We start from the raw sequence: 72,089 nt of genomic DNA on the forward strand, positions 1-72,089 counted from the left end.
TGGACACATCCGTTATTTCTTTTTTTAATAGATTGGATAACGATCCAATATTTCTATTGCCGGACACGTTCACCAAATGTGGACCATATCGCTTCTCTGCCCACAACCCCTCCAGCACAGATCAGACACCACAGGGTAGATTTGCTTCAGCCGCCATGGCGTGAGGTACCAATGAATAAAATTTTATATATATTTTCTTTAGTTGCTGTGCATATGGAAGTTTTTGCAGCAAACTCCCATATATCCTCCCAATCATCCCTTTCAATTTCTATTTTCAAATCCGCTGCCCATTTGAGCATGCAGTCATGATCATGTGAATTGACCAAGGCCTCCAAACTGGCTTTTATTCTAGTTATCAAACCTTTTTGATAACTACCTCTCCTACATAGGCAGCAGAGATGTAGAGGAGCACAGCAGCGTTTCTTGGCAGCATACCAGCTAGTGGATCGCCAAAATGAGGGTAACTCCAAGCAGGGATGAGTATTAAAAGAGTACTTTAATGGTCAGTGCAAAACAGAACAATGGTAAGAGCGCACCTACGCGTTTCGTCCGTAAAGGACTTTCTCAAGGTGGATTATACTCTATGTCCCTGAACCTGGATCCATTATGGTATATGGAATTATCAGTATACTAATGAGCCATCTATGGTGATGCACCATAAACACAACTTACCTCTCCTACATAGTGCTTCAAAACTTGTGAAGGGAGTAAAATCTAATTTTGGGGACATTTTTGGAAAAAAATTCTGATCTGTAGATATTTAAACATACTAAGGTCTGGTGCCTCATACCTAGTTAGGAACTCTTGGAAACTAGAAAGTTTTCCTTTATGCACTAGGTCGGCAACTACTCTAATATGTTTAGCTTTAATTTGGTCGAATTGTTTATAATCACAGCCTGGGGGGAAATTGGGATTGTTAAAAAGCGGAGTGAGTTGCGAAACGGGAGACACAAGATTTAATTTGCCCTTAGACTTGCTCCAACTCTCCCAGGTAAATCTCGTCAGATCTAGCTCAAACATTTTGGCGTACACCTCCTTAGCCAGTGCCCATAGGGACACTGGCAGAGAAGACGTTCTAGCATATTGGGATTCTATAGCTAACCAACAATATTGTGTTGGATCAGCGTTCCACATCACCACCTGCCTTAGTTGGGCAGCTTGGTAGTATTTCGAGATATCTGGGACACCCAAACCTCCTCTTGTCTTTAAAGCCATCATCACCGATCTAGCTGTTCTAGGCCTTTTACCTTGCCAAATAAAATAAAATATTCTATTTGGGAAATTTTTCAGTTCGGATCCCGGTATCCGGACTGGGAGAGTCTGGAAATGATATAATAACCTAGGGAGTATATTCATCTTGACTGATACTATTCTCCCAATCCATGACACCTGATATCCTTCCCACTTTGCCAGATCCCTTTTAATCTTATCAAACAATGGTGGATAGTTGCCTTGATATAGGGAGTGGTAGTTCCTAGACACATTTACTCCCAGATATTTAATATGTGAGGAACTCCATCTGTAGCTGAAATTCAGTTTTGGTAATTTTATCTCTGGATCCGAAAGATTCAGATTAAAAGACTGTGACTTGTCGCTGTTCATTTTATATCCAGAGATTTTTCCAAAGTCTGATAGCGCCTTTTGGAGGTTGGGTAAAGAAGTCTGAGGGCTTGCTAAAGTCAGAATAATATCGTCTGCGAATAATGAGATTTTATCATTTGTTTTCCCAATCACTATATGCAATGTATATTACTATTTGCTCTTATTTTAGCAGCCAATGGCTCAATCGTTAGAGCGAAGAGAGGAGGAGATAATGGGTACCCTTGTCTCGTACCATTTAAAAAAAAAAATTTCCCCAAACATTTTTATTAGGCATAATCATCTTTACAGACATTGGTTTTACATTATCAGTGTTGGCCTAATACAGTTGTATTTTCCTTGTTCATGTGGGGGGAGAGAGAAAGAAAGGAAAGATCCCCTAAGGCCACGTCATGGTCTCTGGGGTGTGGAAAAAGAAAGAGAGGAAGGGGGGGGGGGAGAGAGGGAGTCATTCCACCCTCGTCCGGCCGGGTCCCGGCATCCATCCTTCACGGCTCTACTGTGGTTCAGATCCGTCTGGGGTTGTATCCTGATTTGGTTCGGATTAATGGGTTAACCAGGGTTCCCAGATTTTATAGAAACCTTCAGTTGAGCAGTTCAAGAAGGCCGTGAGTTTTTCCAAACTCATAACATCGTTAACTCTTTTTTTCACTAGCTGTTTGGTGGGGGGCGCTATCTTCTTCCAAGAGTATGCGACTGAACACCTTGCTGCTGTTAGAATAAAGGAGATTAATTTCCATACTGGGCGATCGATGTCCTCTATCGGCCTGCCCAGTAGGAAGGTCAGTGGATCTATAGGAATTGTGAGGCCTGTGACCTCTTTTATCAAATCTTGTACCGTAAGCCAGTATTTCTGAATTTCTGGACATGACCACCAGATATGGGCCATGTCCCCTCTATGTCCACAGCCTCTCCAGCATAGATCTGAGGCCAGAGGGTAGATTTGTTTTAACCTCACTGGGGTAAGATACCAATGATACATTATTTTATAGATGTTTTCCTTCACTGTGGTACAGATGGAAGTTCCTGAGGCTGCATCTCATATTTCCTCCCAGTCCTCTCTGTCAATAACTATGTCCAATTCCGCTTCCCATTTAAGCATATAGTCGTGAGCGGTAGAGTTCACCGGATTCTCCATGCCGGCATATATTTGTGTTATTAGACCTTTTTGATGTACTCCTTCGCGACAGAGTTTCTCAAATTTTGTGAGAGGGGGGAATTTCAATGATGGGGACATTTTTTGTAGAAAGTGTCGAATTTGGAGAAACTTAAATGTATCCAGGTGGGGTAATTTTAATTTGGTTCGCAATTCTTGGAGACTCAGGAACTGTCCATCGCTCAGCAGGTCCGCGATCGCTCTGATCCCCATTGTTTTAAATAGGTCGAATTGTCGGGTTTCACACCCTGGTGGGAATTTAGGGTTGTCAAATATTGGAATGAGCTGAGAGCAAGGGGACGAGAGTAAGAATTTAGTTTTAGTTTTTGCCCATATGTCCCAAGTATGTTTTATTGCCCCCAGCCCGAATTTGGGCGCCATGTCATTTCCCCTGTCACCGCTCCAGAGAAAAGCTGGTAGAGAAGGCGTTCTGGAGTAATGAGATTCAATTGCTAGCCAACATAGCTTGTCTGGGTCCGAGTTCCACATTACCGCCTGTTTTAATTGGGCAGCTTGGTAATATCTATTAATGTCTGGGACCCCCAGTCCTCTTTTTGTCCTAGACGCCATAAGAACCGACCTAGCTACCCGGGGTCTCCTTCCGTTCCAAATAAATTGGAGGATTTTATTTTGGATAGTTTTTAATTCAGAACCAGGGACATGGATCGGGAGCGTCTGGAAATAATATAATAATCGGGGGAGTATATTCATTTTAACTGAGATCATTCTCCCGATCCATGAGATCTGGTATTTTTCCCATTTATCCAGATCTTTTTTAATTTTCCTAAATAGGTTGGGATAATTATTTTGGTATAGGGAGCAATAGGGCCTCGATACATGTACTCCCAGGTATTTGATGTATATAGGGCTCCACTTATAATTAAAGTTTGATTTCAATGTCCGCATCTCTGGTTCTGATAGATTTAAGTTGAGGGCTTCTGACTTATCACTGTTAATTTTGTATCCTGATATTTTGCCAAATTCCTTTAATTCTTTGTGTAAGTTGGGAAGGGAGATCTGGGGCTGCGTTAATGTTAATATGATATCGTCTGCGAACAATGAGACTTTATAGTTTATTCCGCCAATTGGTACCCCCTGTATATTTATATTGTCTCGTATTTTAGACGCTAGTGGTTCGATTGTTAGGGCGAAGAGGAGAGGGGACAAAAGGCATCCCTGTCTCGTTCCATTTTTCATTTCAAATTTTTTTGCTGTACCCCCCGGGAGTTTCACCACTGCAGACGGGCAGCAGTACAGCGCTCGGACTCCCGCTAGATACGCATCTTTTAAGCCGAATTTCTGCATTGTTTTGTCAAGAAATAGCCAATCAATTCTATCGAACGTCTTCTCTGCGTCCAGGCTTAACAGAAGCGCTTTGGTAGCTGTGAGGTGGGCATGATCAACTATATTTATAATTTTGCGGGTGTTGTCTGAGGCTTGTCTGCCAGATACAAACCCCACCTGGTCGTTGTGAATTAATCTCGGTAGGATGGGATTCAGTCTATTTGCCAGGATTTTGCTGTATAGCTTAAGATCGTTATTTAGTAGGGAGATTAGTCGGTAGCTCCCACATAGCAGTGGGTCCCTACGCTCTTTGTGGATGATGGCGAGATTGGCCTGGGTCATTGATGGGGGGATTGGGCTGCCCTCCATGAATGAATTGAATAAGCTGAGTAGGTGTTTAGTTAGGATCGGGGAGAATCTTTTGTAATAAACATTGGAGAAGCCGTCGGGGCCAGGGGCTTTTGAGATATTTTTTTTTGTTTCAATTTTTTTATTGTTTTATCAGGGTACACAACAGATAGTAAACTTTGTTGTACATAGATTGGATAAACATTGATATTTGCATATATTAATCAAAACATCCGTATTCCGTTTTCTTTATTCAGATAGGTGTTTATCTAAATGTTTGTATGTCTGAATGCTCGTACGTTTCTGCTGTTATGGTTCAAACTAGGAAGCTGCCGCTTCCGTGTGTCCTATTTTTAGTAGTATAGTAGAGAAAAGAAAAGGTGGAGAGCAGAGAAAGAGAGAGGAGGGAAAAAAGAAGGGAGATAAGGGGGGGGGGAGAGGTGCTGCGGGATGGCGTCCAGTTTTGTATATATCCTGCCTTTTCCTTTAGGAATTTATTATGTACCTGACCAAATTTCCCATGCCTTATGGAACTTATCCATCTTTTGGGTCAGTATTGCCGTAAGAAGTTCCATTGTCTTTATTTCTCGCATTCTGCGGAGTACGGTCGGTTTAGCAGGGGCATTCACCTTCTTCCACGCTGCAGCAACGGAACAACGTGCCGCCGTGAGCACATGGCTCACCATCTTACTCTCTGCTGGGTCTAATTCGTCAATTGGCTTGGCCAGCACCATGGTCAGCGGGTCCACCTCAATCTCTACCCCCAGGTACTCTCGGATTAGTGTTTGAATCATGACCCAGAACACCTGAGTCTTGGGGCAGTTCCACCAGATATGAGCCATGTCTCCTCTTTGCCCGCAACCCCTCCAACACAAATCTGGGGTCCCGGGGAAGATCTGGCTCAACCTATTCGGGGTTAGGTACCAGTAAAATATAATTTTATAGATGTTCTCTTTAATGGTAGTACAAATCGATGTTTTGGATGCTGCCTCCCAGATATCCTCCCAGTCTTCTCTATCAATCTCTATATTTAAATCCTCCACCCATTTGGACATATACCTGTGTTGGGAACAGCCTGTTGATCGCGCCAGGCCCAGATATATTTCCCAGATCAATCCTTTAGCATAGTACCCTTTCCTGCACAGTCGTTCAAAATTTGTTAGCTGCTGGAAAGCCTTATCTTTGGATACTGTTTGCAGGTAGTGCCTGATTTGTAAAAAGCCAAATATTGGGAGGTTTGTCGTTTGATATTTTTTTTCCAGTTCTTGGGTCAGCAAGAGCCTACCTTGCCCAGAGAAATCCTCTGCTATCATCATCTTCAGCTGTTTAAATTTACTGAGTCTCTGTGGGAACCCGCCGGGGGGAAATTCTGGGTTATCGAATATGGGTGTTAATAGGGAGGGGTGAGCCGTCAAGCCATATTTGTCTTTATTTTTGGTCCATACTCTCCATGTACATTTCATTGCTCCCAGTTTTAATGTTTCCGAGAGGATCTCTCTACCCCGCACAGTCCACAGGGTGGCCGGGAGTGAGAGGGGTCTCGCGTAGGAAAACTCTATCCCTGTCCAACAGCTTGTAGTTGGGTCATTGTTCCACATTATCACTTGTTTCAGTTGGGCCGCCAAATAATATTTAATGATATCTGGGACTGCCAAGCCTCCACATTCTTTTGGTGCTAACATTATGGTTCTAGCTACTCTTGGTCTTTTGTTTTGCCAAATGAATTGAAAAATTCTGTTTTGTATATTCTTTAATTCCGACATTGGGATATCAATTGGGAGAGTCTGGAAGTAATACAGAAGTCTTGGCAGGATATTCATTTTGACCGTAGCTATTCTGCCTAACCAAGATATCTGGTATTCATTCCAGCTCTGTACTGTAAGTCTTTTTTTAGCCTCTCAAATAGGGGCGGATAGTTATATTGATATAGTGATTTGTACTCCCGTGTTATTTGGATTCCCAAGTATTTGATTTTCGTGGAACTCCACTTATAATTAAAATTTAATTGTAGCAGTTTGGCCTCGGGATTAGGTAGAGATACATTTAATGCTTCCGACTTATCCATATTGATTTTATACCCCGAGATTTTGCTAAATGTATCTAATTGTGAATGTAAATTCGGGAGTGAAGTCAAGGGGTTGGCTAGAGTTAGGATAATGTCGTCAGCAAAAAGGGATATCTTGTAATCCGTATCTCCAATTGTAATGCTACTTATATTGTTGTCCTCTCTGATTGTTGTTGCCAAGGGTTCTATAGAGAGGGCAAACAGAAGTGGAGACAAGGGACATCCCTGTCTAGTACCATTCCTAATGTTTATAGGATTCGAGTTTCCTCCTGGGAGTTTCACTACAGCCGTGGGAGTTTTATAGAGGGCTCTAACCCCCTCAAGATATGGGCCCTTAAATCCGAATTTAATTAATGTTTGGTCTAAAAATTCCCATCTGATCCTGTCAAACGCCTTTTCCGCGTCTAAACGTAACAGGATGGCTTTCGTGGATGAGAGATGTACATGGTCGATTAGGTTTATAATTTTTCTCGTATTATCTGAGGCTTGTCTGCCTGAAATAAATACGACTTGGTCCTTGTGGATCAGGCCTGGGAGAATGGGAGTTAGTCTGTTAGCTAGGATTTTGCTATAAAGTTTTAGGTCCGAATTAAGGAGGGCTATGGGGCGATAATTACCACACTGTAGTGGGTCTCTCCCTTCCTTTGGTATGAGTGCCAAATTCGCTCTAGACATAGAAGCGGGGATAGCCGTTCCCTCCAGAAACTCATTAAACATATCCAGGAGATGTGGTGCCAAGATCAATTTAAATTTTTTATAGTATTGATTGGAAAACCCATCCGGGCCTGGCGTTTTACTAGGTTTTAGTTGTGAGATGGCTTCTAGTAAATCATCCTGCGCGATTTCTTTATTTAGCTCTAGTAAGTCAGCTTCTGAAAGGCTTGGAAGGTTACATGACGCTAGGTACTTAGTAATAGCTTCTGCATTTGAGGAGCTGTTTTGGGGGAAGTTCAAATTATATAGTTTGGAGTAGAAGTCTGAGAATGAGGCCGCTATCTGTTTTTCGCAATATGTTTTGATGCCCGTCTTTGTTTGTATGACGGATATTTGGGATTTGGTTCTCAGACCTCTTAATTTAGATGCTAATAACCGGTCGGCCTTATTTCCTTTGTCATAATATTTCTGCTTCGTCCACCTCAGCGCCCTCTCCACTTCATCTATTTGTATCTGCCTGAAATCAGATCTAGCCTTGTCCAGTACTTTGCGTAGTTGTTTTGAGGGATTAGCTTTATGTTTATGTTCTAGGAGTTTAACTTTCTCCGCTAATTCGTCGTACAATTTCTGTTTTTGCTTTTTCTTATATGATGCTATGGAAATTATATTCCCTCGAATCGTGGCCGTATGGGCCTCCCATAGCATCGCTGATGACTTTACAGAGCCCTTGTTCAGCGCAAAATATTCTCTGAGCTTTTGCTTAATCTCTATCTCTACATCTATTTGGTTTAACAGAATCGTTTAGTTTCCAATTATATTGATTATATTTATAGAAGGGGAGGGAGAGCGTCAGCGAGACCGGAGCGTGGTCCGACCATGTTATAGAACCTATGTCCGACTGGGAGGTTGCCTGAAAGATATCTTTAGTACCCAGAAAATAATCAATCCTTGAATAGGTCTGGTGCGGGGGAGAAAAATACGAATAGTCCCTCTGGCCCTGATGCTGCACCCGCCAAATATCTATCAGCGAAAACTCTTTCAGTATGTTCTGAAACCTTTTGGCATTTGTGGTCGTAATGCGTGGGTGGGGAGTACCCAGTGGGCTTGTCCTATCTTGATCAGGTGCTACAACCATATTAAAATCTCCTGCTATCAATAGCGTAGTTCTAGGTTGGGGGGCTAGCTTGTCACATAGATCTCTCAAAAAGTCAGCTTGACCCTCATTTGGGGCGTATATATTAACAAGGGTAATCTCCACATCTGATAGTGTGCCTTGCAGAATGAGGAATCTACCTTCTGGGTCTACGGTCTGTTTTTGAAGTGTGAATTTGACATTTTGTCTAAATAAGATGGCTACCCCTTTTTTTTTAGTGGAGCAGGATGCATAATATGCCTGGGGGTAGTATCTCTGAAAGGTGTTAGGGGGCGATATCGTATTAAAGTGCGTTTCTTGTAAGAATAGCACATCTCCTTTTGTTTTTTTTAATTCTTGTAAGGCGAGCTTTCTTTTGATTGCTGAGTTAAGTCCCCTAACATTTAGGGACACTAGTTTAAGTGTTGTATTTGGAGCCATTTTCGGAGCCATCCAGCAAACAGCTCCAGGGCTTTCCGGATACAGTCGGGTCCCCTCTTTCCCATAAGCTTTAGGCTCTGCGTTCAAATCCTTTCACCAGGTCAAAGGGGTCTCCACTTCTTTGCTGCACTGGGATGTGTAGATCCTTGTAGCTCCAGGGGCATGCGCCCTCTTTGTGGACAGGTAGGTATGTGTTCCCCGCCGGGGGCAGACAAGCGTTCCTCATCTCGTATGTGTCTCAGAAGCTCGTAAGGGGGGGGGGGGGGGGGGGCAATAGGTCGTCCAAACATATAAATTTTGCCGGGAGTAGTCTTTTCCTCTCCAGGTGACATTTCTCAGTCCTCACCTGCCTGGTTACGTTGGGTGGCTATTCTCTGAGAGGAGCGTGGTCCCCTCTCTGTTGGCCTGTGATCTGTGTCTCTGTCCGTATCTTCAGGGGCAATTCCACCTCCATTCTTGTGGGGGACACCGAGCCCCTTTAGGAATCTTGGTATCTCTTCCGGGTAGGAAAGGGTGTGGAATTTGCCTCCAGCCTGGGCCACAATTTTAAAAGGGAATCCCCAGCGATATTTAATCTTGTTGTCCCTTAATTTTAGTGTGAGGGGTCTGAGCTCTCTCCTGCGGTCTACTGTACGTTTTGAGAGATCACTGTATATCTCAATATGTACATTCCGGAACTGGATGTGTCCTTTCTCCCTGCTCGCCGTCAGTATTTTCTCCTTTGTGGAGTAATAATGGAACCTGACCAGTATATCTCTGGTCCTCTTGGGGTCCGTGGACCTAGGTCCGAGGGCCCTATGGGCTCTGTCCATCTCTAGCTTTTAAGGAGTTAGGTCAGGTACCAGATGAATAAAGAGGTCTGATAGGTATGTGTGCAGCTGTTCAGTCTCCACTGTTTCTGGGACCAATTTCTGCCGCCGATCGTGGTTTTCCTGGTCCTCGGCACTTTCCTTGAGCCCTCTGATCTCCCAGTGCAGGCGGTTGATCTCGTCCTCCGCGGAGGACTGAGCCTGCTCCAGTGTTTCCACTGTGTTTGCCAGCCCATCTGTTTTGGCCGTTAGGAGAATCTAGTCCGCCCTTAGGATGTTAATGGCTTTACCCAAATCATCCCGAAACTCCTTCCTCATTCTGGAGATTCAAGTCCGCCCTTAGGGTGTTAATGGCTTTACCCAAATCATCCCGAAACTCCTTCCTCATTCTGGTGAAGAGGTTTTCTAAATATGTTTTGTTCACATCTATGTTTTCAATTTCCTGCTCGTGCGCCCCGCTCGGGCCCTCCCGCGTGTCGGCTGAGCCGCCATCTTGGGAGGTCTCGCAACTCCCCGCGGTCCGCTGGCTTTGTGGGAAGTAGCTCGTCACTGACTGCTGAGCTGCCTTCTTATTTTTGCCGCTCATGCTGGCTACCTTCCCCTCCGCTTGTATGTATTTATTGGGGGGGTTTAGATGTAGAGATGCCGCAGGAACTGTGGGGTCTTTTTAGTGCAGTAGGATAGGATTGTTTGTTTAGTCTAGTACAGCTTATCTGGGTAGATATGGGGTTATTGGACCCAGGGGTTCTGGCCTTAGGGCTGTGTTTCTGACCTGCAGGTCGTTCTCTCTGAGGCACCTTTGTGTGGTGGTGGTGCTTCCACGTGGTGGTGCTCCCCCAAGATGGCCGCCTCCTCCCTCACCACGCTACTGAGGCCTATGGCTCCCTTCACTAGTGGGTCCCCTCCCGGTGTTCTTCACTCCCAGCAGGGCCCTAGGTCAGGTTTGTACCTTTTATTTACGTGTGCCGTCCTGGGGGGGGGAGCTGGACCCGTAACGGGGGGTCTCCGCTCGCGCCTTTCCTCACGGCCTCAGGCGGCCACAGCGGGCGCTTCTCTTACCCCACAGGGGGTCGGGGGTTCCGTCCCCGATCACCGCTGATTCCCCTCTATTCTTGGCTTTCACGGGGCGCGCGGAGTCCCGTCGCCTCTCGTCTCCGGAGTCTCTCCGTCAGATTTGAATTTTGCGGGCTGCAGAGGGGAAAGTCCCGCACCGGGGGCAGGGGGTCTCTGACACAGCTCTCCGGGACGCCGGAGCCAGCCACTTCGGAGCCCAGCTAGTCACCGGAGCAAAGTCTTTGGGGGTTCACTTAGGGATTCCTCCGCTTCTCCTGATTATTTTATTATTTAATATGCTTCGTTAGTGCTATTCATTCAGACCGGGTCGGGAGCGTCTCTTTCAAGCTGCCATTCCCCTTGACGTCACCGGAAGTCTCCGGCTTTTGAGATTTTTTTTTTTTTTTCAACTTTGTTTTTATTGGTTTTTAGTGCATACAACCATTTGGTTACATTACGTTGATAATTATTCCATGTATACACTTAACTTGCAAGGACAAACTTCAAATGACGGACGCACTTTGGGGAGACCCACAGGACAAGACATTGACAGACATACAACATCTACGGAGAGATAGGGGGAGGAAGGAGGGGGGGGGTAGGGAGGGAGAGGCGTAGCCGAGACTCACACCACCTGATGATCCGATGACCTGAGCCGCCACTGCTATCACCCTGCTTTTGACCACCTCGCAGAGAGCCCTGAGCCAACTCCGCATCCGCTTTTCGACTTCGTTCCCGTTGGGATAATACTACAACCCTGGGGGATCCCTGCCGTCCGAACGTCCCGTGCAACTCCCCGCCCAGCATCCAAGGAGAACCCACTTCCATCTATCAAAGCCATATTGTGGCCTCATTCATCCCCTGTATGTCGGTCTGGGCCAACCACAGTGACCAGACTTTTTCGAATTTATCGGCCGAATCGTTGACTAAACTCGTCAACTTCTCCATTCGGCAAATGAACCAAATTCTGTTCCTGATTTTGTCTATAGAAGGAATCGCATTCTGATTCCACAATGCTGCGGTCTCACACCTCATAGCGGTAGCAAAGTGTGCTATCAGCTTGTTACCCGACCGCGATACCTCATTCGTAGGTTTACCTAATAAAAATAGCCACGGGTCCAGCTGAATTTGGAGCCCTAAGAAGATCCTCTGCAGCCAATCTCGGATCTGGGTCCAGATCGGCACTATTTTCGGGCAAGACCACAGCATGTGAACCAGATCCCCTTGTTCCCCGCACTGCCTGGGGCAGAGCGGGGAAGATCCCCGATTGAATTTAGCTAATCTAACTGGGGTGAGATACCAACGTAGTAATACTTTATACGAGTTCTCCTTCAATGTTGTGCAGATGGAGCTAGTGGCCGCGGCCTTAAATACCGCGGCCCAGTCCTCGTCCTCTAGTTGGCCCTGGAGATCCTCTTCCCATTGAACCATAAAACGGGGTTTGACTGTCCTGTCTGTGTCAGTATTGACCACCTCTCTGTACAAGGCAGAGATCAGTCCCCTTGTGCCTGTCCCGCGCACACAGAGCTTCTCAAAATTCGTCAGCGGTGGTCTCACCGGGTGTGCTTTATAATATGCCCTGACCTGGAGGTATTTCATAAAATCCGTGTTAGGAATGCCTGTTTCCGACTGTAATGATTCGAAGGATTTGATCTTTCCTTTAACCTCCAGGTCCTTCAACCGTCTAACCCCCGATTTACGCCAGAGCGGGAAGCTCTTATCTGTCAGGCCAGGAGCAAAGTCCGGGTTGCCATATAAAGGTGCCATCAGAGTATGTTTGGAGGTTAATGAGCTGTTATCTTTGGAAGCCTCCCAGACCGAGAGTGAGTTGAGTACAGAGGTCAGTGGAATGAGAATATCCCTCACCCGTTTCCTCGGGTACCAGATCAGGTCCATGAGCTCCAGCGGGGCGCACACCTCCCTCTCCAGCGCCACCCACCGTCTCAGCCCAGGATCTCCGTGCCACTGCGTAATTTGGCACAATTGTGCCGCTTTGTAGTAGGAAATAACACTCGGAACCGCTAGGCCACCAGCTTCCTTAGCTTTCTGCATTGTTTTTACTTTAATACGTGGTTTTCTACCATTCCAAATAAATTGAGATATTGATTTTTGAAGCCCTGTAATGTCTGCCCTTACCACGGGAATCGGGAGAGTTTGAAACAGATATAGAATCCGGGGAAGGACGTTCATCTTGACGCTATAGATCCTCCCTAACCAGGAAATACCATATGCCTTCCAGTCCTGCAGCTCTTTTTTTAGAGTCCTCAGCAGTTTGGGATAGTTAGCCGAATATAAGGAGCTTATCCGTTTTGTAATCTGCACTCCTAGGTACTTCATGGAGGAAGGACGCCATCTAAACCCGAAATTGAGTTCTATCAGCTTCTCCATCTCTCTTGGCATGTTGAGGCTTAAGGCCTCTGATTTGGATTGATTTATTTTAAAGCCTGAGATCTGGGCAAACCGCTCTAGAAGCTCGAACAGATTGGGTAGCGAGACGAGCGGCTTAGTAAGGGTTAGAATGATGTCATCTGCGTACAAAGCCACTTTGTGCTCCTGTGAGTGGATTTGCACCCCAGAGATATCAGCGTTGTTCCGAATTTGTGCTGCAAGTGGCTCGATGCATAGGGCGAAGAGCAGGGGCGAATGCGGACACCCCTGTCTCGTGCCGCTTTTAATTGGAAAAGGATCTGATGGGTATCCTTGGTGGACCACCCTAGCTGTTGGTGCCGTGTACAAAGCCTTGACTGCCTGTTGGAATATACCCCCAAACCCAAATGCTCCAAGCGCGGACTCCAGGTATGGCCAATCAATCCTGTCAAAGGCCTTTTCCGCATCTAGGCTTAGGGCCACACTTCGGATCTCCTTGGCTTCTATAAAGTCTATGATATCAACAATCCTTCTAGTGTTGTCGGCCGCTTGTCTATTTCTTATAAAGCCAACTTGATCCGGGTGGATAAGCCTCGGCAGGATTATATTTAATCTATTGGCCAGTAATTTAGAATAGATTTTAACATCTGTATTTATTAATGATATTGGCCTGTAACTCTGGCAGCTAGTGGGATCTTTGTCCTCTTTATGAATTACTGAAATTGACGCCTGGAGCATCTGTCCCGGAAAGGGCTCTCCTGCTAGCACTCCATTGAATAACTGGAGCATGTGAGGAGCCAGAACTCCAATAAATTTTTTATAGTACAGATTGGAGAACCCATCCGGGCCCGGGGCTTTTGACGCTTTTAGGTTTTTTACTACCGCCTCCAATTCCTCCCTCGTAAAGTCGCTCTGTAGTGCCTCTCGCTCCAATCTGGTCAATTGTGGCAAAGCCGCGTCTGCCAGGAATTTCCGTAGCTTACTACTTGTCCTTGCATTGTGGACCACCTTCTCCCCATTGTATAGCTGTGCGTAAAATTTCGCAAACTCCCCCACTATGACTTTAGGGTTTGAGGAACACTGGCCCCCACTTGTTTTGATAGACTGAATATTAAAATTTGGTTTCCGGTTTCGGAGTCTGGTAGCCAGCATAGTGTCCGGTTTGTTAGCTTTCTCATAAAACTTCCTCTGAGTCCAACTCATGTCTTTCTCAGCCCTGGAGGTAAGGAGGAGGTTCAGTTCAATCCTAACATCCTTCAACTCCTTCAGGGTATCCTCTCTACCTGTCCGGTTATGTAGTGTAGAGAGCTCATGTAACCTTTTATAGAGCTGCGTTAATTTGGCTTCCTTTTTCTTTTTTCTACTTGCAGCTATGCTGATTAAGACCCCACGGATCGTGGCTTTATGAGCCTCCCATAACAGAGAATGGGAATCCACACTGCCACTATTTATCCTGAAGTAGGCTGATATCTCGGTTTTGACTTTTTTTTGTATTTCCGGGATTTTAATTATTGATTCGTTTAGCTTCCAATTTGCTCCCGGCCTGACAAATCCAATTTGAGTGCATCTAAGCTCAATCGATGCATGGTCCGACCATGTAATATCGTGTATGTTTGTGTCGGAGATTTGTGGGACCATTCTGCCCGATACAAAGAAGTGGTCAATCCTACTGTAACTGTCATGGGGATGGGAATAAAAGGAGTAGCTGCGTTCACCCTGGTGCTGCTCTCTCCAAATATCTACTAGGCCAGTTTGTCTTAGTCCCCTCAGAAGTGCAGTGTTACCTACTTGCCTTCTAGACTGTTGGGGTGTCGTGCGATCGACCTTAGGGTTGAGTACGGTGTTAAAGTCCCCTCCCAAAACAATATGACCCTCGGCCCACTGTTGCAGCTTTTGAAAGAAAGCGTTAAAGAAATCTGTTTGTCCTTCACTGGGCGCGTATATACATGCCAATGTAATTCTGGTCTGTTTGAGGAGCCCAATCAGCACGATATACCTGCCCCCGGGGTCCCTTTTGATCTTCTCGACCTGGAATTGGGTGTTATTGTTTATTAATATAGCTACCCCTCTCTTTTTTTCCTCCCCTGAAGCCAAGAAAAACTGACGGAAGTGTGAGTCTATAAATTTAGGGCTGTGTCTAGAACTGAAGTGTGTCTCCTGAAGAAAGACCACCTCAGCGACTCTCCGCTTGTGTGGACTATTAAGCCCTTTGGCGTTTTGTGATATAAAGGTTACCGCCATATTGAGATAAGTTGTGTGTGCAGATAGGGTGTATAGGCGTAATTACTCTTACCCCTGTCCTGGGGCTCCTGATGGGCTTGCGAGCCGTGGTGCTTGCCCTTCCCGAGCGGGTTCCGTCTGACGCCTGTTGGGGCTGGGATGGGGAGGGGAGAAAACATGAGGGAAAATAACATATATACATCACATATAGAAATAACAAGAACCGTATTGGTCCTAAGAGACCTCGGGTTCAATGCCCGGCTGTGATCTTTTCTTCCTGGACCTCTCCCCCCCTTGGTCCACCTCCGTGGCTCCTGAGACCAGCCACGGACAACCGGGTCTTTGCCAGGAAGGTGGGTTTTATCCCATCTCCTGGATTGGATGCACATGCCTGCAGGCAGAGTGGTGGGTACTCCCCCCCCTCGCCGGCAGTTATGCTAAACTAAAACCTAACCTCTAACTCTGAACTACTGTCGTGTTTGGGCAATTTTTTTTTTTCCCCCTTTCCACCCCCACCCAAACCTAGTGTAAACCCTAATTATCCTCTATAATCTACTCTCTCCACCTCGACATTCTCTATACTACTTCCCAAAACTCTGAACTACTTTAACCCTTCAATTCTGTCCTTCCTCCGTTTCTGCTATACCCACCTGCAGACTCTTGTGCCCTACCTACCCCTCGCTTCCCTCCTGGGGATAATTTTTCCCTTGACCGCCTGTTAACGCTGGGACTTAATCCTTTTTAGTGGACTCTGTGGCCCTTAGCGTCCCTCTGTGGCTCCATGCTATCGGGTGTGAATCTGCCTTCTTTCCTACCGCCCGCCTCTCACTTTCCTTCCCCCCCTCCCCCTCGGGACCCCCCCGACCGTCCTCGAGACCTCCGCTCTCCTGCCCCCCACCATCGCCCATGTCCCCTTTGTCCCTCCTGTGTCGGAGCTTCTCCCCGGCGGCGGATCTCGCGTGCCTCCGCCGAGGAGCCCCGCAGCACATCCGGGTCGTCGCCGTCCTCTTGACGTCACCGCGACTCCATCCCGGCGCTCCATTGCCTTCCCTTCCAGCGTTCTCGCGAGATCCAACGCTTTGACGTCACCGAGCTGGGCGGGCCATTCTCATTCACAGGCGGGCCTCCGAGGAGAGAGGGCTGGTCCGGGGGCAGCTCCCTGGGCGGGTCCCGTTGCCGGAGCATTCCATCCTGCCAAAAGCTGCGCCGCCATGGAAGTCTTCGCGCTTCATCCCCACCTTCCCGCTCAGATAGGTAAGGAAACGCCATCTTGGTTCCTCCAGATCTGTGTTAGATGAGATTAACGGCCACCATTTGAGGCCTTCTGTCCTTGGTCTCCCTCTCCGGCCTTAGTAGTCCTTGGGGTAACAATTTGGCAGTCTTGAAGGGTAATAACTGGTTGGAAAGAAAAAACGCAACAAGCGTAACAGAACTATGCTGACTTTATTCCCTTCCTTGTTTTAAGGGCTTTTCCCGCTCCCATCTTTTCTGTTTAGGCTCTTATCCTTCGGGGGAGAGGGACCCTGACGTCTTGGCGGGGAGTCCGCATTGGGACCTTGTTGGGCCCCCTCTGTGGAGTTAGCCACATTTCCCTGCACTCCAAGCTTTTTCAGGAAGGATGCCCCCTCCGAAGGATGTTTGAGGACGTGGGGTCTTCCATTTTTCGTGGCCACCAGGGCAAAGGGGAAGGCCCAGCGGTATCTTATTTCACTGTCTCTGAGTGCCCGTGTAACATGGCCTACCGCTCTTCGCCGAGCCAGAGTGAGGGGCGACAGGTCCTGATATACTGTGAGGGTGACCCCCTCAAAGGTGATATGGGGGGTGGCCCGGGCTATCCTTCCCACCTCCTCCTTTACGGAGAAGTAGTGGAGGCGGAGGATCACATCCCTAGGGGGATTTGAGGCCAGTGGCTTAGAGCGCAGGGCTCTATGGCACCTGTCCATCCTGAAGTCAGATTCCGGCTTATCCGGCAGGATGGAGGCCATCCAGCGTGTCAGCAGCGCCTCCGGGTCCAAGATCTCCTCCGGGATCCCCCTGACTCTCAAGTTGTTCCTCCTATCCCTGTTTTCTCCGTCTTCCTGGCGGGCCTCCAATTCCATCACCCTCTGTTCTAGGGCCTGTATACGGGTGTTTGTTTCCTGCTGTGAGTTAGCGCTAGCTTCCATGCGCTCCTCCAAGTCGTTGGTTCTGGTCCCGATCTGCATAAGATCATGCCGGAGCCCCTCCACCTCCCCCCTGAAAAAGGATTTCAGATCCACCAAGAGCCTGGAGATTTCCTTTTTAATAATTTTGGATTGTTCCGCCGCTGCTCTTGATCCCTCAGCATCCTGGGCGGAATCGGAGTCCGACACCGCTGACATCTCCGCGGCCCCTGCCTTACTTTGTCCCGTGAAGTAGGCCCTGACATCCGACTTGCGTCGGGCTTTCTGCCTCGTTGCCGCCATCAGGGTCTAGGGCTTATTTGCCGGATCGGGGTGTATTTACGTTCACGTATTGCCTTTTTGCTTTTGTCCGAAGTCGGTTTTAGTCTGATTTATTATCTTTATTATGCCGGCGGTTGGTGGAGCTGAGTGACTAAGCGTCCATCACCAGCCAGCCGCGCATGCCATTCCTCGTGACGTCACAGGAAGTCTCCCTGATAGCGCCTTTTGGAACTTGTTGTCCCCGTGTTCCCACCCTGAGCCTTGAAGTTATAAAGTTTAATATAAAATGCGGTAAATTCCTCCGCTATTTTCTGTTCGTTATAGATGATTTCTCACGATTATTTTTTTGTCGCTGTGATCTGGGAACGCTTCTGTATACCTCTTAGTTTGCTCGCCAAAAGTCTGTCAGCCTTATTGCCCTTGTCATAGTATTTCTGACAAGTCCATGTAAGAGCTTTTTCTACTTCTTCCATTTGGGCTTGTTTTAGCTCATTCCTGGCTGCGGTCAAGGTTTTATAAATCTTTTTCGAGGGGTTGGGTTTGTGCTGTTGTTCCAGCTTAATTATTTTAGTTGTAACAACTAGTGACATACCGCTCACCTCAATATTGAATACCAACTCTATGATAGGGATGACAGACATACATATATAAGGAGACAAAGGATGCTCCTAAAAAGATCCCACTTTAATGCACAGCAAAGCCGAAAATAGTCCACAGGTATAGTAACCCACTAGAGTAATGGTAAGGCTATAAGGGTACAATTAAGTAACCGCTCCCAACACTGTGGGAGGACAATTACCACTAAAATGCCCTAGGGCAAAAATAATAAATGATTTATTGATATTCAGAAGTCGACGCAGTAACACACACTCAAAATAACCATAAAAACAATTAAAACATAAATCACGGGTGAGGCAGGGTAAGGGGATATTATTATAAGATGAATTCCCAAATATTAGTGTATGTCCCCTTACCAGTACCAGGTGGTAGTGTGAGACACAATGGTAAATACAAATGATAGGCAATAGAGAATGCTAGAGCCTCTGGTCTCAGGGTATGGTGGAGGTTGCACTAATCATTGCATGCTGTGATTGATCTGCTCAGTATCAATAGTTGGATATCACACTGACAGTAGGTAGTGATGCATGCAGAGTAGTGAATGCAAATAAATGTGCCACTGTCATATATCACAAAACCTATATAGGTACTAGGTCACATGATCAATGATTCAGTAAATCATTAGTGCACATTATACCACATTATATAAATGAACCGCGGCATGTGCATCAAAAACCGGACCTGATATATGCATAAACTACCTCTGCTAGGCAGTTAACAACTCGAACAACCCCACACAAACTACCAGGAACAGTCTCACCCGTGACTCCTCCTACACGACGTCAACGTGGTGACGTCATGCCGACGATCGTTTCGCGCATAAGGGGCTGGCGCTTTCTCAAGGTTCAGCCTCACCCGTGATTTATGTTTTAATTGTTTTTATGGTTATTTTGAGTGTGTGTTACTGCGTCGACTTCTGAATATCAATAAATCATTTATTATTTTTGCCCAAGGGCATTTTAGTGGCAATTGTCCTCCCACAGTGTTGGGAGCGGTTACTTAATTGTACCCTTATAGCCTTACCATTACTCTAGTGGGTTACTATACCTGTGGACTATTTTCGGCTTTGCTGTGCATTAAAGTGGGATCTTTTTAGGAGCATCCTTTGTCTCCTTATATATGTATAATTATTTTAGTTGTCAGATCTGTTATTAATTTCACCTTGGCCTTTCTGTGGGATGCAATTGAAATAAAAGTTCCCCTAATTGCTGCCCTATGGGCTTCCCACAGAACCGCCGGAGAGTCTACTATGCCCCAGTTGAGAGCGAAGTACTCCATAAGAGCCTTTTTAATTTCTTTTTCTACCTCCGGGTGGTTCAGTAGGGAGTCGTTCAGCTTCCAAGTGTAGGCGGTTAATTTATGAAATGGGGTGGATAGGGTTAATGTGATGGGGGCGTGATCTGACCATGTAATGGGGCCTAAGTCCGAATTTGTGCAGGCTTCCAGGATATATTTGGTAGCAAAAAAATAGTCTATACGAGAGTATGACTGGTGGGGTGCGGAATAGAAAGTGTAATCTTTTTGGCCCTGGTGTTGGATTCTCCAGATGTCCATTAAGGAATATTCCTTGGTGATTGTTTTAAATTGTTTCTCCATCCTCTGAGGTGGAGCTCTGTGTTGGCCTTGTTGGCCTGAGGTTCTGTCCTCCGCAGAGTTTATGGCCATATTAAAGTCTCCGCCCACAATCAACGAAGATAGGTAGGCAGGGTCAACCTTTTCTAACACTGCTTTCAGGAATTCCGTTTGATTATCATTTGGCGCGTAGATGTTGATCAGAGCGACCGGCGAGCCAGCCAGTGAGCCATATACCATTAGAAATCTACCCTCTGGGTCTGAAGTGGTTTTGGTGATATTGAATGGGGTTCCTTGTCGGAGCAGGATCGCTACTCCCCGCTTTTTACTGTTAAATGACGAGAAGAAACCCGTAGGGAATCCATTGCTAATCAATTTGGGCAGCTCTTGGGATGTAAAGTGCGTCTCTTGGAGGAAGATGATATCTCCCTTGGACTTTTTCAGCTCTTGGAGCGCCAGTCGTCTTTTTCTATTATTATTCAGGCCCTTTACGTTTAGTGATACAAGTTTAATTGCGGACTGACTAGCCATTTGGGTGAGAGAGTTTAGTGTCCATCGGGGTCTCGCCCTTCCCACCGGGGAGATCCTGGTTCGTTGGTTCAGAGAACCTTTTTAACGCTTCTTGATGGTGCTGTTTGAGTATGGGTGTCAGGCCCGCCCGACGAGGGGTTGGGTGGGAGGAGGGCAGGGAAGGTCAAGAGGGGGGGGGGGAATAGGCTGCTGGGACAGGGTCAGCAGCAAGAGGCAAAGTGGGACGAAGTCAGCTAAGGACCTCCAATAAGTACGGCCGGGATTGGCTACAGGCATTTGGGCTTAAGGCCCAATGGGGGGGGAATCCGATGGTTCAGGCATGGGCGTGCAGGGAAGGTGCGGACCCTTGTACTTGCTTAGTGTAAGCTCTACCTTAGTTTAAGAGGGGGGGGGAGGGGGGGAAATGGGAGGGGGGGAAAGGGGTCAAAGGGACGCAGGTCCCGAAACGCGTCAGAGTTACTATGTACTCCTTTTGACCACTTAATAAACCTTTTTATATCCGATACTGGTTTGCAGCCCCCATTGTTTGCACGGTTGTGCTCCGCCACTGTACCCTATGGGACTACTCTCTGCAATTACGTCTGGCATGACGCACCCACTAATCAAGGACTGAGCTGTGCTTCAAGGGAGTTCCTCACATTGATCGTTTGATTGGTATGTACTTTTGTTTTGCTGGGGGTCTATACGGGACCTTTATGGTATATATAGAGATCTGTGTTAGCCGTCCAGCGTAACTAGTACACTCCTATGTTTATATCATCCTAATGAGTCTCCTTAGCTCTTATACATGCTCTAATGCCTTGGTTACATATTTTATTACTCTGAATATGCATGTATGTTCCTAGGACAGCAGAGCCCTGAATTTTGGGATAATATCCCTCACCCACTACGGTCAAGCTTATAGGTTTTGGACATGGGGAAGGCGTGGGGAGGGGAGGGAAAACTCCTAGCATAGCCATAACATGGAGATCTTTCTGACAATCCTTAAAACCAGTGTAATAAACGTGAGAACAACTCTTAACAAGCTCAGTACATGAAAAGCATTATAACCTCTCTTTTTGTCAGTCGGTCAAGCTTATAGGTTTTGGACCTGGGAAAAGGGGGGGAGATGGGGGGGGGGGGGAGATAGGGGGGAGGAGGAGAACTGGGTTGACAGGTAACACAACAGCACATTGCATTAATGTTTTTAGGTATCATGCTGAACATAAACGGAATACTTCCTACGCTTGCTGGTCGGGGAAGAGGGGGGGAGGGATGGGGCTCTTACATTTAGTGAAGTTAATATCCGAGGATCCTTATGACATTTCTATTTGATCTATGTGGCCCGCCGTGTGCCTTCCTCAGAGGGTTTGACAACGTATTTTATTACTGCAGGCAGCATCATTAGTATGGGGCCGTGCGGCCATATCTTCTGCGGCGGAAGGGCAGGCTTATGGGCTTTGGAGCGTGGGGGGGGGGGAGGGGGAAGGGGGGCAGAGAAAAGGGAGTACATTATATTATAACACATACAACTTTTCTCAACTTCAACATTCATCAACTGAGGAACAGGTTTTTTTTTTTACACATAACTCAACTGTGGCATAGGGACGGCTTAGCACTAGATCCATGTGGCCTGCTAATCTAGACTGCCAGTTACTGTAATAGTGTCACTGCCGCTGCTTCCATTATCGAAGTCATTTGGGCTTCCTGTCTTGTGCAGGGCTCATTAGGCAGCTTCCCAGTTAACTAGTATTTCCTAGTCCGGGGGGTGGGGAGGGTAGCAACAGTCGTGCGAACCGAGCCTGGGGTCCATAGTCCTGTACCCGGGCCTTAGACAGATTAAATTTTGCTACTTACAGTTAGTAGATTGCAGTGCTGTTGTCGGAGCATCGCGCTCCCCTCCTATTCCCCCCGCCAACCCCTAAAGGCCAGCCAGACCTCAGCACTCTTCAACTGCCATTCGGTCAGCGTCAAAAGTTATAGTAGCTTCAGCTGTGGGTTGCCTCCGATCGTCAGGGGTCGGATTCAGAAGCTATGCGTCTGGCTGGGTCTGGTGTGGTTCTTGAGCCGTCATGTGCTCCCGTCTTCGCTGTGGACTACGGTGCTTCTCATCTGTTCTTAGACTGCCTTGGCGCCGCCGTTCTCCTCGCGGGACGGGTGCTGCGTGGTTCCGCGTCCTCCCGGTGCGGTGGGTCTTGTAGTTGCTCCGTTGTCCAGGAAAGCGGCGGGGTCAGACCCAGGGCTTTCACGAATGGGGCCATGTCCTCAGGGCGGCGGATGGTTAGGAATTTGCCATCATAGCTTACCGTAAGCTTGAACGGAAAGCCCCAGCGGTACTTCACCTCCTCCCGGAGGAATGAGGTCAAGGGCTTCATTTCTCTCCTTCGGTCGACTGTTATCCGTGACAGGTCGTTGAAAATTTGGAGAGTTTCATTTTGGAAAGGTAGTGACTCTTTCCCTCTGCAGGCGGTGATGATCTTCTCCTTTACTGTATAGCTGTGTAATCTTATGATTACATCGCGTCGCCGGTTGGGATCTTCTGATCTGGGAGCTACCGCCCGGTGGGCCCTATCCATCTCTAGGTCCATGTCCTCTAGCGGGCCGCAGAGCGATGTGAACAGTTCCGCAAGATAGGGACGAAGCTGGCCAGGTAAGACCGTCTCCGGTACATTTCTTATGCGCAGATTCTGGCGCCTGTCCCTATTTTCTTGGTCTTCCTGCCCGTCTTTGAGACGGGAGATCTCCTCTCCTAGGCGGATGATTTCTTCCTCGGCTGCTGTTTGTCTTGCCAGGGACTCCTCCAGTCCACCTTCCAGAGTAGTTGTCCTCTCTGTTAGGCCAGACATCTCCTGTTTAATCTCCGCTACTGCTGCTTTGATTTCTGCCTGCAGGGATGTTTGGAGCTTGACATGCATGGTGGAGAATAGGCTCTCCAGGTAGGATCGGGTGATCGGTTCCTCTATCTCCATTTCAAGAGTTGCATGGGCTTTCGTACCCATATTTAGAGCTGCTTGCGGCTCTTGTGAGCCTCGTGGTCCGCCACCCTCTTGGTTTGCTGGACTCTTCTGTGTCGGGGAGAAGAATCGTGACACCGCCGGTGCTGCGGGCTTCTTTGTGTGTTTGGACATGCTCCGATCTCTCCAAGTAATGGGGGTATGTTTTTGAGCCTTGAATTTCTGGTTTGGGAGCGTTATTTATTAAGTTTTAGCCGGTGGGTCTGCGGAGCTCCCCTCCTACACCCCCATTCCTGATGACATCATCGGAAACCCATCCCTTTAGCACATTTTTAATGGATCATCAAAATTCAGTATTGTCATAGACAACTTAGGATCTGGCTGTGTTTTTTTTTTTTAGGGAAGCTGTGTCTTTAAATGAAACGGGAGGCGGCCATCTTGGATCCAGATGGAACGCAGGCTGAAACACATGACATGAAGATAGCTCCTACTCAGAAAGCTCTTATTCAGACCACAGCTCTGATCAGACCCTCTCTTCACAGTGGGGGCGCAGGCAGGCTCAGGAGGGATCAGGTAGGGCGCAAGAAGGCGGGCAGCCAATATCTTCAACTGGTTTAGCCAACAAAATAGTCAGTGGGTCCATAGAAATGGACACATCCGTTATTTCTTTTTTTAATAGATTGGATAACGATCCAATATTTCTATTGCCGGACACGTTCACCAAATGTGGACCATATCGCTTCTCTGCCCACAACCCCTCCAGCACAGATCAGACACCACAGGGTAGATTTGCTTCAGCCGCCATGGCGTGAGGTACCAATGAATAAAATTTTATATATATTTTCTTTAGTTGCTGTGCATATGGAAGTTTTTGCAGCAAACTCCCATATATCCTCCCAATCATCCCTGTCAATTTCTATTTTCAAATCCGCTGCCCATTTGAGCATGCAGTCATGATCATGTGAATTGACCAAGGCCTCCAAACTGGCTTTTATTCTAGTTATCAAACCTTTTTGATAACTACCTCTCCTACATAGGCAGCAGAGATGTAGAGGAGCACAGCAGCGTTTCTTGGCAGCATACCAGCTAGTGGATCGCCAAAATGAGGGTAACTCCAAGCAGGGATGAGTATTAAAAGAGTACTTTAATGGTCAGTGCAAAACAGAACAATGGTAAGAGCGCACCTACGCGTTTCGTCCGTAAAGGACTTTCTCAAGGTGGATTATACTCTATGTCCCTGAACCTGGATCCATTATGGTATATGGAATTATCAGTATACTAATGAGCCATCTATGGTGATGCACCATAAACACCACTTACCTCTCCTACATAGTGCTTCAAAACTTGTGAAGGGAGTAAATTCTAATTTTGGGGACATTTTTGGAAAAAAATTCTGATCTGTAGATATTTAAACATACTAAGGTCTGGTGCCTCATACCTAGTTAGGAACTCTTGGAAACTAGAAAGTTTTCCTTTATGCACTAGGTCGGCAACTACTCTAATATGTTTAGCTTTAATTTGGTCGAATTGTTTATAATCACAGCCTGGGGGGAAATTGGGATTGTTAAAAAGCGGAGTGAGTTGCGAAACGGGAGACACAAGATTTAATTTGCCCTTAGACTTGCTCCAACTCTCCCAGGTAAATCTCGTCGGATCTAGCTCAAACATTTTGGCGTACACCTCCTTAGCCAGTGCCCATAGGGACACTGGCAGAGAAGACGTTCTAGCATATTGGGATTCTATAGCTAACCAACAATATTGTGTTGGATCAGCGTTCCACATCACCACCTGCCTTAGTTGGGCAGCTTGGTAGTATTTCGAGATATCTGGGACACCCAAACCTCCTCTTGTCTTTAAAGCCATCATCACCGATCTAGCTGTTCTAGGCCTTTTACCTTGCCAAATAAAATTAAATATTCTATTTGGGAAATTTTTCAGTTCGGATCCCGGTATCCGGACTGGGAGAGTCTGGAAATGATATAATAACCTAGGGAGTATATTCATCTTGACTGATACTATTCTCCCAATCCATGACACCTGATATCCTTCCCACTTTGCCAGATCCCTTTTAATCTTATCAAACAATGGTGGATAGTTGCCTTGATATAGGGAGTGGTAGTTCCTAGACACATTTACTCCCAGATATTTAATATGTGAGGAACTCCATCTGTAGCTGAAATTCAGTTTTGGTAATTTTATCTCTGTATCCGAAAGATTCAGATTAAAAGACTGTGACTTGTCGCTGTTCATTTTATATCCAGAGATTTTTCCAAAGTCTGATAGCGCCTTTTGCAGGTTGGGTAAAGAAGTCTGAGGGCTTGCTAAAGTCAGAATAATATCGTCTGCGAATAATGAGATTTTATCATTTGTTTTCCCAATCACTATATACAATGTATATTACTATTTGCTCTTATTTTAGCAGCCAATGGCTCAATCGTTAGAGCGAAGAGAGGAGGAGATAATGGGTACCCTTGTCTCGTACCATTTAAAAAAAAAAATTTCCCCAAACATTTTTATTAGGCATAATCATCTTTACAGACATTGGTTTTACATTATCAGTGTTGGCCTAATACAGTTGTATTTTCCTTGTTCATGTGGGGGGAGAGAGAAAGAAAGGAAAGATCCCCTAAGGCCACGTCATGGTCTCTGGGGTGTGGAAAAAGAAAGAGAGGAGGGGGGGGGGGGGGGAGAGAGGGAGTCATTCCACCCTCGTCCGGCCGGGTCCCGGCATCCATCCTTCACGGCTCTACTGTGGTTCAGATCCGTCTGGGGTTGTATCCTGATTTGGTTCGGATTAATGGGTTAACCAGGGTTCCCAGATTTTATAGAAACCTTCAGTTGAGCAGTTCAAGAAGGCCGTGAGTTTTTCCAAACTCATAACATCGTTAACTCTTTTTTTCACTAGCTGTTTGGTGGGGGGCGCTATCTTCTTCCAAGAGTATGCGACTGAACACCTTGCTGCTGTTAGAATAAAGGAGATTAATTTCCATACTGGGCGATCGATGTCCTCTATCGGCCTGCCCAGTAGGAAGGTCAGTGGATCTATAGGAATTGTGAGGCCTGTGACCTCTTTTATCAAATCTTGTACCGTAAGCCAGTATTTCTGAATTTCTGGACATGACCACCAGATATCGGCCATGTCCCCTCTATGTCCACAGCCTCTCCAGCATAGATCTGAGGCCAGAGGGTAGATTTGTTTTAACCTCACTGGGGTAAGATACCAATGATACATTATTTTATAGATGTTTTCCTTCACTGTGGTACAGATGGAAGTTCCTGAGGCTGCGTCTCATATTTCCTCCCAGTCCTCTCTGTCAATAACTATGTCCAATTCCGCTTCCCATTTAAGCATATAGTCGTGAGCGGTAGAGTTCACCGGATTCTCCATGCCGGCATATATTTGTGTTATTAGACCTTTTTGATGTACTCCTTCGCGACAGAGTTTCTCAAATTTTGTGAGAGGGGGGAATTTCAATGATGGGGACATTTTTTGTAGAAAGTGTCGAATTTGGAGAAACTTAAATGTATCCAGGTGGGGTAATTTTAATTTGGTTCGCAATTCTTGGAGACTCAGGAACTGTCCATCGCTCAGCAGGTCCGCGATCGCTCTGATCCCCATTGTTTTAAATAGGTCGAATTGTCGGGTTTCACACCCTGGTGGGAATTTAGGGTTGTCAAATATTGGAATGAGCTGAGAGCAAGGGGACGAGAGTAAGAATTTAGTTTTAATTTTTGCCCATATGTCCCAAGTATGTTTCATTGCCCCCAGCCCGAATTTGGGCGCCATGTCATTTCCCCTGTCACCGCTCCAGAGAAAAGCTGGTAGAGAAGGCGTTCTGGAGTAATGAGATTCAATTGCTAGCCAACATAGCTTGTCTGGGTCCGAGTTCCACATTACCGCCTGTTTTAATTGGGCAGCTTGGTAATATCTATTAATGTCTGGGACCCCCAGTCCTCCTTTTGTCCTAGACGCCATAAGAACCGACCTAGCTACCCGGGGTCTCCTTCCGTTCCAAATAAATTGGAGGATTTTATTTTGGATAGTTTTTAATTCAGAACCAGGGACATGGATCGGGAGCGTCTGGAAATAATATAATAATCGGGGTAGTATATTCATTTTAACTGAGATCATTCTCCCGATCCATGAGATCTGGTATTTTTCCCATTTATCCAGATCTTTTTTAATTTTCCTAAATAGGTTGGGATAATTATTTTGGTATAGGGAGCAATAGTGCCTCGATACATGTACTCCCAGGTATTTGATGTATATAGGGCTCCACTTATAATTAAAGTTTGATTTCAATGTCCGCATCTCTGGTTCTGATAGATTTAAGTTGAGGGCTTCTGACTTATCACTGTTAATTTTGTATCCTGATATTTTGCCAAATTCCTTTAATTCTTTGTGTAAGTTGGGAAGTGAGATCTGGGGCTGCGTTAATGTTAATATGATATCGTCTGCGAACAATGAGACTTTATAGTTTATTCCGCCAATTGGTACCCCCTGTATATTTATATTGTCTCGTATTTTAGACGCTAGTGGTTCGATTGTTAGGGCGAAGAGGAGAGGGGACAAAAGGCATCCCTGTCTCGTTCCATTTTTCATTTCAAATTTTTTTGCTGTACCCCCCGGGAGTTTCACCACTGCAGACGGGCAGCAGTACAGCGCTCGGACTCCCGCTAGATACGCATCTTTTAAGCCGAATTTCTGCATTGTTTTGTCAAGAAATAGCCAATCAATTCTATCGAACGTCTTCTCTGCGTCCAGGCTTAACAGAAGCGCTTTGGTAGCTGTGAGGTGGGCATGATCAACTATATTTATAATTTTGCGGGTGTTGTCTGAGGCTTGTCTGCCAGATACAAACCCCACCTGGTCGTTGTGAATTAATCTCGGTAGGATGGGATTCAGTCTATTTGCCAGGATTTTGCTGTATAGCTTAAGATCGTTATTTAGTAGGGAGATTAGTCGGTAGCTCCCACATAGCAGTGGGTCCCTACCCTCTTTGTGGATGATGGCGAGATTGGCCTGGGTCATTGATGGGGGGATTGGGCTGCCCTCCATGAATGAATTGAATAAGCTGAGTAGGTGTTTAGTTAGGATCGGGGAGAATCTTTTGTAATAAACATTGGAGAAGCCGTCGGGGCCAGGGGCTTTTGAGATATTTTTTTTTGTTTCAATTTTTTTATTGTTTTATCAGGGTACACAACAGATAGTAAACTTTGTTGTACATAGATTGGATAAACATTGATATTTGCATATATTAATAAAAACATCCGTATTCCGTTTTCTTTATTCAGATAGGTGTTTATCTAAATGTTTGTATGTCTGAATGCTCGTACGTTTCTGCTGTTATGGTTCTAACTAGGAAGCTGCCCTGTTTTTAGTAGTATAGTAGAGAAAAGAAAAGGTGGAGAGCAGAGAAAGAGAGAGGAGAGAAAAAAGAAGGGAGATAAGGGGGGGGGGAGAGGTGCTGCGGGATGGCGTCCAGTTTTGTATATATCCTGCCTTTTCCTTTAGGAATTTATTATGTACCTGACCAAATTTCCCATGTCTTATGGAACTTATCCATCTTTTGGGTCAGTTTTGCCGTAAGAAGTTCCATTGTCTTTATTTCTCGCATTCTGCGGAGTACGGTCTGTTTAGCAGGGGCATTCACCTTCTTCCACGCTGCAGCAACGGAACAACGTGCCGCCGTGAGCACATGGCTCACCATCTTACTCTCTGCTGTGTCTAATTCGTCAATTGGCTTGGCCAGCACCATGGTCAGCAGGTCCACCTCAATCTCTACCCCCAGGTACTCTCGGATTAGTGTTTGAATCATGACCCAGAACACCTGAGTCTTGGGGCAGTTCCACCAGATATGAGCCATGTCTCCTCTTTGCCCGCAACCCCTCCAACACAAATCTGGGGTCCCGGGGAAGATCTGGCTCAACCTATTCGGGGTTAGGTACCAGTAAAATATAATTTTATAGATGTTCTCTTTAATGGTAGTACAAATCGATGTTTTGGATGCTGCCTCCCAGATATCCTCCCAGTCTTCTCTATCAATCTCTATATTTAAATCCTCCGCCCATTTGGACATATACCTGTGTTGGGAACAGCCTGTTGATCGCGCCAGGCCCAGATATATTTCCCAGATCAATCCTTTAGCATAGTACCCTTTCCTGCACAGTCGTTCAAAATTTGTTAGCTGCTGGAAAGCCTTATCTTTGGATACTGTTTGCAGGTAGTGCCTGATTTGTAAAAAGCCAAATATTGGGAGGTTTGTCGTTTGATATTTTTTTTCCAGTTCTTGGGTCAGCAAGAGCCTACCTTGCCCTGAGAAATCCTCTGCTATCATCATCTTCAGCTGTTTAAATTTACTGAGTCTCTGTGGGAACCCGCCGGGGGGAAATTCTGGGTTATCGAATATGGGTGTTAATAGGGAGGGGTGAGCCGTCAAGCCATATTTGTCTTTATTTTTGGTCCATACTCTCCATGTACATTTCATTGCTCCCAGTTTTAATGTTTCCGAGAGGATCTCTCTACCCCGCACAGTCCACAGGGTGGCCGGGAGTGAGAGGGGTCTCGCGTAGGAAAACTCTATCCCTGTCCAACAGCTTGTAGTTGGGTCATTGTTCCACATTATCACTTGTTTCAGTTGGGCCGCCAAATAATATTTAATGATATCTGGGACTGCCAAGCCTCCACATTCTTTTGGTGCTAACATTATGGTTCTAGCTACTCTTGGTCTTTTGTTTTGCCAAATGAATTGAAAAATTCTGTTTTGTATATTCTTTAATTCCGACATTGGGATATCAATTGGGAGAGTCTGGAAGTAATACAGAAGTCTTGGCAGGATATTCATTTTGACCGTAGCTATTCTGCCTAACCAAGATATCTGGTATTCATTCCAGCTCTGTAAGTCTTTTTTTAGCCTCTCAAATAGGGGCGGATAGTTATATTGATATAGTGATTTGTACTCCCGTGTTATTTGGATTCCCAAGTATTTGATTTTCGTGGAACTCCACTTATAATTAAAATTTAATTGTAGCAGTTTGGCCTCGGGATTAGGTAGAGATACATTTAATGCTTCCGACTTATCCATATTGATTTTATACCCCGAGATTTTGCTAAATGTATCTAATTGTGAATGTAAATTCGGGAGTGAAGTCAAGGGGTTTGCTAGAGTTAGGATAATGTCGTCAGCAAAAAGGGATATCTTGTAATCCGTATCTCCAATTGTAATGTCACTTAAATTGTTGTCCTCTCTGATTGTTGTTGCCAAGGGTTCTATAGAGAGGGCAAACAGAAGTGGAGACAAGGGACAGCCCTGTCTAGTACCATTCCTAATGTTTATAGGATTCGAGTTTCCTCCTGGGAGTTTCACTACAGCCGTGGGAGTTTTATAGAGGGCTCTAACCCCCTCAAGATATGGGCCCTTAAATCCGAATTTAATTAATGTTTGGTCTAAAAATTCCCATCTGATCCTGTCAAACGCCTTTTCCGCGTCTAAACGTAACAGGATGGCTTTCGTGGATGAGAGATGTACATGGTCGATTAGGTTTATAATTTTTCTCGTATTATCTGAGGTTTGTCTGCCTGAAATAAATACGACTTGGTCCTTGTGGATCAGGCCTGGGAGAATGGGAGTTAGTCTGTTAGCTAGGATTTTGCTATAAAGTTTTAGGTCCGAATTAAGGAGGGCTATGGGGCGATAATTACCACACTGTAGTGGGTCTCTCCCTTCCTTTGGTATGAGTGCCAAATTCGCTCTAGACATAGAAGCGGGGATAGCCGTTCCCTCCAGAAACTCATTAAACATATCCAGGAGATGTGGTGCCAAGATCAATTTAAATTTTTTATAGTATTGATTGGAAAACCCATCCGGGCCTGGCGTTTTACTAGGTTTTAGTTGTGAGATGGCTTCTAGTAAATCATCCTGCGCGATTTCTTTATTTAGCTCTAGCAAGTCAGCTTCTGAAAGGCTTGGAAGGTTACATGACGCTAGGTACTTAGTAATAGCTTCTGCATTTGAGGAGCTGTTTTGGGGGAAGTTCAAATTATACACTGGCGACACACTTTATTCGAGCTCGGCTAGTCCCACGAATTCGGGTATACCCGGGTGTATTGAGGTTTGTGACTGTTTTCTGCCCGAGTGCATTGAGTTATTTTCCGGCAGGGATTGAAGCATTTTATTCCCGCTGGCTGCAATACTGCACAGTACATATATATATACTGCATTACAATTCATGAATTTATGCCATCTGGTAGACACGCGAAGCATTGCAGCCTATTAAATCCTAATCATTATCATTTAACAGATCAGCCGCCCATCAGCCAGGCATGAACCCAGGCTGGGAAGGCAAATGCAACGGGGCTTGCCAGAGGTGAGGAGCGGCGCATTCCAGGTATCTGCCAGGTACATACCGGGTATTTGCTCGAATAAAGTGTGTCGGTGCAGTATAGTTTGGAGTAGAAGTCTGAGAATGTGGCCGCTATCTGTTTTTCGCAATATGTTTTGATGCCCGTCTTTGTTTGTATGACGGATATTTGGGATTTGGTTCTCAGACCTCTTAATTTAGATGCTAATAACCGGTCGGCCTTATTTCCTTTGTCATAATATTTCTGCTTCGTCCACCTCAGCGCCCTCTCCACTTCATCTATTTGTATCTGCCTGAAATCAGATCTAGCCTTGTCCAGTACTTTGCGTAGTTGTTTTGAGGGATTAGCTTTATGTTTATGTTCTAGGAGTTTAACTTTCTCCGCTAATTCGTCGTACAATTTCTGTTTTTGCTTTTTCTTATATGATGCTATGGAAATTATATTTCCTCGAATCGTGGCCGTATGGGCCTCCCATAGCATCGCTGATGACTTTACAGAGCCCTTGTTCAGCGCAAAATATTCTCTGAGCTTTTGCTTAATCTCTATCTCTACATCTATTTGGTTTAACAGAATCGTTTAGTTTCCAATTATATTGATTATATTTATAGAAGGGGAGGGAGAGCGTCAGCGAGACCGGAGCGTGGTCCGACCATGTTATAGAACCTATGTCCGACTGGGAGGTTGCCTGAAAGATATCTTTAGTACCCAGAAAATAATCAATCCTTGAATAGGTCTGGTGCGGGGGAGAAAAATACGAATAGTCCCTCTGGCCCTGATGCTGCGCCCACCAAATATCTATCAGCGAAAACTCTTTCAGTATGTTCTGAAACCTTTTGGCATTTGTGGTCGTAATGCGTGGGTGGGGAGTACCCAGTGGGCTTGTCCTATCTTGATCAGGTGCTACAACCATATTAAAATCTCCTGCTATCAATAGCGTAGTTCTAGGTTGGGGGGCTAGCTTGTCACATAGATCTCTCAAAAAGTCAGCTTGACCCTCATTTGGGGCGTATATATTAACAAGGGTAATCTCCACATCTGATAGTGTGCCTTGCAGAATGAGGAATCTACCTTCTGGGTCTACGGTCTGTTTTTGAAGTGTGAATTTGACATTTTGTCTAAATAAGATGGCTACCCCTTTTTTTTTAGTGGAGCAGGATGCATAATATGCCTGGGGGTAGTATCTCTGAAAGGTGTTAGGGAGCGATATCGTATTAAAGTGCGTTTCTTGTAAGAATAGCACATCTCCTTTTGTTTTTTTTAATTCTTGTAAGGCGAGCTTTCTTTTGATTGCTGAGTTAAGTCCCCTAACATTTAGGGACACTAGTTTAAGTGTTGTATTTGGAGCCATTTTCGGAGCCATCCAGCAAACAGCTCCAGGGCTTTCCGGATACAGTCGGGTCCCCTCTTTCCCATAAGCTTTAGGCTCTGCGTTCAAATCCTTTCACCAGGTCAAAGGGGTCTCCACTTCTTTGCTGCGCTGGGATGTGTAGATCCTTGTAGCTCCAGGGGCATGCGCCCTCTTTGTGGACAGGTAGGTATGTGTTCCCCGCCGGGGGCAGACAAGCGTTCCTCATCTCGTATGTGTCTCAGAAGCTCGTAAGGGGGGGGGGGGGCAATAGGTCGTCCAAACATATAAATTTTGCCGGGAGTAGTCTTTTCCTCTCCAGGTGACATTTCTCAGTCCTCACCTGCCTGGTTACGTTGGGTTGCTATTCTCTGAGAGGAGCGTGGTCCCCTCTTTGTTGGCCTGTGATCTGGGTCTCCGTCCGTATCTTCAGGGGCAATTCCACCTCCATTCTTGTGGGGGACACCGAGCCCCTTTAGGAATCTTGGTATCTCTTCCGGGTAGGAAAGGGTGTGGAATTTGCCTCCAGCCTGGGCCACAATTTTAAAAGGGAATCCCCAGCGATATTTAATCTTGTTGTCCCTTAATTTTAGTGTGAGGGGTCTGAGCTCTCTCCTGCGGTCTACTGTACGTTTTGAGAGATCACTGTATATCTCAATATGTACATTCCGGAACTGGATGTGTCCTTTCTCCCTGCTCGCCGTCAGTATTTTCTCCTTTGTGGAGTAATAATGGAACCTGACCAGTATATCTCTGGTCCTCTTGGGGTCCGTGGACCTAGGTCCGAGGGCCCTATGGGCTCTGTCCATCTCTAGCTTTTAAGGAGTTAGGTCAGGTACCAGATGAATAAAGAGGTCTGATAGGTATGTGTGCAGCTGTTCAGTCTCCACTGTTTCTGGGACATACCTCAGTCTCAATTTCTGCCGCCGATCGCGGTTTTCCTGGTCCTCGGCACTTTCCTTGAGCCCTCTGATCTCCCAGTGCAGGCGGTTGATCTCGTCCTCCGCGGAGGACTGAGCCTGCTCCAGTGTTTCCACTGTGTTTGCCAGCCCATCTGTTTTGGCCGTTAGGAGAATCTAGTCCGCCCTTAGGGTGTTAATGGCTTTACCCAAATCATCCCGAAACTCCTTCCTCATTCTGGAGATTCAAGTCCGCCCTTAGGGTGTTAATGGCTTTACCCAAATCATCCCGAAACTCCTTCCTCATTCTGGTGAAGAGGTTTTCTAAATATGTTTTGTTCACATCTATGTTTTCAATTTCCTGCTCGTGCGCCCCGCTCGGGCCCTCCCGCGTGTCGGCTGAGCCGCCATCTTGGGAGGTCTCGCAACTCCCCGCGGTCCGCTGGCTTTGTGGGAAGTAGCTCGTCACTGACTGCTGAGCTGCCTTCTTATTTTTGCCGCTCATGCTGGCTACCTTCCCCTCCGCTTGTATGTATTTATTGGGGGGGTTTAGATGTAGAGATGCCGCAGGAACTGTGGGGTCTTTTTAGTGCAGTAGGATAGGATTGTTTGTTTAGTCTAGTACAGCTTGTCTGGGTAGATATGGGGTTATTGGACCCAGGGGTTCTGGCCTTAGGGCTGTGTTTCTGACCTGCAGGTCGTTCTCTCTGAGGCACCTTTGTGTGGTGGTGGTGCTTCCACGTGGTGGTGCTCCCCCAAGATGGCCGCCTCCTCCCTCACCATGCTACTGAGGCCTATGGCTCCCTTCACTAGTGGGTCCCCTCCCGGTGTTCTTCACTCCCAGCAGGGCCCTAGGTCAGGTTTGTACCTTTTATTTACGTGTGCCGTCCTGGGGGGGGGGGGAGCTGGACCCGTAACGGGGGGTCTCCGCTCGCGCCTTTCCTCACGGCCTCAGGCGGCCACAGCGGGCGCTTCTCTTACCCCACAGGGGGTCGGGGGTTCTGTCCCCGATCACCGCTGATTCCCCTCTATTCTTGGCTCCTCGGGGCGCGCGGAGTCCCGTCGCCTCTCGTCTCCGGAGTCTCTCCGTCAGATTTGAATTTTGCAGGCTGCAGAGGGGAAAGTCCCGCACTGGGGGCAGGGGGTCTCCGACACAGCTCTCCGGGACGCCGGAGCCAGCCACTTCGGAACCCAGCTAGTCACCGGAGCAAAGTCTTTGGGGGTTCACTTAGGGATTCCTCCGCTTCTCCTGATTATTTTATTATTTAATATGCTTCGTTAGTGCTATTCATTCAGAGGGGGTCGGGAGCATCTCTTTCAAGCTGCCATTCCCCTTGACGTCACCGGAAGTCTCCGGCTTTTGAGATTTTTAATGTTTTTATTGCGTCCGCCAGCTCTTTTTGGGTAATTTTTGCGTTAAGCATTTGATTCTCCTCCTCTGTCAGTGTTGGTAGGAGGCAATCGGACAGGTAATTACTAATAGGTTCAGTGGCTGGTGTCCCCGTGTTCCCACCCTGAGCCTTGAGGTTATAAAGTTTAATATAAAATGCGGTAAATTCCTCCGCTATTTTCTGTTCGTTATAGATGATTTCTCACGATTAATTTTTTATCGCTGTGATCTGGGAACGCTTCTGTATACCTCTTAGTTTGCTCGCCAAAAGTCTGTCAGCCTTATTGCCCTTGTCATAGTATTTCTGACAAGTCCATGTAAGAGCTTTTTCTACTTCTTCCATTTGGGCTTGTTTTAGCTCATTCCTGGCTGCGGTCAAGGTTTTATAAATCTTTTTCGAGGGGTTGGGTTTGTGCTGTTGTTCCAGCTTAATTATTTTAGTTGTAACAACTAGTGACATACCGCTCACCTCAATATTGAATACCAACTCTATGATAGGGATGACAGACATACATATATAAGGAGACAAAGGATGCTCCTAAAAAGATCCCACTTTAATGCACAGCAAAGCCGAAAATAGTCCACAGGTATAGTAACCCACTAGAGTAATGGTAAGGCTATAAGGGTACAATTAAGTAACCGCTCCCAACACTGTGGGAGGACAATTACCACTAAAATGCCCTAGGGCAAAACTAATAAATGATTTATTGATATTCAGAAGTCGACGCAGTAACACACACTCAAAATAACCATAAAAACAATTAAAACATAAATCACGGGTGAGGCAGGGTAAGGGGATATTATTATAAGATGAATTCCCAAATATTAGTGTATGTCCCCTTACCAGTACCAGGTGGTAGTGTGAGACACAATGGTAAATACAAATGATAGGCAATAGAGAATGCTAGAGCCTCTGGTCTCAGGGTATGGTGGAGGTTGCACTAATCATTGCATGCTGTGATTGATCTGCTCAGTATCAATAGTTGGATATCACACTGACAGTAGGTAGTGATGCATGCAGAGTAGTGAATGCAAATAAATGTGCCACTGTCATATATCACAAAACCTATATAGGTACTAGGTCACATGATCAATGATTCAGTAAATCATTAGTGCACATTATACCACATTATATAAATGAACCGCGGCATGTGCATCAAAAACCGGACCTGATATATGCATAAACTACCTCTGCTAGGCAGTTAACAACTCGAACAACCCCACACAAACTACCAGGAACAGTCTCACCCGTGACTCCTCCTACACGACGTCAACGTGGTGACGTCATGCCGACGATCGTTTCGCGCATAAGGGGCTGGCGCTTTCTCAAGGTTCAGCCTCACCCGTGATTTATGTTTTAATTGTTTTTATGGTTATTTTGAGTGTGTGTTACTGCGTCGACTTCTGAATATCAATAAATCATTTATTATTTTTGCCCTAGGGCATTTTAGTGGTAATTGTCCCCCCACAGTGTTGGGAGCGGTTACTTAATTGTACCCTTATAGCCTTACCATTACTCTAGTGGGTTACTATACCTGTGGACTATTTTCGGCTTTGCTGTGCATTAAAGTGGGATCTTTTTAGGAGCATCCTTTGTCTCCTTATATATGTATAATTATTTTAGTTGTCAGATCTGTTATTAATTTCACCTTGGCCTTTCTGTGGGATGCAATTGAAATAAAAGTTCCCCTAATTGCTGCCCTATGGGCTTCCCACAGAACCGCCGGAGAGTCTACTATGCCCCAGATGAGAGCGAAGTACTCCCTAAGAGCCTTTTTAATTTCTTTTTCTACCTCCGGGTGGTTCAGTAGGGAGTCGTTCAGCTTCCAAGTGTAGGCGGTTAATTTATGAAATGGGGTGGATAGGGTTAATGTGATGGGGGCGTGATCTGACCATGTAATGGGGCCTAAGTCCGAATTTGTGCAGGCTTCCAGGATATATTTGGTAGCAAAAAAATAGTCTATACGAGAGTATGACTGGTGGGGTGCGGAATAGAATGTGTAATCTTTTTGGCCCTGGTGTTGGATTCTCCAGATGTCCATTAAGGAATATTCCTTGGTGATTGTTTTAAATTGTTTCTCCATCCTCTGAGGTGGAGCTCTGTGTTGGCCTTGTTGGCCTGAGGTTCTGTCCTCCGCAGAGTTTATGGCCATATTAAAGTCTCCGCCCACAATCAACGAAGATAGGTAGGTAGGGTCAACCTTTTCTAACACTGCTTTCAGGAATTCCGTTTGATTATCATTTGGCGCGAAGATGTTGATCAGAGCGACCGGCGAGCCAGCCAGTGAGCCATATACCATTAGAAATCTACCCTCTGGGTCTGAAGTGGTTTTGGTGATATTGAATGGGGTTCCTTGTCGGAGCAGGATCGCTACTCCTCGCTTTTTACTGTTAAATGACGAGAAGAAACCCGTAGGGAATCCATTGCTAATCAATTTGGGCAGCTCTTGGGATGTAAAGTGCGTCTCTTGGAGGAAGATGATATCTCCCTTGGACTTTTTCAGCTCTTGGAGCGCCAGTCGTCTTTTTCTATTATTATTCAGGCCCTTTACGTTTAGTGATACAAGTTTAATTGCGGACTGACTAGCCATTTGGGCGAGAGAGTTTAGTGTCCATCGGGGTCTCGCCCTTCCCACCGGGGAGATCCTGGTTCTTTGGTTCAGAGAACCTTTTTAACGCTTCTTGATGGTGCTGTTTGAGTATGGGTGTCAGGCCCGCCCGACGAGGGGTTGGGTGTGAGGAGGGCAGGGAAGGTCGAGAGGGGGGGGGGAATAGGCTGCTGGGACAGGGTCAGCAGCAAGAGGCAAAGTGGGACGAGGTCAGCTAAGGACCTCCAATAAGTACGGCCGGGATTGGCTACCGGCATTTGGGCTTAAGGCCCAATGGGGGGGGAATCCGATGGTTCAGGCATGGGCGTGCAGGGAAGGTGCGGACCCTTGACCCTTGTACTTGCTTAGTGTAAGCTCTACCTTAGTTTAAGAGGGGGGGAAATGGGAGGGGGGGAAATGGGAGGGGGGGAAAGGGGTCAAAGGGACGCAGGTCACGAAACGCGTCAGAGTTACTATGTACTCCTTTTGACCACTTAATAAACCTTTTTATATCCGATACTGGTTTGCAGCCCCCATTGTTTGCACGGTTGTGCTCCGCCACTGTACCCTATGGGACTACTCTCTGCAATTACGTCTGGCATGACGCACCCACTAATCAAGGACTGAGCTGTGCTTCAAGGGAGTTCCTCACATTGATCGTTTGATTGGTATGTACTTTTGTTTTGCTGGGGGTCTATACAGGACCTTTATGGTATATACTGCACCGACACACTTTATTCGAGCAAATACCCAGTATGTACCTGGCAGATACCTGGAATGCGCCGCTCCTCACCTCTGACAAACCCCGTTGCGTTTGCCTTCCCAGCCTGGGTTCATGCCTGGCTGACGGGCGGCTGATCTGTTAAATGATAATGATTAGGATTTAATAGGCTGCAATGCTTCGCGTGTCTACCAGATGGCATAAATTCATGAATTGTAATGCAGTATATATATATATATATACTGTGCAGTATTGCAGCCAGCGGGAATAAAATGCTTCAATCCCTGCCTGGAAAATACCTCAATGCACTCGGGCAGAAAACAGTCACAAACCTCAATACACCCGGGTATACCCGAATTCGTGGGACTAGCCGAGCTCGAATAAAGTGTGTCGCCAGTGTATAGAGATCTGTGTTAGCCGTCCAGCGTAACTAGTACACTCCTATGTTTATATCATCCTAATGAGTCTCCTTAGCTCTTATACATGCTCTAATGCCTTGGTTACATATTTTATTACTCTGAATATGCATGTATGTTCCTAGGACAGCAGAGCCCTGAATATTGGGATAATATACCTCACCCACTACGGTCAAGCTTATAGGTTTTGGACATGGGGAAGGCGTGGGGAGGGGAGGGAAAACTCCTAGCATAGCCATAACATGGAGATCTTTCTGACAATCCTTAAAACCAATGTAATAAACGTGAGAACAACTCTTAACAAGCTCAGTACATGAAAAGCATTATAACCTCTCTTTTTGTCAGTCGGTCAAGCTTATAGGTTTTGGACCTGGGAAAAGGGGGGGAGATGGGGAGGGGGGAGATAGGGGGAAGGGGGAGACCTGGGTTGACAGGTAACACAACAGCACATTGCATTAATGTTTTTAGGTATCATGCTGAACATAAACGGAATACTTCCTACGCTTGCTGGTCGGGGAAGAGGGGGGGAGGGATGGGGCTCTTACATTTAGTGAAGTTAATATCCGAGGATCCTTATGACATTTCTATTTGATCTATGTGGCCCGCCGTGTGCCTTCCTCAGAGGGTTTGACAACGTATTTTATTACTGCAGGCAGCATCATTAGTATGGGGCCGTGCGGCCATATCTTCTGCGGCGGAAGGGCAGGCTTATGGACTTTGGAGCGTGAGGGGGGGAGGGGGAAGGGGGGGAGAGAAAAGGGAGTACATTATATTATAACACATACAGTACAACTTTTCTCAACTTAAACATTCATCAACTGAGGAACTGGTTGTTTTTTTTTTTTACATAACAACTGTGGCATAGGGACGGCTTAGCACTAGATCCATGTGGCCAGCTAATCTAGACTGCCAGTTACTGTAATAGTGTCACTGCCGCTGCTTCCATTATCGAAGTCATTTGGGCTTCCTGTCTTGTGCAGGGCTCATTAGGCAGCTTCCCAGTTAACTAGTATTTCCTAGTCCGGGGGGTGGGGAGGGTAGCAACAGTCGTGCGAACCGAGCCTGGGGTCCATAGTCCTGTACCCGGGCCTTAGACAGATTAAATTTTGCTACTTACAGTTAGTAGATCGCAGTGCTGTTGTCGTAGCATCGCGCTCCCCTCCTATTCCCCCCGCCAACCCCTAAAGCCCAGCCGGACCTCAGCACTCTTCAACTGCCATTCGGTCAGCGTCAAAAGTTATAGTAGCTTCAGCTGTGGGTTGCCTCCGATCGTCAGGGGTCGGATTCAGAAGCTATGCGTCTGGCTGGGTCTGGTGTGGTTCTTGAGCCGTCATGTGCTCCCGTCTTCGCTGTGGACTACGGTGCTTCTCATCTGTTCTTAGACTGCCTTGGCGCCGCCGTTCTCCTCGCGGGACGGGTGCTGCGTGGTTCCGCGTCCTCCCGGTGCGGTGGGTCTTGTAGTTGCTCCGTTGTCCAGGAAAGCGGCGGGGTCAGACCCAGGGCTTTCACGAATGGGGCCATGTCCTCAGGGCGGCGGATGGTTAGGAATTTGCCGTCATAGCTTACCGTAAGCTTGAACGGAAAGCCCCAGCGGTACTTCACCTCCTCCCGGAGGAATGAGGTCAAGGGCTTAATTTCTCTCCTTCGTTCGACTGTTATCCGTGACAGGTCGTTGAAAATTTGGAGAGTTTCATTTTGGAAAGGTAGTGACTCTTTCCCTCTGCAGGCGGTGATGATCTCCTCCTTTACTGTATAGCTGTGTAATCTTATGATTACATCGCGTCGCCGGTTGGGATCTTCTGATCTGGGAGCTACCGCCCGGTGGGCCCTATCCATCTCTAGGTCCATGTCCTCTAGCGAGCCGCAGAGCGATGTGAACAGTTCCGCAAGATAGGGACGAAGCTGGCCAGGTAAGACCGTCTCCGGTACATTTATTATGCGCAGATTCTGGCGCCTGTCCCTATTTTCTTGGTCTTCCTGCCCGTCTTTGAGACGGGAGATCTCCTCTCCTAGCCGGATGATTTCTTCCTCGGCTGCTGTTTGTCTTGCCAGGGACTCCTCCAGTCCACCTTCCAGAGTCGTTGTCCTCTCTGTTAGGCCAGACATCTCCTGTTTAATCTCCGCTACTGCTGCTTTGATTTCTGCCTGCAGGGATGTTTGGAGCTTGACATGCATGGTGGAGAATAGGCTCTCCAGGTAGGATCGGGTGATCGGTTCCTCTATATCCATTTCAAGAGTTGCATGGGCTTTCGTACCCATATTTAGAGCTGCTTGCGGCTCTTGTGAGCCTCGTGGTCCGCCACCCTCTTGGTTTGCTGGACTCTTCTGTGTCGGGGAGAAGAACCGTGACACCGCCTGTGCTGCGGGCTTCTTTGTGTGTTTGGACATGCTCCGATCTCTCCAAGTAATGGGGGTATGTTTTTGAGCCTTGAATTTCTGGTTTGGGAGCGTTATTTATTAAGTTTTAGCCGGTGGGTCTGCGGAGCTCCCCTCCTACACCCCCATTCCTGATGACATCATCGGAAACCCATCCCTTTAGCACATTTTTAATGGATCATCAAAATTCAGTATTGTCATAGACAACTTAGGATCTGGCTGTGTTTTTTTTTTTTAGGGAAGCTGTGTCTTTAACTGAAACGGGAGGCGGCCATCTTGGATCCAGATGGAACGCAGGCTGAAACACATGACATGAAGATAGCTCCTACTCAGAAAGCTCTTATTCAGACCACAGCTCTGATCAGACCCTCTCTTCACAGTGGGGGCGCAGGCAGGCTCAGGAGGGATCAGGTAGGGCGCAAGAAGGCGGGCAGCCAATATCTTCAACTGGTTTAGCCAACAAAATAGTCAGTGGGTCCATAGAAATGGACACATCCGTTATTTCTTTTTTTAATAGATTGGATAACGATCCAATATTTCTATTGCCGGACACGTTCACCAAATGTGGACCATATCGCTTCTCTGCCCACAACCCCTCCAGCACAGATCAGACACCACAGGGTAGATTTGCTTCAGCCGCCATGGCGTGAGGTACCAATGAATAAAATTTTATATATATTTTCTTTAGTTGCTGTGCATATGGAAGTTTTTGCAGCAAACTCCCATATATCCTCCCAATCATCCCTTTCAATTTCTATTTTCAAATCCGCTGCCCATTTGAGCATGCAGTCATGATCATGTGAATTGACCAAGGCCTCCAAACTGGCTTTTATTCTAGTTATCAAACCTTTTTGATAACTACCTCTCCTACATAGGCAGCAGAGATGTAGAGGAGCACAGCAGCGTTTCTTGGCAGCATACCAGCTAGTGGATCGCCAAAATGAGGGTAACTCCAAGCAGGGATGAGTATTAAAAGAGTACTTTAATGGTCAGTGCAAAACAGAACAATGGTAAGAGCGCACCTACGCGTTTCGTCCGTAAAGGACTTTCTCAAGGTGGATTATACTCTATGTCCCTGAACCTGGATCCATTATGGTATATGGAATTATCAGTATACTAATGAGCCATCTATGGTGATGCACCATAAACACCACTTACCTCTCCTACATAGTGCTTCAAAACTTGTGAAGGGAGTAAAATCTAATTTTGGGGACATTTTTGGAAAAAAATTCTGATCTGTAGATATTTAAACATACTAAGGTCTGGTGCCTCATACCTAGTTAGGAACTCTTGGAAACTAGAAAGTTTTCCTTTATGCACTAGGTCGGCAACTACTCTAATATGTTTAGCTTTAATTTGGTCGAATTGTTTATAATCACAGCCTGGGGGGAAATTGGGATTGTTAAAAAGCGGAGTGAGTTGCGAAACGGGAGACACAAGATTTAATTTGCCCTTAGACTTGCTCCAACTCTCCCAGGTAAATCTCGTCAGATCTAGCTCAAACATTTTGGCGTACACCTCCTTAGCCAGTGCCCATAGGGACACTGGCAGAGAAGACGTTCTAGCATATTGGGATTCTATAGCTAACCAACAATATTGTGTTGGATCAGCGTTCCACATCACCACCTGCCTTAGTTGGGCAGCTTGGTAGTATTTCGAGATATCTGGGACACCCAAACCTCCTCTTGTCTTTAAAGCCATCATCACCGATCTAGCTGTTCTAGGCCTTTTACCTTGCCAAATAAAATTAAATATTCTATTTGGGAAATTTTTCAGTTCGGATCCCGGTATCCGGACTGGGAGAGTCTGGAAATGATATAATAACCTAGGGAGTATATTCATCTTGACTGATACTATTCTCCCAATCCATGACACCTGATATCCTTCCCACTTTGCCAGATCCCTTTTAATCTTATCAAACAATGGTGGATAGTTGCCTTGATATAGGGAGTGGTAGTTCCTAGACACATTTACTCCCAGATATTTAATATGTGAGGAACTCCATCTGTAGCTGAAATTCAGTTTTGGTAATTTTATCTCTGGATCCGAAAGATTCAGATTAAAAGACTGTGACTTGTCGCTGTTCATTTTATATCCAGAGATTTTTCCAAAGTCTGATAGCGCCTTTTGGAGGTTGGGTAAAGAAGTCTGAGGGCTTGCTAAAGTCAGAATAATATCGTCTGCGAATAATGAGATTTTATCATTTGTTTTCCCAATCACTATATGCAATGTATATTACTATTTGCTCTTATTTTAGCAGCCAATGGCTCAATCGTTAGAGCGAAGAGAGGAGGAGATAATGGGTACCCTTGTCTCGTACCATTTAAAAAAAAAAATTTCCCCAAACATTTTTATTAGGCATAATCATCTTTACAGACATTGGTTTTACATTATCAGTGTTGGCCTAATACAGTTGTATTTTCCTTGTTCATGTGGGGGGAGAGAGAAAGAAAGGAAAGATCCCCTAAGGCCACGTCATGGTCTCTGGGGTGTGGAAAAAGAAAGAGAGGAAGGGGGGGGGGGGGAGAGAGGGAGTCATTCCACCCTCGTCCGGCCGGGTCCCGGCATCCATCCTTCACGGCTCTACTGTGGTTCAGATCCGTCTGGGGTTGTATCCTGATTTGGTTCGGATTAATGGGTTAACCAGGGTTCCCAGATTTTATAGAAACCTTCAGTTGAGCAGTTCAAGAAGGCCGTGAGTTTTTCCAAACTCATAACATCGTTAACTCTTTTTTTCACTAGCTGTTTGGTGGGGGGCGCTATCTTCTTCCAAGAGTATGCGACTGAACACCTTGCTGCTGTTAGAATAAAGGAGATTAATTTCCATACTGGGCGATCGATGTCCTCTATCGGCCTGCCCAGTAGGAAGGTCAGTGGATCTATAGGAATTGTGAGGCCTGTGACCTCTTTTATCAAATCTTGTACCGTAAGCCAGTATTTCTGAATTTCTGGACATGACCACCAGATATGGGCCATGTCCCCTCTATGTCCACAGCCTCTCCAGCATAGATCTGAGGCCAGAGGGTAGATTTGTTTTAACCTCACTGGGGTAAGATACCAATGATACATTATTTTATAGATGTTTTCCTTCACTGTGGTACAGATGGAAGTTCCTGAGGCTGCATCTCATATTTCCTCCCAGTCCTCTCTGTCAATAACTATGTCCAATTCCGCTTCCCATTTAAGCATATAGTCGTGAGCGGTAGAGTTCACCGGATTCTCCATGCCGGCATATATTTGTGTTATTAGACCTTTTTGATGTACTCCTTCGCGACAGAGTTTCTCAAATTTTGTGAGAGGGGGGAATTTCAATGATGGGGACATTTTTTGTAGAAAGTGTCGAATTTGGAGAAACTTAAATGTATCCAGGTGGGGTAATTTTAATTTGTTTCGCAATTCTTGGAGACTCAGGAACTGTCCATCGCTCAGCAGGTCCGCGATCGCTCTGATCCCCATTGTTTTAAATAGGTCGAATTGTCGGGTTTCACACCCTGGTGGGAATTTAGGGTTGTCAAATATTGGAATGAGCTGAGAGCAAGGGGACGAGAGTAAGAATTTAGTTTTAGTTTTTGCCCATATGTCCCAAGTATGTTTTATTGCCCCCAGCCCGAATTTGGGCGCCATGTCATTTCCCCTGTCACCGCTCCAGAGAAAAGCTGGTAGAGAAGGCGTTCTGGAGTAATGAGATTCAATTGCTAGCCAACATAGCTTGTCTGGGTCCGAGTTCCACATTACCGCCTGTTTTAATTGGGCAGCTTGGTAATATCTATTAATGTCTGGGACCCCCAGTCCTCTTTTTGTCCTAGACGCCATAAGAACCGACCTAGCTACCCGGGGTCTCCTTCCGTTCCAAATAAATTGGAGGATTTTATTTTGGATAGTTTTTAATTCAGAACCAGGGACATGGATCGGGAGCGTCTGGAAATAATATAATAATCGGGGGAGTATATTCATTTTAACTGAGATCATTCTCCCGATCCATGAGATCTGGTATTTTTCCCATTTATCCAGATCTTTTTTAATTTTCCTAAATAGGTTGGGATAATTATTTTGGTATAGGGAGCAATAGTGCCTCGATACATGTACTCCCAGGTATTTGATGTATATAGGGCTCCACTTATAATTAAAGTTTGATTTCAATGTCCGCATCTCTGGTTCTGATAGATTTAAGTTGAGGGCTTCTGACTTATCACTGTTAATTTTGTATCCTGATATTTTGCCAAATTCCTTTAATTCTTTGTGTAAGTTGGGAAGGGAGATCTGGGGCTGCGTTAATGTTAATATGATATCGTCTGCGAACAATGAGACTTTATAGTTTATTCCGCCAATTGGTACCCCCTGTATATTTATATTGTCTCGTATTTTAGACGCTAGTGGTTCGATTGTTAGGGCGAAGAGGAGAGGGGACAAAAGGCATCCCTGTCTCGTTCCATTTTTCATTTCAAATTTTTTTGCTGTACCCCCCGGGAGTTTCACCACTGCAGACGGGCAGCAGTACAGCGCTCGGACTCCCGCTAGATACGCATCTTTTAAGCCGAATTTCTGCATTGTTTTGTCAAGAAATAGCCAATCAATTCTATCGAACGTCTTCTCTGCGTCCAGGCTTAACAGAAGCGCTTTGGTAGCTGTGAGGTGGGCATGATCAACTATATTTATAATTTTGCGGGTGTTGTCTGAGGCTTGTCTGCCAGATACAAACCCCACCTGGTCGTTGTGAATTAATCTCGGTAGGATGGGATTCAGTCTATTTGCCAGGATTTTGCTGTATAGCTTAAGATCGTTATTTAGTAGGGAGATTAGTCGGTAGCTCCCACATAGCAGTGGGTCCCTACGCTCTTTGTGGATGATGGCGAGATTGGCCTGGGTCATTGATGGGGGGATTGGGCTGCCCTCCATGAATGAATTGAATAAGCTGAGTAGGTGTTTAGTTAGGATCGGGGAGAATCTTTTGTAATAAACATTGGAGAAGCCGTCGGGGCCAGGGGCTTTTGAGATATTTTTTTTTGTTTCAATTTTTTTATTGTTTTATCAGGGTACACAACAGATAGTAAACTTTGTTGTACATAGATTGGATAAACATTGATATTTGCATATATTAATAAAAACATCCGTATTCCGTTTTCTTTATTCAGATAGGTGTTTATCTAAATGTTTGTATGTCTGAATGCTCGTACGTTTCTGCTGTTATGGTTCAAACTAGGAAGCTGCCGCTTCCGTGTGTCCTGTTTTTAGTAGTATAATAGAGAAAAGAAAAGGTGGAGAGCAGAGAAAGAGAGAGGAGGGAAAAAAGAAGGGAGATAAGGGGGGGGGGAGAGGTGCTGCGGGATGGCGTCCAGTTTTGTATATATCCTGCCTTTTCCTTTAGGAATTTATTATGTACCTGACCAAATTTCCCATGCCTTATGGAACTTATCCATCTTTTGGGTCAGTTTTGCCGTAAGAAGTTCCATTGTCTTTATTTCTCGCATTCTGCGGAGTACGGTCGGTTTAGCAGGGGCATTCACCTTCTTCCACGCTGCAGCAACGGAACAACGTGCCGCCGTGAGCACATGGCTCACCATCTTACTCTCTGCTGGGTCTAATTCGTCAATTGGCTTGGCCAGCACCATGGTCAGCGGGTCCACCTCAATCTCTACCCCCAGGTACTCTCGGATTAGTGTTTGAATCATGACCCAGAACACCTGAGTCTTGGGGCAGTTCCACCAGATATGAGCCATGTCTCCTCTTTGCCCGCAACCCCTCCAACACAAATCTGGGGTCCCGGGGAAGATCTGGCTCAACCTATTCGGGGTTAGGTACCAGTAAAATATAATTTTATAGATGTTCTCTTTAATGGTAGTACAAATCGATGTTTTGGATGCTGCCTCCCAGATATCCTCCCAGTCTTCTCTATCAATCTCTATATTTAAATCCTCCACCCATTTGGACATATACCTGTGTTGGGAACAGCCTGTTGATCGCGCCAGGCCCAGATATATTTCCCAGATCAATCCTTTAGCATAGTACCCTTTCCTGCACAGTCGTTCAAAATTTGTTAGCTGCTGGAAAGCCTTATCTTTGGATACTGTTTGCAGGTAGTGCCTGATTTGTAAAAAGCCAAATATTGGGAGGTTTGTCGTTTGATATTTTTTTTCCAGTTCTTGGGTCAGCAAGAGCCTACCTTGCCCAGAGAAATCCTCTGCTATCATCATCTTCAGCTGTTTAAATTTACTGAGTCTCTGTGGGAACCCGCCGGGGGGAAATTCTGGGTTATCGAATATGGGTGTTAATAGGGAGGGGTGAGCCGTCAAGCCATATTTGTCTTTATTTTTGGTCCATACTCTCCATGTACATTTCATTGCTCCCAGTTTTAATGTTTCCGAGAGGATCTCTCTACCCCGCACAGTCCACAGGGTGGCCGGGAGTGAGAGGGGTCTCGCGTAGGAAAACTCTATCCCTGTCCAACAGCTTGTAGTTGGGTCATTGTTCCACATTATCACTTGTTTCAGTTGGGCCGCCAAATAATATTTAATGATATCTGGGACTGCCAAGCCTCCACATTCTTTTGGTGCTAACATTATGGTTCTAGCTACTCTTGGTCTTTTGTTTTGCCAAATGAATTGAAAAATTCTGTTTTGTATATTCTTTAATTCCGACATTGGGATATCAATTGGGAGAGTCTGGAAGTAATACAGAAGTCTTGGCAGGATATTCATTTTGACCGTAGCTATTCTGCCTAACCAAGATATCTGGTATTCATTCCAGCTCTGTAAGTCTTTTTTTAGCCTCTCAAATAGGGGCGGATAGTTATATTGATATAGTGATTTGTACTCCCGTGTTATTTGGATTCCCAAGTATTTGATTTTCGTGGAACTCCACTTATAATTAAAATTTAATTGTAGCAGTTTGGCCTCGGGATTAGGTAGAGATACATTTAATGCTTCTGACTTATCCATATTGATTTTATACCCCGAGATTTTGCTAAATGTATCTAATTGTGAATGTAAATTCGGGAGTGAAGTCAAGGGGTTGGCTAGAGTTAGGATAATGTCGTCAGCAAAAAGGGATATCTTGTAATCCGTATCTCCAATTGTAATGCCACTTATATTGTTGTCCTCTCTGATTGTTGTTGCCAAGGGTTCTATAGAGAGGGCAAACAGAAGTGGAGACAAGGGACATCCCTGTCTAGTACCATTCCTAATGTTTATAGGATTCGAGTTTCCTCCTGGGAGTTTCACTACAGCCGTGGGAGTTTTATAGAGGGCTCTAACCCCCTCAAGATATGGGCCCTTAAATCCGAATTTAATTAATGTTTGGTCTAAAAATTCCCATCTGATCCTGTCAAACGCCTTTTCCGCGTCTAAACGTAACAGGATGGCTTTCGTGGATGAGAGATGTACATGGTCGATTATGTTTATAATTTTTCTCGTATTATCTGAGGCTTGTCTGCCTGAAATAAATACGACTTGGTCCTTGTGGATCAGGCCTGGGAGAATGGGAGTTAGTCTGTTAGCTAGGATTTTGCTATAAAGGTTTAGGTCCGAATTAAGGAGGGCTATGGGGCGATAATTACCACACTGTAGTGGGTCTCTCCCTTCCTTTGGTATGAGTGCCAAATTCACTCTAGACATAGAAGCGGGGATAGCCGTTCCCTCCAGAAACTCATTAAACATATCCAGGAGATGTGGTGCCAAGATCAATTTAAATTTTTTATAGTATTGATTGGAAAATCCATCCGGGCCTGGCGTTTTACTAGGTTTTAGTTGTGAGATGGCTTCTAGTAAATCATCCTGTGCGATTTCTTTATTTAGCTCTAGTAAGTCAGCTTCTGAAAGGCTTGGAAGGTTACATGACGCTAGGTACTTAGTAATAGCTTCTGCATTTGAGGAGCTGTTTTGGGGGAAGTTCAAATTATATAGTTTGGAGTAGAAGTCTGAGAATGTGGCCGCTATCTGTTTTTCGCAATATGTTTTGATGCCCGTCTTTGTTTGTATGACGGATATTTGGGATTTGGTTCTCAGACCTCTTAATTTAGATGCTAATAACCGGTCGGCCTTATTTCCTTTGTCATAATATTTCTGCTTCGTCCACCTCAGCGCCCTCTCCACTTCATCTATTTGTATCTGCCTGAAATCAGATCTAGCCTTGTCCAGTACTTTGCGTAGTTGTTTTGAGGGATTAGCTTTATGTTTATGTTCTAGGAGTTTAACTTTCTCCGCTAATTCGTCGTACAATTTCTGTTTTTGCTTTTTCTTATATGATGCTATGGAAATTATATTCCCTCGAATCGTGGCCGTATGGGCCTCCCATAGCATCGCTGATGACTTTACAGAGCCCTTGTTCAGCGCAAAATATTCTCTGAGCTTTTGCTTAATCTCTATCTCTACATCTATTTGGTTTAACAGAATCGTTTAGTTTCCAATTATATTGATTATATTTATAGAAGGGGAGGGAGAGCGTCAGCGAGACCGGAGCGTGGTCCGACCATGTTATAGAACCTATGTCCGACTGGGAGGTTGCCTGAAAGATATCTTTAGTACCCAGAAAATAATCAATCCTTGAATAGGTCTGGTGCGGGGGAGAAAAATACGAATAGTCCCTCTGGCCCTGATGCTGCACCCGCCAAATATCTATCAGCGAAAACTCTTTCAGTATGTTCTGAAACCTTTTGGCATTTGTGGTCGTAATGCGTGGGTGGGGAGTACCCAGTGGGCTTGTCCTATCTTGATCAGGTGCTACAACCATATTAAAATCTCCTGCTATCAATAGCGTAGTTCTAGGTTGGGGGGCTAGCTTGTCACATAGATCTCTCAAAAAGTCAGCTTGACCCTCATTTGGGGCGTATATATTAACAAGGGTAATCTCCACATCTGATAGTGTGCCTTGCAGAATGAGGAATCTACCTTCTGGGTCTACGGTCTGTTTTTGAAGTGTGAATTTGACATTTTGTCTAAATAAGATGGCTACCCCTTTTTTTTTTAGTGGAGCAGGATGCATAATATGCCTGGGGGTAGTATCTCTGAAAGGTGTTAGGGGGCGATATCGTATTAAAGTGCGTTTCTTGTAAGAATAGCACATCTCCTTTTGTTTTTTTTAATTCTTGTAAGGCGAGCTTTCTTTTGATTGCTGAGTTAAGTCCCCTAACATTTAGGGACACTAGTTTAAGTGTTGTATTTGGAGCCATTTTCGGAGCCATCCAGCAAACAGCTCCAGGGCTTTCCGGATACAGTCGGGTCCCCTCTTTCCCATAAGCTTTAGGCTCTGCGTTCAAATCCTTTCACCAGGTCAAAGGGGTCTCCACTTCTTTGCTGCACTGGGATGTGTAGATCCTTGTAGCTCCAGGGGCATGCGCCCTCTTTGTGGACAGGTAGGTATGTGTTCCCCGCCGGGGGCAGACAAGCGTTCCTCATCTCGTATGTGTCTCAGAAGCTCGTAAGGGGGGGGGGGGGGGGCAATAGGTCGTCCAAACATATAAATTTTGCCGGGAGTAGTCTTTTCCTCTCCAGGTGACATTTCTCAGTCCTCACCTGCCTGGTTACGTTGGGTGGCTATTCTCTGAGAGGAGCGTGGTCCCCTCTCTGTTGGCCTGTGATCTGTGTCTCTGTCCGTATCTTCAGGGGCAATTCCACCTCCATTCTTGTGGGGGACACCGAGCCCCTTTAGGAATCTTGGTATCTCTTCCGGGTAGGAAAGGGTGTGGAATTTGCCTCCAGCCTGGGCCACAATTTTAAAAGGGAATCCCCAGCGATATTTAATCTTGTTGTCCCTTAATTTTAGTGTGAGGGGTCTGAGCTCTCTCCTGCGGTCTACTGTACGTTTTGAGAGATCACTGTATATCTCAATATGTACATTCCGGAACTGGATGTGTCCTTTCTCCCTGCTCGCCGTCAGTATTTTCTCCTTTGTGGAGTAATAATGGAACCTGACCAGTATATCTCTGGTCCTCTTGGGGTCCGTGGACCTAGGTCCGAGGGCCCTATGGGCTCTGTCCATCTCTAGCTTTTAAGGAGTTAGGTCAGGTACCAGATGAATAAAGAGGTCTGATAGGTATGTGTGCAGCTGTTCAGTCTCCACTGTTTCTGGGACCAATTTCTGCCGCCGATCGTGGTTTTCCTGGTCCTCGGCACTTTCCTTGAGCCCTCTGATCTCCCAGTGCAGGCGGTTGATCTCGTCCTCCGCGGAGGACTGAGCCTGCTCCAGTGTTTCCACTGTGTTTGCCAGCCCATCTGTTTTGGCCGTTAGGAGAATCTAGTCCGCCCTTAGGATGTTAATGGCTTTACCCAAATCATCCCGAAACTCCTTCCTCATTCTGGAGATTCAAGTCCGCCCTTAGGGTGTTAATGGCTTTACCCAAATCATCCCGAAACTCCTTCCTCATTCTGGTGAAGAGGTTTTCTAAATATGTTTTGTTCACATCTATGTTTTCAATTTCCTGCTCGTGCGCCCCGCTCGGGCCCTCCCGCGTGTCGGCTGAGCCGCCATCTTGGGAGGTCTCGCAACTCCCCGCGGTCCGCTGGCTTTGTGGGAAGTAGCTCGTCACTGACTGCTGAGCTGCCTTCTTATTTTTGCCGCTCATGCTGGCTACCTTCCCCTCCGCTTGTATGTATTTATTGGGGGGGTTTAGATGTAGAGATGCCGCAGGAACTGTGGGGTCTTTTTAGTGCAGTAGGATAGGATTGTTTGTTTAGTCTAGTACAGCTTATCTGGGTAGATATGGGGTTATTGGACCCAGGGGTTCTGGCCTTAGGGCTGTGTTTCTGACCTGCAGGTCGTTCTCTCTGAGGCACCTTTGTGTGGTGGTGGTGCTTCCACGTGGTGGTGCTCCCCCAAGATGGCCGCCTCCTCCCTCACCACGCTACTGAGGCCTATGGCTCCCTTCACTAGTGGGTCCCCTCCCGGTGTTCTTCACTCCCAGCAGGGCCCTAGGTCAGGTTTGTACCTTTTATTTACGTGTGCCGTCCTGGGGGGGGGAGCTGGACCCGTAACGGGGGGTCTCCGCTCGCGCCTTTCCTCACGGCCTCAGGCGGCCACAGCGGGCGCTTCTCTTACCCCACAGGGGGTCGGGGGTTCCGTCCCCGATCACCGCTGATTCCCCTCTATTCTTGGCTTTCACGGGGCGCGCGGAGTCCCGTCGCCTCTCGTCTCCGGAGTCTCTCCGTCAGATTTGAATTTTGCGGGCTGCAGAGGGGAAAGTCCCGCACCGGGGGCAGGGGGTCTCTGACACAGCTCTCCGGGACGCCGGAGCCAGCCACTTCGGAGCCCAGCTAGTCACCGGAGCAAAGTCTTTGGGGGTTCACTTAGGGATTCCTCCGCTTCTCCTGATTATTTTATTATTTAATATGCTTCGTTAGTGCTATTCATTCAGACCGGGTCGGGAGCGTCTCTTTCAAGCTGCCATTCCCCTTGACGTCACCGGAAGTCTCCGGCTTTTGAGATTTTTTTTTTTTTTTCAACTTTGTTTTTATTGGTTTTTAGTGCATACAACCATTTGGTTACATTACGTTGATAATTATTCCATGTATACACTTAACTTGCAAGGACAAACTTCAAATGACGGACGCACTTTGGGGAGACCCACAGGACAAGACATTGACAGACATACAACATCTACGGAGAGATAGGGGGAGGAAGGAGGGGGGGGGGTAGGGAGGGAGAGGCGTAGCCGAGACTCACACCACCTGATGATCCGATGACCTGAGCCGCCACTGCTATCACCCTGCTTTTGACCACCTCGCAGAGAGCCCTGAGCCAACTCCGCATCCGCTTTTCGACTTCGTTCCCGTTGGGATAATACTACAACCCTGGGGGATCCCTGCCGTCCGAACGTCCCGTGCAACTCCCCGCCCAGCATCCAAGGAGAACCCACTTCCATCTATCAAAGCCATATTGTGGCCTCATTCATCCCCTGTATGTCGGTCTGGGCCAACCACAGTGACCAGACTTTTTCGAATTTATCGGCCGAATCGTTGACTAAACTCGTCAACTTCTCCATTCGGCAAATGAACCAAATTCTGTTCCTGATTTTGTCTATAGAAGGAATCGCATTCTGATTCCACAATGCTGCGGTCTCACACCTCATAGCGGTAGCAAAGTGTGCTATCAGCTTGTTACCCGACCGCGATACCTCATTCGTAGGTTTACCTAATAAAAATAGCCACGGGTCCAGCTGAATTTGGAGCCCTAAGAAGATCCTCTGCAGCCAATCTCGGATCTGGGTCCAGATCGGCACTATTTTCGGGCAAGACCACAGCATGTGAACCAGATCCCCTTGTTCCCCGCACTGCCTGGGGCAGAGCGGGGAAGATCCCCGATTGAATTTAGCTAATCTAACTGGGGTGAGATACCAACGTAGTAATACTTTATACGAGTTCTCCTTCAATGTTGTGCAGATGGAGCTAGTGGCCGCGGCCTTAAATACCGCGGCCCAGTCCTCGTCCTCTAGTTGGCCCTGGAGATCCTCTTCCCATTGAACCATAAAACGGGGTTTGACTGTCCTGTCTGTGTCAGTATTGACCACCTCTCTGTACAAGGCAGAGATCAGTCCCCTTGTGCCTGTCCCGCGCACACAGAGCTTCTCAAAATTCGTCAGCGGTGGTCTCACCGGGTGTGCTTTATAATATGCCCTGACCTGGAGGTATTTCATAAAATCCGTGTTAGGAATGCCTGTTTCCGACTGTAATGATTCGAAGGATTTGATCTTTCCTTTAACCTCCAGGTCCTTCAACCGTCTAACCCCCGATTTACGCCAGAGCGGGAAGCTCTTATCTGTCAGGCCAGGAGCAAAGTCCGGGTTGCCATATAAAGGTGCCATCAGAGTATGTTTGGAGGTTAATGAGCTGTTATCTTTGGAAGCCTCCCAGACCGAGAGTGAGTTGAGTACAGAGGTCAGTGGAATGAGAATATCCCTCACCCGTTTCCTCGGGTACCAGATCAGGTCCATGAGCTCCAGCGGGGCGCACACCTCCCTCTCCAGCGCCACCCACCGTCTCAGCCCAGGATCTCCGTGCCACTGCGTAATTTGGCACAATTGTGCCGCTTTGTAGTAGGAAATAACACTCGGAACCGCTAGGCCACCAGCTTCCTTAGCTTTCTGCATTGTTTTTACTTTAATACGTGGTTTTCTACCATTCCAAATAAATTGAGATATTGATTTTTGAAGCCCTGTAATGTCTGCCCTTACCACGGGAATCGGGAGAGTTTGAAACAGATATAGAATCCGGGGAAGGACGTTCATCTTGACGCTATAGATCCTCCCTAACCAGGAAATACCATATGCCTTCCAGTCCTGCAGCTCTTTTTTTAGAGTCCTCAGCAGTTTGGGATAGTTAGCCGAATATAAGGAGCTTATCCGTTTTGTAATCTGCACTCCTAGGTACTTCATGGAGGAAGGACGCCATCTAAACCCGAAATTGAGTTCTATCAGCTTCTCCATCTCTCTTGGCATGTTGAGGCTTAAGGCCTCTGATTTGGATTGATTTATTTTAAAGCCTGAGATCTGGGCAAACCGCTCTAGAAGCTCGAACAGATTGGGTAGCGAGACGAGCGGCTTAGTAAGGGTTAGAATGATGTCATCTGCGTACAAAGCCACTTTGTGCTCCTGTGAGTGGATTTGCACCCCAGAGATATCAGCGTTGTTCCGAATTTGTGCTGCAAGTGGCTCGATGCATAGGGCGAAGAGCAGGGGCGAATGCGGACACCCCTGTCTCGTGCCGCTTTTAATTGGAAAAGGATCTGATGGGTATCCTTGGTGGACCACCCTAGCTGTTGGTGCCGTGTACAAAGCCTTGACTGCCTGTTGGAATATACCCCCAAACCCAAATGCTCCAAGCGCGGACTCCAGGTATGGCCAATCAATCCTGTCAAAGGCCTTTTCCGCATCTAGGCTTAGGGCCACACTTCGGATCTCCTTGGCTTCTATAAAGTCTATGATATCAACAATCCTTCTAGTGTTGTCGGCCGCTTGTCTATTTCTTATAAAGCCAACTTGATCCGGGTGGATAAGCCTCGGCAGGATTATATTTAATCTATTGGCCAGTAATTTAGAATAGATTTTAACATCTGTATTTATTAATGATATTGGCCTGTAACTCTGGCAGCTAGTGGGATCTTTGTCCTCTTTATGAATTACTGAAATTGACGCCTGGAGCATCTGTCCCGGAAAGGGCTCTCCTGCTAGCACTCCATTGAATAACTGGAGCATGTGAGGAGCCAGAACTCCAATAAATTTTTTATAGTACAGATTGGAGAACCCATCCGGGCCCGGGGCTTTTGACGCTTTTAGGTTTTTTACTACCGCCTCCAATTCCTCCCTCGTAAAGTCGCTCTGTAGTGCCTCTCGCTCCAATCTGGTCAATTGTGGCAAAGCCGCGTCTGCCAGGAATTTCCGTAGCTTACTACTTGTCCTTGCATTGTGGACCACCTTCTCCCCATTGTATAGCTGTGCGTAAAATTTCGCAAACTCCCCCACTATGACTTTAGGGTTTGAGGAACACTGGCCCCCACTTGTTTTGATAGACTGAATATTAAAATTTGGTTTCCGGTTTCGGAGTCTGGTAGCCAGCATAGTGTCCGGTTTGTTAGCTTTCTCATAAAACTTCCTCTGAGTCCAACTCATGTCTTTCTCAGCCCTGGAGGTAAGGAGGAGGTTCAGTTCAATCCTAACATCCTTCAACTCCTTCAGGGTATCCTCTCTACCTGTCCGGTTATGTAGTGTAGAGAGCTCATGTAACCTTTTATAGAGCTGCGTTAATTTGGCTTCCTTTTTCTTTTTTCTACTTGCAGCTATGCTGATTAAGACCCCACGGATCGTGGCTTTATGAGCCTCCCATAACAGAGAATGGGAATCCACACTGCCACTATTTATCCTGAAGTAGGCTGATATCTCGGTTTTGACTTTTTTTTGTATTTCCGGGATTTTAATTATTGATTCGTTTAGCTTCCAATTTGCTCCCGGCCTGACAAATCCAATTTGAGTGCATCTAAGCTCAATCGATGCATGGTCCGACCATGTAATATCGTGTATGTTTGTGTCGGAGATTTGTGGGACCATTCTGCCCGATACAAAGAAGTGGTCAATCCTACTGTAACTGTCATGGGGATGGGAATAAAAGGAGTAGCTGCGTTCACCCTGGTGCTGCTCTCTCCAAATATCTACTAGGCCAGTTTGTCTTAGTCCCCTCAGAAGTGCAGTGTTACCTACTTGCCTTCTAGACTGTTGGGGTGTCGTGCGATCGACCTTAGGGTTGAGTACGGTGTTAAAGTCCCCTCCCAAAACAATATGACCCTCGGCCCACTGTTGCAGCTTTTGAAAGAAAGCGTTAAAGAAATCTGTTTGTCCTTCACTAGGCGCGTATATACATGCCAATGTAATTCTGGTCTGTTTGAGGAGCCCAATCAGCACGATATACCTGCCCCCGGGGTCCCTTTTGATCTTCTCGACCTGGAATTGGGTGTTATTGTTTATTAATATAGCTACCCCTCTCTTTTTTTCCTCCCCTGAAGCCAAGAAAAACTGACGGAAGTGTGAGTCTATAAATTTAGGGCTGTGTCTAGAACTGAAGTGTGTCTCCTGAAGAAAGACCACCTCAGCGACTCTCCGCTTGTGTGGACTATTAAGCCCTTTGGCGTTTTGTGATATAAAGGTTACCGCCATATTGAGATAAGTTGTGTGTGCAGATAGGGTGTATAGGCGTAATTACTCTTACCCCTGTCCTGGGGCTCCTGATGGGCTTGCGAGCCGTGGTGCTTGCCCTTCCCGAGCGGGTTCCGTCTGACGCCTGTTGGGGCTGGGATGGGGAGGGGAGAAAACATGAGGGAAAATAACATATATACATCACATATAGAAATAACAAGAACCGTATTGGTCCTAAGAGACCTCGGGTTCAATGCCCGGCTGTGATCTTTTCTTCCTGGACCTCTCCCCCCCTTGGTCCACCTCCGTGGCTCCTGAGACCAGCCACGGACAACCGGGTCTTTGCCAGGAAGGTGGGTTTTATCCCATCTCCTGGATTGGATGCACATGCCTGCAGGCAGAGTGGTGGGTACTCCCCCCCCTCGCCGGCAGTTATGCTAAACTAAAACCTAACCTCTAACTCTGAACTACTGTCGTGTTTGGGCAATTTTTTTTTTTTTTTTTCCCCCTTTCCACCCCCACCCAAACCTAGTGTAAACCCTAATTATCCTCTATAATCTACTCTCTCCACCTCGACATTCTCTATACTACTTCCCAAAACTCTGAACTACTTTAACCCTTCAATTCTGTCCTTCCTCCGTTTCTGCTATACCCACCTGCAGACTCTTGTGCCCTACCTACCCCTCGCTTCCCTCCTGGGGATAATTTTTCCCTTGACCGCCTGTTAACGCTGGGACTTAATCCTTTTTAGTGGACTCTGTGGCCCTTAGCGTCCCTCTGTGGCTCCATGCTATCGGGTGTGAATCTGCCTTCTTTCCTACCGCCCGCCTCTCACTTTCCTTCCCCCCCTCCCCCTCGGGACCCCCCCGACCGTCCTCGAGACCTCCGCTCTCCTGCCCCCCACCATCGCCCATGTCCCCTTTGTCCCTCCTGTGTCGGAGCTTCTCCCCGGCGGCGGATCTCGCGTGCCTCCGCCGAGGAGCCCCGCAGCACATCCGGGTCGTCGCCGTCCTCTTGACGTCACCGCGACTCCATCCCGGCGCTCCATTGCCTTCCCTTCCAGCGTTCTCGCGAGATCCAACGCTTTGACGTCACCGAGCTGGGCGGGCCATTCTCATTCACAGGCGGGCCTCCGAGGAGAGAGGGCTGGTCCGGGGGCAGCTCCCTGGGCGGGTCCCGTTGCCGGAGCATTCCATCCTGCCAAAAGCTGCGCCGCCATGGAAGTCTTCGCGCTTCATCCCCACCTTCCCGCTCAGATAGGTAAGGAAACGCCATCTTGGTTCCTCCAGATCTGTGTTAGATGAGATTAACGGCCACCATTTGAGGCCTTCTGTCCTTGGTCTCCCTCTCCGGCCTTAGTAGTCCTTGGGGTAACAATTTGGCAGTCTTGAAGGGTAATAACTGGTTGGAAAGAAAAAACGCAACAAGCGTAACAGAACTATGCTGACTTTATTCCCTTCCTTGTTTTAAGGGCTTTTCCCGCTCCCATCTTTTCTGTTTAGGCTCTTATCCTTCGGGGGAGAGGGACCCTGACGTCTTGGCGGGGAGTCCGCATTGGGACCTTGTTGGGCCCCCTCTGTGGAGTTAGCCACATTTCCCTGCACTCCAAGCTTTTTCAGGAAGGATGCCCCCTCCGAAGGATGTTTGAGGACGTGGGGTCTTCCATTTTTCGTGGCCACCAGGGCAAAGGGGAAGGCCCAGCGGTATCTTATTTCACTGTCTCTGAGTGCCCGTGTAACATGGCCTACCGCTCTTCGCCGAGCCAGAGTGAGGGGCGACAGGTCCTGATATACTGTGAGGGTGACCCCCTCAAAGGTGATATGGGGGGTGGCCCGGGCTATCCTTCCCACCTCCTCCTTTACGGAGAAGTAGTGGAGGCGGAGGATCACATCCCTAGGGGGATTTGAGGCCAGTGGCTTAGAGCGCAGGGCTCTATGGCACCTGTCCATCCTGAAGTCAGATTCCGGCTTATCCGGCAGGATGGAGGCCATCCAGCGTGTCAGCAGCGCCTCCGGGTCCAAGATCTCCTCCGGGATCCCCCTGACTCTCAAGTTGTTCCTCCTATCCCTGTTTTCTCCGTCTTCCTGGCGGGCCTCCAATTCCATCACCCTCTGTTCTAGGGCCTGTATACGGGTGTTTGTTTCCTGCTGTGAGTTAGCGCTAGCTTCCATGCGCTCCTCCAAGTCGTTGGTTCTGGTCCCGATCTGCATAAGATCATGCCGGAGCCCCTCCACCTCCCCCCTGAAAAAGGATTTCAGATCCACCAAGAGCCTGGAGATTTCCTTTTTAATAATTTTGGATTGTTCCGCCGCTGCTCTTGATCCCTCAGCATCCTGGGCGGAATCGGAGTCCGACACCGCTGACATCTCCGCGGCCCCTGCCTTACTTTGTCCCGTGAAGTAGGCCCTGACATCCGACTTGCGTCGGGCTTTCTGCCTCGTTGCCGCCATCAGGGTCTAGGGCTTATTTGCCGGATCGGGGTGTATTTACGTTCACGTATTGCCTTTTTGCTTTTGTCCGAAGTCGGTTTTAGTCTGATTTATTATCTTTATTATGCCGGCGGTTGGTGGAGCTGAGTGACTAAGCGTCCATCACCAGCCAGCCGCGCATGCCATTCCTCGTGACGTCACAGGAAGTCTCCCTGATAGCGCCTTTTGGAACTTGTTGTCCCCGTGTTCCCACCCTGAGCCTTGAAGTTATAAAGTTTAATATAAAATGCGGTAAATTCCTCCGCTATTTTCTGTTCGTTATAGATGATTTCTCACGATTAATTTTTTATCGCTGTGATCTGGGAACGCTTCTGTATACCTCTTAGTTTGCTCGCCAAAAGTCTGTCAGCCTTATTGCCCTTGTCATAGTATTTCTGACAAGTCCATGTAAGAGCTTTTTCTACTTCTTCCATTTGGGCTTGTTTTAGCTCATTCCTGGCTGCGGTCAAGGTTTTATAAATCTTTTTCGAGGGGTTGGGTTTGTGCTGTTGTTCCAGCTTAATTATTTTAGTTGTAACAACTAGTGACATACCGCTCACCTCAATATTGAATACCAACTCTATGATAGGGATGACAGACATACATATATAAGGAGACAAAGGATGCTCCTAAAAAGATCCCACTTTAATGCACAGCAAAGCCGAAAATAGTCCACAGGTATAGTAACCCACTAGAGTAATGGTAAGGCTATAAGGGTACAATTAAGTAACTGCTCCCAACACTGTGGGAGGACAATTACCACTAAAATGCCCTAGGGCAAAAATAATAAATGATTTATTGATATTCAGAAGTCGACGCAGTAACACACACTCAAAATAACCATAAAAACAATTAAAACATAAATCACGGGTGAGGCAGGGTAAGGGGATATTATTATAAGATGAATTCCCAAATATTAGTGTATGTCCCCTTACCAGTACCAGGTGGTAGTGTGAGACACAATGGTAAATACAAATGATAGGCAATAGAGAATGCTAGAGCCTCTGGTCTCAGGGTATGGTGGAGGTTGCACTAATCATTGCATGCTGTGATTGATCTGCTCAGTATCAATAGTTGGATATCACACTGACAGTAGGTAGTGATGCATGCAGAGTAGTGAATGCAAATAAATGTGCCACTGTCATATATCACAAAACCTATATAGGTACTAGGTCACATGATCAATGATTCAGTAAATCATTAGTGCACATTATACCACATTATATAAATGAACCGCGGCATGTGCATCAAAAACCGGACCTGATATATGCATAAACTACCTCTGCTAGGCAGTTAACAACTCGAACAACCCCACACAAACTACCAGGAACAGTCTCACCCGTGACTCCTCCTACACGACGTCAACGTGGTGACGTCATGCCGACGATCGTTTCGCGCATAAGGGGCTGGCGCTTTCTCAAGGTTCAGCCTCACCCGTGATTTATGTTTTAATTGTTTTTATGGTTATTTTGAGTGTGTGTTACTGCGTCGACTTCTGAATATCAATAAATCATTTATTATTTTTGCCCTAGGGCATTTTAGTGGTAATTGTCCCCCCACAGTGTTGGGAGCGGTTACTTAATTGTACCCTTATAGCCTTACCATTACTCTAGTGGGTTACTATACCTGTGGACTATTTTCGGCTTTGCTGTGCATTAAAGTGGGATCTTTTTAGGAGCATCCTTTGTCTCCTTATATATGTATAATTATTTTAGTTGTCAGATCTGTTATTAATTTCACCTTGGCCTTTCTGTGGGATGCAATTGAAATAAAAGTTCCCCTAATTGCTGCCCTATGGGCTTCCCACAGAACCGCCGGAGAGTCTACTATGCCCCAGATGAGAGCGAAGTACTCCCTAAGAGCCTTTTTAATTTCTTTTTCTACCTCCGGGTGGTTCAGTAGGGAGTCGTTCAGCTTCCAAGTGTAGGCGGTTAATTTATGAAATGGGGTGGATAGGGTTAATGTGATGGGGGCGTGATCTGACCATGTAATGGGGCCTAAGTCCGAATTTGTGCAGGCTTCCAGGATATATTTGGTAGCAAAAAAATAGTCTATACGAGAGTATGACTGGTGGGGTGCGGAATAGAATGTGTAATCTTTTTGGCCCTGGTGTTGGATTCTCCAGATGTCCATTAAGGAATATTCCTTGGTGATTGTTTTAAATTGTTTCTCCATCCTCTGAGGTGGAGCTCTGTGTTGGCCTTGTTGGCCTGAGGTTCTGTCCTCCGCAGAGTTTATGGCCATATTAAAGTCTCCGCCCACAATCAACGAAGATAGGTAGGTAGGGTCAACCTTTTCTAACACTGCTTTCAGGAATTCCGTTTGATTATCATTTGGCGCGAAGATGTTGATCAGAGCGACCGGCGAGCCAGCCAGTGAGCCATATACCATTAGAAATCTACCCTCTGGGTCTGAAGTGGTTTTGGTGATATTGAATGGGGTTCCTTGTCGGAGCAGGATCGCTACTCCTCGCTTTTTACTGTTAAATGACGAGAAGAAACCCGTAGGGAATCCATTGCTAATCAATTTGGGCAGCTCTTGGGATGTAAAGTGCGTCTCTTGGAGGAAGATGATATCTCCCTTGGACTTTTTCAGCTCTTGGAGCGCCAGTCGTCTTTTTCTATTATTATTCAGGCCCTTTACGTTTAGTGATACAAGTTTAATTGCGGACTGACTAGCCATTTGGGCGAGAGAGTTTAGTGTCCATCGGGGTCTCGCCCTTCCCACCGGGGAGATCCTGGTTCTTTGGTTCAGAGAACCTTTTTAACGCTTCTTGATGGTGCTGTTTGAGTATGGGTGTCAGGCCCGCCCGACGAGGGGTTGGGTGTGAGGAGGGCAGGGAAGGTCGAGAGGGGGGGGGGATAGGCTGCTGGGACAGGGTCAGCAGCAAGAGGCAAAGTGGGACGAGGTCAGCTAAGGACCTCCAATAAGTACGGCCGGGATTGGCTACCGGCATTTGGGCTTAAGGCCCAATGGGGGGGGAATCCGATGGTTCAGGCATGGGCGTGCAGGGAAGGTGCGGACCCTTGACCCTTGTACTTGCTTAGTGTAAGCTCTACCTTAGTTTAAGAGGGTGGGGGGAGGGGGGGAAATGGGAGGGGGGGAAAGGGGTCAAAGGGACGCAGGTCACGAAACGCGTCAGAGTTACTATGTACTCCTTTTGACCACTTAATAAACCTTTTTATATCCGATACTGGTTTGCAGCCCCCATTGTTTGCACGGTTGTGCTCCGCCACTGTACCCTATGGGACTACTCTCTGCAATTACGTCTGGCATGACGCACCCACTAATCAAGGACTGAGCTGTGCTTCAAGGGAGTTCCTCACATTGATCGTTTGATTGGTATGTACTTTTGTTTTGCTGGGGGTCTATACAGGACCTTTATGGTATATACTGCACCGACACACTTTATTCGAGCAAATACCCAGTATGTACCTGGCAGATACCTGGAATGCGCCGCTCCTCACCTCTGACAAACCCCGTTGCGTTTGCCTTCCCAGCCTGGGTTCATGCCTGGCTGACGGGCGGCTGATCTGTTAAATGATAATGATTAGGATTTAATAGGCTGCAATGCTTCACGTGTCTACCAGATGGCATAAATTCATGAATTGTAATGCAGTATATATATATATATATACTGTGCAGTATTGCAGCCAGCGGGAATAAAATGCTTCAATCCCTGCCTGGAAAATACCTCAATGCACTCGGGCAGAAAACAGTCACAAACCTCAATACACCCGGGTATACCCGAATTCGTGGGACTAGCCGAGCTCGAATAAAGTGTGTCGCCAGTGTATAGAGATCTGTGTTAGCCGTCCAGCGTAACTAGTACACTCCTATGTTTATATCATCCTAATGAGTCTCCTTAGCTCTTATACATGCTCTAATGCCTTGGTTACATATTTTATTACTCTGAATATGCATGTATGTTCCTAGGACAGCAGAGCCCTGAATATTGGGATAATATACCTCACCCACTACGGTCAAGCTTATAGGTTTTGGACATGGGGAAGGCGTGGGGAGGGGAGGGAAAACTCCTAGCATAGCCATAACATGGAGATCTTTCTGACAATCCTTAAAACCAATGTAATAAACGTGAGAACAACTCTTAACAAGCTCAGTACATGAAAAGCATTATAACCTCTCTTTTTGTCAGTCGGTCAAGCTTATAGGTTTTGGACCTGGGAAAAGGGGGGGAGATGGGGAGGGGGGAGATAGGGGGAAGGGGGAGACCTGGGTTGACAGGTAACACAACAGCACATTGCATTAATGTTTTTAGGTATCATGCTGAACATAAACGGAATACTTCCTACGCTTGCTGGTCGGGGAAGAGGGGGGGAGGGATGGGGCTCTTACATTTAGTGAAGTTAATATCCGAGGATCCTTATGACATTTCTATTTGATCTATGTGGCCCGCCGTGTGCCTTCCTCAGAGGGTTTGACAACGTATTTTATTACTGCAGGCAGCATCATTAGTATGGGGCCGTGCGGCCATATCTTCTGCGGCGGAAGGGCAGGCTTATGGACTTTGGAGCGTGAGGGGGGGAGGGGGAAGGGGGGGAGAGAAAAGGGAGTACATTATATTATAACACATACAGTACAACTTTTCTCAACTTAAACATTCATCAACTGAGGAACTGGTTGTTTTTTTTTTTACATAACAACTGTGGCATAGGGACGGCTTAGCACTAGATCCATGTGGCCAGCTAATCTAGACTGCCAGTTACTGTAATAGTGTCACTGCCGCTGCTTCCATTATCGAAGTCATTTGGGCTTCCTGTCTTGTGCAGGGCTCATTAGGCAGCTTCCCAGTTAACTAGTATTTCCTAGTCCGGGGGGTGGGGAGGGTAGCAACAGTCGTGCGAACCGAGCCTGGGGTCCATAGTCCTGTACCCGGGCCTTAGACAGATTAAATTTTGCTACTTACAGTTAGCAGATCGCAGTGCTGTTGTCGTAGCATCGCGCTCCCCTCCTATTCCCCCCGCCAACCCCTAAAGCCCAGCCGGACCTCAGCACTCTTCAACTGCCATTCGGTCAGCGTCAAAAGTTATAGTAGCTTCAGCTGTGGGTTGCCTCCGATCGTCAGGGGTCGGATTCAGAAGCTATGCGTCTGGCTGGGTCTGGTGTGGTTCTTGAGCCGTCATGGGCTCCCGTCTTCGCTGTGGACTACGGTGCTTCTCATCTGTTCTTAGACTGCCTTGGCGCCGCCGTTCTCCTCGCGGGACGGGTGCTGCGTGGTTCCGCGTCCTCCCGGTGCGGTGGGTCTTGTAGTTGCTCCGTTGTCCAGGAAAGCGGCGGGGTGAGACCCAGGGCTTTCACGAATGGGGCCATGTCCTCAGGGCGGCGGATGGTTAGGAATTTGCCGTCATAGCTTACCGTAAGCTTGAACGGAAAGCCCCAGCGGTACTTCACCTCCTCCCGGAGGAATGAGGTCAAGGGCTTAATTTCTCTCCTTCGTTCGACTGTTATCCGTGACAGGTCGTTGAAAATTTGGAGAGTTTCATTTTGGAAAGGTAGTGACTCTTTCCCTCTGCAGGCGGTGATGATCTTCTCCTTTACTGTATAGCTGTGTAATCTTATGATTACATCGCGTCGCCGGTTGGGATCTTCTGATCTGGGAGCTACCGCCCGGTGGGCCCTATCCATCTCTAGGTCCATGTCCTCTAGCGGGCCGCAGAGCGATGTGAACAGTTCCGCAAGATAGGGACGAAGCTGGCCAGGTAAGACCGTCTCCGGTACATTTCTTATGCGCAGATTCTGGCGCCTGTCCCTATTTTCTTGGTCTTCCTGCCCGTCTTTGAGACGGGAGATCTCCTCTCCTAGCCGGATGATTTCTTCCTCGGCTGCTGTTTGTCTTGCCAGGGACTCCTCCAGTCCACCTTCCAGAGTCGTTGTCCTCTCTGTTAGGCCAGACATCTCCTGTTTAATCTCCGCTACTGCTGCTTTGATTTCTGCCTGCAGGGATGTTTGGAGCTTGACATGCATGGTGGAGAATAGGCTCTCCAGGTAGGATCGGGTGATCGGTTCCTCTATATCCATTTCAAGAGTTGCATGGGCTTTCGTACCCATATTTAGAGCTGCTTGCGGCTCTTGTGAGCCTCGTGGTCCGCCACCCTCTTGGTTTGCTGGACTCTTCTGTGTCGGGGAGAAGAACCGTGACACCGCCTGTGCTGCGGGCTTCTTTGTGTGTTTGGACATGCTCCGATCTCTCCAAGTAATGGGGGTATGTTTTTGAGCCTTGAATTTCTGGTTTGGGAGTGTTATTTATTAAGTTTTAGCCGGTGGGTCTGCGGAGCTCCCCTCCTACACCCCCATTCCTGATGACATCATCGGAAACCCATCCCTTTAGCACATTTTTAATGGATCATCAAAATTCAGTATTGTCATAGACAACTTAGGATCTGGCTGTGTTTTTTTTTTTAGGGAAGCTGTGTCTTTAACTGAAACGGGAGGCGGCCATCTTGGATCCAGATGGAACGCAGGCTGAAACACATGACATGAAGATAGCTCCTACTCAGAAAGCTCTTATTCAGACCACAGCTCTGATCAGACCCTCTCTTCACAGTGGGGGCGCAGGCAGGCTCAGGAGGGATCAGGTAGGGCGCAAGAAGGCGGGCAGCCAATATCTTCAACTGGTTTAGCCAACAAAATAGTCAGTGGGTCCATAGAAATGGACACATCCGTTATTTCTTTTTTTAATAGATTGGATAACGATCCAATATTTCTATTGCCGGACACGTTCACCAAATGTGGACCATATCGCTTCTCTGCCCACAACCCCTCCAGCACAGATCAGACACCACAGGGTAGATTTGCTTCAGCCGCCATGGCGTGAGGTACCAATGAATAAAATTTTATATATATTTTCTTTAGTTGCTGTGCATATGGAAGTTTTTGCAGCAAACTCCCATATATCCTCCCAATCATCCCTTTCAATTTCTATTTTCAAATCCGCTGCCCATTTGAGCATGCAGTCATGATCATGTGAATTGACCAAGGCCTCCAAACTGGCTTTTATTCTAGTTATCAAACCTTTTTGATAACTACCTCTCCTACATAGGCAGCAGAGATGTAGAGGAGCACAGCAGCGTTTCTTGGCAGCATACCAGCTAGTGGATCGCCAAAATGAGGGTAACTCCAAGCAGGGATGAGTATTAAAAGAGTACTTTAATGGTCAGTGCAAAACAGAACAATGGTAAGAGCGCACCTACGCGTTTCGTCCGTAAAGGACTTTCTCAAGGTGGATTATACTCTATGTCCCTGAACCTGGATCCATTATGGTATATGGAATTATCAGTATACTAATGAGCCATCTATGGTGATGCACCATAAACACCACTTACCTCTCCTACATAGTGCTTCAAAACTTGTGAAGGGAGTAAATTCTAATTTTGGGGACATTTTTGGAAAAAAATTCTGATCTGTAGATATTTAAACATACTAAGGTCTGGTGCCTCATACCTAGTTAGGAACTCTTGGAAACTAGAAAGTTTTCCTTTATGCACTAGGTCGGCAACTACTCTAATATGTTTAGCTTTAATTTGGTCGAATTGTTTATAATCACAGCCTGGGGGGAAATTGGGATTGTTAAAAAGCGGAGTGAGTTGCGAAACGGGAGTCACAAGATTTAATTTGCCCTTAGACTTGCTCCAACTCTCCCAGGTAAATCTCGTCGGATCTAGCTCAAACATTTTGGCGTACACCTCCTTAGCCAGTGCCCATAGGGACACTGGCAGAGAAGACGTTCTAGCATATTGGGATTCTATAGCTAACCAACAATATTGTGTTGGATCAGCGTTCCACATCACCACCTGCCTTAGTTGGGCAGCTTGGTAGTATTTCGAGATATCTGGGACACCCAAACCTCCTCTTGTCTTTAAAGCCATCATCACCGATCTAGCTGTTCTAGGCCTTTTACCTTGCCAAATAAAATTAAATATTCTATTTGGGAAATTTTTCAGTTCGGATCCCGGTATCCGGACTGGGAGAGTCTGGAAATGATATAATAACCTAGGGAGTATATTCATCTTGACTGATACTATTCTCCCAATCCATGACACCTGATATCCTTCCCACTTTGCCAGATCCCTTTTAATCTTATCAAACAATGGTGGATAGTTGCCTTGATATAGGGAGTGGTAGTTCCTAGACACATTTACTCCCAGATATTTAATATGTGAGGAACTCCATCTGTAGCTGAAATTCAGTTTTGGTAATTTTATCTCTGGATCCGAAAGATTCAGATTAAAAGACTGTGACTTGTCGCTGTTCATTTTATATCCAGAGATTTTTCCAAAGTCTGATAGCGCCTTTTGGAGGTTGGGTAAAGAAGTCTGAGGGCTTGCTAAAGTCAGAATAATATCGTCTGCGAATAATGAGATTTTATCATTTGTTTTCCCAATCACTATATGCAATGTATATTACTATTTGCTCTTATTTTAGCAGCCAATGGCTCAATCGTTAGAGCGAAGAGAGGAGGAGATAATGGGTACCCTTGTCTCGTACCATTTAAAAAAAAAAAATTCCCCAAACATTTTTATTAGGCATAATCATCTTTACAGACATTGGTTTTACATTATCAGTGTTGGCCTAATACAGTTGTATTTTCCTTGTTCATGTGGGGGGAGAGAGAAAGAAAGGAAAGATCCCCTAAGGCCACGTCATGGTCTCTGGGGTGTGGAAAAAGAAAGAGAGGAAGGGGGGGGGGGGGAGAGAGGGAGTCATTCCACCCTCGTCCGGCCGGGTCCCGGCATCCATCCTTCACGGCTCTACTGTGGTTCAGATCCGTCTGGGGTTGTATCCTGATTTGGTTCGGATTAATGGGTTAACCAGGGTTCCCAGATTTTATAGAAACCTTCAGTTGAGCAGTTCAAGAAGGCCGTGAGTTTTTCCAAACTCATAACATCGTTAACTCTTTTTTTCACTAGCTGTTTGGTGGGGGGCGCTATCTTCTTCCAAGAGTATGCGACTGAACACCTTGCTGCTGTTAGAATAAAGGAGATTAATTTCCATACTGGGCGATCGATGTCCTCTATCGGCCTGCCCAGTAGGAAGGTCAGTGGATCTATAGGAATTGTGAGGCCTGTGACCTCTTTTATCAAATCTTGTACCGTAAGCCAGTATTTCTGAATTTCTGGACATGACCACCAGATATGGGCCATGTCCCCTCTATGTCCACAGCCTCTCCAGCATAGATCTGAGGCCAGAGGGTAGATTTGTTTTAACCTCACTGGGGTAAGATACCAATGATACATTATTTTATAGATGTTTTCCTTCACTGTGGTACAGATGGAAGTTCCTGAGGCTGCATCTCATATTTCCTCCCAGTCCTCTCTGTCAATAACTATGTCCAATTCCGCTTCCCATTTAAGCATATAGTCGTGAGCGGTAGAGTTCACCGGATTCTCCATGCCGGCATATATTTGTGTTATTAGACCTTTTTGATGTACTCCTTCGCGACAGAGTTTCTCAAATTTTGTGAGAGGGGGGAATTTCAATGATGGGGACATTTTTTGTAGAAAGTGTCGAATTTGGAGAAACTTAAATGTATCCAGGTGGGGTAATTTTAATTTGGTTCGCAATTCTTGGAGACTCAGGAACTGTCCATCGCTCAGCAGGTCCGCGATCGCTCTGATCCCCATTGTTTTAAATAGGTCGAATTGTCGGGTTTCACACCCTGGTGGGAATTTAGGGTTGTCAAATATTGGAATGAGCTGAGAGCAAGGGGACGAGAGTAAGAATTTAGTTTTAGTTTTTGCCCATATGTCCCAAGTATGTTTTATTGCCCCCAGCCCGAATTTGGGCGCCATGTCATTTCCCCTGTCACCGCTCCAGAGAAAAGCTGGTAGAGAAGGCGTTCTGGAGTAATGAGATTCAATTGCTAGCCAACATAGCTTGTCTGGGTCCGAGTTCCACATTACCGCCTGTTTTAATTGGGCAGCTTGGTAATATCTATTAATGTCTGGGACCCCCAGTCCTCTTTTTGTCCTAGACGCCATAAGAACCGACCTAGCTACCCGGGGTCTCCTTCCGTTCCAAATAAATTGGAGGATTTTATTTTGGATAGTTTTTAATTCAGAACCAGGGACATGGATCGGGAGCGTCTGGAAATAATATAATAATCGGGGGAGTATATTCATTTTAACTGAGATCATTCTCCCGATCCATGAGATCTGGTATTTTTCCCATTTATCCAGATCTTTTTTAATTTTCCTAAATAGGTTGGGATAATTATTTTGGTATAGGGAGCAATAGTGCCTCGATACATGTACTCCCAGGTATTTGATGTATATAGGGCTCCACTTATAATTAAAGTTTGATTTCAATGTCCGCATCTCTGGTTCTGATAGATTTAAGTTGAGGGCTTCTGACTTATCACTGTTAATTTTGTATCCTGATATTTTGCCAAATTCCTTTAATTCTTTGTGTAAGTTGGGAAGGGAGATCTGGGGCTGCGTTAATGTTAATATGATATCGTCTGCGAACAATGAGACTTTATAGTTTATTCCGCCAATTGGTACCCCCTGTATATTTATATTGTCTCGTATTTTAGACGCTAGTGGTTCGATTGTTAGGGCGAAGAGGAGAGGGGACAAAAGGCATCCCTGTCTCGTTCCATTTTTCATTTCAAATTTTTTTGCTGTACCCCCCGGGAGTTTCACCACTGCAGACGGGCAGCAGTACAGCGCTCGGACTCCCGCTAGATACGCATCTTTTAAGCCGAATTTCTGCATTGTTTTGTCAAGAAATAGCCAATCAATTCTATCGAACGTCTTCTCTGCGTCCAGGCTTAACAGAAGCGCTTTGGTAGCTGTGAGGTGGGCATGATCAACTATATTTATAATTTTGCGGGTGTTGTCTGAGGCTTGTCTGCCAGATACAAACCCCACCTGGTCGTTGTGAATTAATCTCGGTAGGATGGGATTCAGTCTATTTGCCAGGATTTTGCTGTATAGCTTAAGATCGTTATTTAGTAGGGAGATTAGTCGGTAGCTCCCACATAGCAGTGGGTCCCTACGCTCTTTGTGGATGATGGCGAGATTGGCCTGGGTCATTGATGGGGGGATTGGGCTGCCCTCCATGAATGAATTGAATAAGCTGAGTAGGTGTTTAGTTAGGATCGGGGAGAATCTTTTGTAATAAACATTGGAGAAGCCGTCGGGGCCAGGGGCTTTTGAGATATTTTTTTTTGTTTTATCAGGGTACACAACAGATAGTAAACTTTGTTGTACATAGATTGGATAAACATTGATATTTGCATATATTAATAAAAACATCCGTATTCCGTTTTCTTTATTCAGATAGGTGTTTATCTAAATGTTTGTATGTCTGAATGCTCGTACGTTTCTGCTGTTATGGTTCAAACTAGGAAGCTGCCGCTTCCGTGTGTCCTGTTTTTAGTAGTATAGTAGAGAAAAGAAAAGGTGGAGAGCAGAGAAAGAGAGAGGAGGGAAAAAAGAAGGGAGATAAGGGGGGGGGGAGAGGTGCTGCGGGATGGCGTCCAGTTTTGTATATATCCTGCCTTTTCCTTTAGGAATTTATTATGTACCTGACCAAATTTCCCATGCCATATGGAACTTATCCATCTTTTGGGTCAGTTTTGCCGTAAGAAGTTCCATTGTCTTTATTTCTCGCATTCTGCGGAGTACGGTCGGTTTAGCAGGGGCATTCACCTTCTTCCACGCTGCAGCAACGGAACAACGTGCCGCCGTGAGCACATGGCTCACCATCTTACTCTCTGCTGGGTCTAATTCGTCAATTGGCTTGGCCAGCACCATGGTCAGCGGGTCCACCTCAATCTCTACCCCCAGGTACTCTCGGATTAGTGTTTGAATCATGACCCAGAACACCTGAGTCTTGGGGCAGTTCCACCAGATATGAGCCATGTCTCCTCTTTGCCCGCAACCCCTCCAACACAAATCTGGGGTCCCGGGGAAGATCTGGCTCAACCTATTCGGGGTTAGGTACCAGTAAAATATAATTTTATAGATGTTCTCTTTAATGGTAGTACAAATCGATGTTTTGGATGCTGCCTCCCAGATATCCTCCCAGTCTTCTCTATCAATCTCTATATTTAAATCCTCCGCCCATTTGGACATATACCTGTGTTGGGAACAGCCTGTTGATCGCGCCAGGCCCAGATATATTTCCCAGATCAATCCTTTAGCATAGTACCCTTTCCTGCACAGTCGTTCAAAATTTGTTAGCTGCTGGAAAGCCTTATCTTTGGATACTGTTTGCAGGTAGTGCCTGATTTGTAAAAAGCCAAATATTGGGAGGTTTGTCGTTTGATATTTTTTTTCCAGTTCTTGGGTCAGCAAGAGCCTACCTTGCCCAGAGAAATCCTCTGCTATCATCATCTTCAGCTGTTTAAATTTACTGAGTCTCTGTGGGAACCCGCCGGGGGGAAATTCTGGGTTATCGAATATGGGTGTTAATAGGGAGGGGTGAGCCGTCAAGCCATATTTGTCTTTATTTTTGGTCCATACTCTCCATGTACATTTCATTGCTCCCAGTTTTAATGTTTCCGAGAGGATCTCTCTACCCCGCACAGTCCACAGGGTGGCCGGGAGTGAGAGGGGTCTCGCGTAGGAAAACTCTATCCCTGTCAAACAGCTTGTAGTTGGGTCATTGTTCCACATTATCACTTGTTTCAGTTGGGCCGCCAAATAATATTTAATGATATCTGGGACTGCCAAGCCTCCACATT

Source organism: Ascaphus truei, chromosome 1 (assembly GCF_040206685.1).
Source record: "Ascaphus truei isolate aAscTru1 chromosome 1, aAscTru1.hap1, whole genome shotgun sequence".
NCBI lineage: Eukaryota > Metazoa > Chordata > Amphibia > Anura > Ascaphidae > Ascaphus > Ascaphus truei.